We start from the raw sequence: 60,719 nt of genomic DNA, 5'->3' as shown, positions 1-60,719 counted from the left end.
CTGTGATTATCTTCGTGCATCATCAGTGACTCACTGTGAGGAATGTAATTCGATGAGAATGTGCGGACAGGTGGGATAAAAGCTGCAGATTCAGTAAATCACTTTTTGGCACCCAGTCTGGCTCAGAGAATGGTGGTCGTGCTCACTCAGAGAAATAATGACAAATACCACAGACTTCCAAAATAAAAGTCCTATTGTACATCAAATGTACCCAAATAGATTATTGGATTGTAACTGAGACAGTCATGTGTTCTACACTTGAATGGTCTCCATGGGTTTGATCATTTTGTTGTTCTAGCCTTCCCAGTGCATTTCAGATCCAGTTTAACAATCTATTATTTGTTTCTCAGAGCGTCGATGGTTTGGCACCGCCTTACCCGACAAACCGTTTGAAACCCTTCAGTTCTACCACAGCACTGAGGCACTGCTGCTCCTGGAGATTCAGAGATCCAGGTTTGAAAGCAGAGGCGATGGAGCCTTCTCAGGGGTGGCTGCTAAACTTAGCTTTTCACATTAGAGCTGCCCGAACTCTAAGTCACTATAAACAAAAAACAACTGCTCTCAGGTCTGTTAGAGCCGCACACCCCGGCTTTTATTATGCAGCCACAGTCTTTACTCGTAATTTGTAGTCTGTATTCAATGTTGATTTAGTGATTGTTTTATACAGTGTACATTTGGTATAAGTTGCAATGCAACTTGCAATAAAACTAACCTTTGACTTTAGAGTAAGGCCATCAGCGAGGGTCTGCTGCAGAAACACTTCAGTACTAAAAGCAGGTTAATCAGTAACTTTCAGGACATAACGAGCTCTCCAGCCGGAGCAGTTGAATCATGTGAAACGCTGCAGCTGGTCTGAACGTTTCTCAGGACTGTGTGATCTGCAGCAGAGCCAGACTGAGGCCGGATGCAGTAAAGCACTTCCTAACAGGGATGAAAACATCCACACATTCCTGATGTCGGATTATTTTTATTTCCAGACATGAAAAATGAGGTCAGCTCATCATCATCACCACATCGGTCGGTCGTTGTGTTCAATAAAATGACAAATGTGCACATTAAATGAATATTCTGCATGTTAATAAAGAATCTGAAACTACATTTCCCATGATGCACAGAACAGCCGACTAACCCTGCAGATAGAATCTGAGGGGGCGGAGCTTCAGGTCAGAAACTACAACAAAACGTCCTCACGCGCAGCTTCAGAGTGTTTTTACAGCGCCGGAGGATCTGCTGGACCAGCACGGCCCGGCCTGGCCCAGGTTCAGGGTCAGCGCGGCTGTCCCAGCAGGCCAGCTTTAGCCGCCAGAGCCTCGTTCTGCTGGATGTGATACTCCTGGAAACGCATGGAGATCCTCTGAGTCATCTTCAGGTACTTCTGCAGGCACGACTCGGAGCAGCTCGACTGAAACACAAACGGCTGTGAGGATTTTATCCAGATGTTCCTTCACCTACATGTTTCCGTCATCCAATCATCTTTTTTTACCTCCTCGGGCTTCACGTCTCTTGTGGTGAAGTCTCGGACGCAGTCCATGAAGCAGTTCTCCGTCACCTTGTTGTACGTCCCCAGAAACTCCTTAAACTGAACACAGGAAACAGACACGGCTCAGAAAACGGCTGCAGAGCAGCAACTCAGCAAAACAATCTGAGAGACGACCGAGAAGGATCCGAGGTTCAGGTCTGGGAAGAAATTTCCTCAAACAGGTTTTAACCTCCGTCCTCTCGCTGCTTCAGGCACGCTCAGTTTTAAAAAAAAAAAAAAAAAAATATGATTCAACTACAGGTGGAGCTCATAAGTAGAACCGGCATTAGATTTACATGTGTGCTGGAGAGCTGCTCCTTTTGTTCACTAAAGCACATTTGTGAAGGAATAAAAAAAAAAAAAAAAGTCTACTGCTCTGAAAAAGTAAATGTTCAGCGAAGTGCAGCACAGAAGCTCCCGTTCATAAAACAGTATTACAAAGAATAGTGTATTTGTCATAAATAAGCCCTTCAATATTCTTTTTCAAAAACTTTTAACCATTTTGTTTTTTTATTTTCTTCTGTTTTCATTTCCTGAAGTTTCACCTTTTTCCATTCATTTACCTCCCTTTTTACGAACTTGCTTTTCATTTCAGATATTCATTTCTTAACTATAATTTTTCATAATGCCATATAATATTTTCTAGTTTCATTTGATTTATTTTTATTTAATTTATTTTCATTTATAAATGGTAAATGGCCTGTATTTGTATAGCGCTTTACACTACATTCAGTCATCCATCCATTCACACACTGGTGATAACAAGCTACATTGTAGCCACAGCTGCACTGGGGCGCACTGACAGAAGCGAAATGAACAAATTCCTTGATCAGGAAGGCTGGCTCTGTGGTCGGCATGAAGCTGGACACTCTGGTGACAGTGGCAAAGAAAAGGACACTAAAAAACAAAACAAAAAACTGCTGGACATTATGGACAATGCTGGGCATCCTCTGCACACGGCCATAAACAACCAGAAGAGTCTGTTCAGTGACAGGTTGCTTCTCCCAAAGACAAGCACCAACAGACTTAAAAACTCCTTTGTCCCACACGCCATCAAACTGTTTAACTCCTCTCTGGAGGACAAAGGAGGGGGGAACAACTAAGCTGTAGTGCCTCTTCACTTCACTGTGCAATACCTTTTGTTAATAGTCAGCGGTGCAATAGACCTCAATACTTGAAATGTGCAATTCACTTGTATTTTTTATTTGTATTCCTATTGTTGCGAGATCGATCAACTTTAGACCAGACAACAAACGACGGAGACTCCGGAAAAGTGCAATCAAACGATGAGTTTTATTATCACAGGAGAACAACCAACCATCAGCATACAGAATGTGTTGCTCTGACAAAAATACAATGGGTTTTGGTTTTATAGGATAAAATATCACACCTACGTCAATACAGTTCAAAAATACCTGGTGACAGACAGACAAAAGTTCAACTCGTACAAACAAGGGTTCATCACATATACTTTTAATAACTATAAACTGACATATAACTTCTCTTTTCTACATTACTTGCCTTTTAAGGTAATAACTTCAGGTCTTAGCATTTCTGAGAGCTAATAATGGACCCTCGTCATTAATCCTTAAGTAGAGTACTTTTGCAGCCAGTCTCAAACTGAAGTAGAAGACGCTTAGGCCTTCACTCAAACCTGCTACTAGATTAATATGTGTATTGTAAGCATGCATGCAATTAACCTGCTATGTTCTCATCTCCCCTCAGCATGTATCATCTGGACACTCTCACCAGTGAAGCTTAAAACCTTCTAGAATGGAACATCAACTCTAACCAAGCACATTCATGCATTGTGTATAAAATGAACTCAACCTGTAAAAATAGAAAGGTCAATGTGATGACAGACATATTCAATGCAATTTTATAAACCCTGCAGGAAATATTACTGATAACTGATACTGTAAAACGTGTTATTAATATATTCTTCATAAGGCAGATTATATGGTAGCAATAAAAGAATCTCTGAATCCCAACACTATTTATACGAAGGGGATAAATAGGAATACAAATAAAAAATACAAGTGAATTGCACATTTCAAGTATTGAGGTCTATTGCATATATATATTATTCTGCTCACGCTCTGTAACTTCTGTCGGTGCTGTGCCGAGGGATTAATAAGGTTTTATCTTATCTTAAATACTTTATCTTTGAAGTTACTTTTATCATACGTTCTAATTTACGTGCTTAATTTTTTACTTTAAAAACATTTCATGATCCTATCTCTCAATTATACGGTTTCATTTATTTATTATTTATGTGCATTGCTTTTAGCTACTCTTTAAAGGAATTTTTCATTTCTAAATTAAAACTAATTACTTTCTTGTCCCCTCATGTATTGGTCCCAATAAGCTGGCACAGTGTTCTGGCATTGACGGTATTTGAGTTTGTTTTGATTGATTCTGTTTTTATCTATTTATTTTTACCTACGGGTCTGTCGCTCTCTCCTTTTTTGTCCCTCACAGGCCTCCTTGCTGTATATCTGTGAAGGTTCTCAGTCATCCAGGTCATCGTAGTCTAAGGAGTACTCATTCGAGAAGCTAACCCAGAACTGAAGAAGCTTCTCAGACGAGAGGTGAAATGTAGTGATGGGTAGATGAGGCCTCGTGAAGCGTTTCAGCACATTCCCCAAACTGTATCGACACTGCGTCGGCACAGTTTTGCTCCATACTGACACCTGCTGGACCTTAAATATCATTACAGGCAACTTACTTGAGACTCACAACAGACACTGATTCAATGACCTAGTCATACTTGTACACTGTAAGGTATTGTACTTTCCATGGAATCATTTTATATCTTCTATATTACAAATATTGTGAAATATATTATGAATGACATTATGTGAAAATTAAAATGAAAATATTGTGAATGTAACATTACCCATTTAAATGTATTTGACTCAGAGTTTATTATAAATTTCTATTCAGAAAAATAGGTTTATCCAATGTTTTAGCATTCAGTCTATTGCGTTTTTTTGTTTTTGTTTTTTTTAAAACACACCATTTCCCCAGCTTTGGAAAACTCACAGGAACAGATACAGCTGGGGTAAACAAAAACTGTAAAGCCAGGTGGAAAAGGTTCTGATAAGATGTCTTCCTATTCCCTCAGTACGTTACACTCTCTCTCCACAATACTAAGGGGTTGGCAGTCCTTTATAATAAAATTCAGGACTGCCTGGTCCAGAGCAGTCTTCCTAGATGCTTGATTTGAAAATAATAAAACACATTAATTTAAAAAAAATGATGATAAAGATGTTTAGTGTCTATATAGGCCTACCAGTGTTCATTCTCGGTGTGTTTGTCTCCTCATTTTCATGTTTGGCTCTGTAATGCCTAAACACTGAGGATGTGCTTTTGTTTGTGTAAGAAAGCTCCGCAGAACAGATGCAACATTTATCCTGCATCAAATGAAATAAATAATTTAAACTTCAAGTCACATTGCTGTTTTTCCTGTTCTGATAGATTACACTGAAACAAAGACAGACAAACTTATTTGCAGTTAAAAGATCAAAATGATCCCACACAGCAGAAACATTTCTTTTTCTTTCGGGCTCCATTTTGATGTGTTTTGTTTTTTAGTCTTTGCGAGAGTAATTTTGTGTTTTTTGGTGGCGACTCATTCCGTTGGCAAATGCGGTACCTTTTAAACACGGTTTGGCGCGTTGGCAATGAGCGATACAGCAGCTGTATCGATCACGTGACTTTTTCTTAAAGCGACGCACGCACCGATACAGGCATCGCTAGCTTGATACATGCGTCGGTGTTGCTGGACCCATCACTATGGACCCTGGAGGCCACAGTAACCGGACTTTGTGCCTCTGAATTCTGAGCCTCTTTTTTCAGAGTCGACATGAAAACTCTTGGGGTCACTTACCTGTTTGATCTGGTCGAACTCGGACACCTGGACCGCCATGATTCGGACTCTGTGGGAGGGGAAACAGGGCGACAATTAGCAGTAATGCTAACACACCAGACTCCATTCATAAATCCTCCATTTTAGCTCACTTCGTGGTCCGTCTCTTTTAAAGCTCCTCCGGCGCTCACGTGTTATTCTTTCAATGTGACTTTACAGGTGTACCGTTCAGCTTAGGTTGGCTGGTTTAGTAACGCTTCAGATAGCAGAGGTTACCCGGGCTTTAGTGACATGATGAACAAACCTACCTGATAAAACAGCACTTTAAACGGACTGCTGCTGCTAACGGCTAGCCCGGTTAGCGCCGTGTTCCCGCCCTGTGATGAGGGTCCCTCTGTTCTCCTGGGGATGTTCTTCTTCAGCCTCCCAAGCAGCAGCGCTCAGTTTCCCTTTACAGCAGAAGGAGGACAGTTTTTATTCCACCTGAGCTCCGAGCTGCCTGAGGGGAACCTCCGAGTGACGGACTGAAGGACGCATGCGCACAGAGCAGCAGATCCTCTCCGATATTTTTGCGACTTTTCATCTAAATTAAAAAGAAAAAAACCACATGAGGCTTACATTAAGCTTAACATTCAGCTATTAATTAATAATTTTAAACTCAAAACACAAATAAAAATGTACATTTGAGAGAAAAATGTGACGAATGTTCAGGTCAGAAACCGAAACTTACCGAAGAGCAACAAAAGTTCTGTGACTGGTGTTCCGTCCTCCAAATATAATCGCATTAAACTAAATCTAAACTTCATCAGTAAGTCCTTCTATAAAGGCAAACCATCTTCAATCATAATTTCTCCTGAACCAGTCCAACTTTACAGGGTCGTTTCAAACACATTTCAGAAAAACATAGAGTTCTCGCAAGCAGTAAAATGCACTCTGACAAAGAAGCTGTTTTCACAACTGCAGCTTCCAGAACGAGTGAGACGAGTGTTTCAAGTATTTATGAATGAATTCGTTTGAATACATTTTTTCAGTCATTTTCGCACTCATTGATTTTTCTATGATAGAGGTGTACTGTCCAGTTTTCGGCTAATAAATAAAATTTTAATTTGCTGTGTTTACTTTGTTTCTCAATACCGTTTGTTCTTCTTCGTGTTTTGATTTTGAAGCGGAGTTTTTTCAGCATCCTGTCTGGAGCGGAAGCCGGAAGTTCGGTTGTTTGTTGTCAGCAACAGTTGCTGTGTTTGAACATTTTCTTTTTTCTGTCGAACTTTCTGTGGGGGTTTTTCCTGGCGTCTCGTTGGGGTGTAAATTATTTTAACTCTCTCCTCGCCCCCCGCGACGCTGACCGCCGCCTTCCTTTACCCGGCCAGCGGCGGGTTTTAGAGCCGGAGCGGGAAGTCTGGACGAAGTTAGCTTCCATGCTAACAGTGCAGCTTTAAATAAGCTTTATTAACACTGTAGGTAAACAGCGTCATGTCTTCTCCGGCTGCACTCAGTCCGGATCAGTCCTCCTGCAGCTCAGACACCGGGGACGTTTTAATCCGCTCCACACGAGTCCTCCACCCGGACCGGACCGGTCCCGGAGGCGGACTGGGACCCGGATCCGTCCAGATAACCGTCCGAAAACTGCGGGACTTTCGTCCTCCTACTCTGACCGAACTGAGACAGAATAAGCAGCGGCGGCGGAGTCCCAGACAGAACCCGGATATCGCTGCTTCACATCGGTCAGCAGCGTACTTAAAGCCCCGTAAGATCTCCGGAGGAGGAGACGGAAAACTCGCTGAGGCGATGGACACAGGTGGGGGGGTAATATAATACCTGGCAGATGTGTTCATTATTTTAAAACGTGCCCAGACTGAAGGTGTGTCCGTGCATCAGGGTGTGGGGGAGTTTGTGAGGGTCATGGAAGAAATCCAGAAACTTTGGATAAAGTCATAGCTGCTCACGTGACTCACAGCTGCGTGGAGCTGTGCCGTTCACTTTAGCTCAGGGTGAGGTTTAAAAGCCAGCAGCACAGAGAAACACTGAGGTAGGAGTAGGGTTAGTTCACTAAAACTAGCTGTGTCGGCACATTTCAGTTCACTAAAGTAAAAATTCTTAGTTGTAGTCTTTTAAATAACAATTAAAAACTCAAACTGAAATGAACGTGGAAAATAAAATAGGATAAAAATATAGTGTAAATCTTTGTTGGTTTGAAATAATTCTGGGACATCGTGACTGACGAGATTTTAATGGACATCTTTGAGGCTGAGGATCGCTGTTCAGTGTCATAGATCGTGCCTGTGACACACACCCTCTATACAGCAATACAGGTCACAATAACGTTCAAAAACAAAACTAATAACTCTGCTACACCTAAAGCCATTAAACCAGACGGTCCTTTAAAAGCAGTGAAGATCGCATTTCAGCCAACAATCAGCAGCCTCGCGTTACAGATACGTCTCTAGACGTTAGACCAGGGGCCTGTTCTTCGTACCTCGCTAAGTAAGTTAGCTGGATTAGATTGTTGACGATTTCGCGTGATCTTGGATCGTTCGGTTCCCCGAAGCTCATCCGGGACTTGCTGTCATAGCAACAGAGCCGTAAGCGTAAACCTGCTCGGGAGCAGGTTTACTTTATGTAAACAGGATTAGATCGCGGCCACGCAGGTATGTCCGCTTCATTTATACGAAAGCAACAGCGATAAATAAATAACATCAATGTAACTAAAGATAATGCAGCACTTGATCCTTTTATTGATGTCACACAGATACATACAGGTCATTTCCTAAAAAAGGGAAATGTACTATTAACATTCTATTACATGTATGTGATTATTACAGATGTAATTCATATTTCAGAGTAGTAATTGTAAATTACTTCGTGTAATCAAGATGAGAGACCACGGCTATAAAAGCCAAGGTGGATTTGGGAAGCCTGTCGCAGCCATGTCCTGTCCGTTTACGCGAGCAACCCATTGCGGAAGGTGCAAGATTGATAAGGAGAGTCCTCAGAATTCAGCGTATATTGCGGGACAGACAGGATCCTTTAGCTCAGCGCGACAGTGTGCTCATTGAGAGATATCGATTTTCCCGTGAGGATATTATTTACTTAACCAACTTGTTGACGAGGGGGTGCAGGACCACCACCTGTCTTTTTTTGCTCTGCCCTTTTCTTGGTTGCTGTTATAAACAAACAGATTATTCCAGGGTCTCTTTCCAAGAGACTAAAAGCAATATAAGTGATAAATATTACCATTCTGTAGAATATTCTTATATTTCACTTTTACTTGTTCCCATGTTCTAGTGGGTCCTGTTGTGGCTCTAATGTGAAAGAGGATATAATATAACAATATAATATAGTGTAATATAATAAATCTACCCTACCGCCTACTGGTGTTGGCCAGAGGGGCCGATGGCGCGATATGGCAGCCTGGCTTCTGTCAGTCTGCCCCAGGGCAGCTGTGGCTACAACCGTAGCTGCCTCCACCAGTGTGTGAATGTGAGTGACTGAATAGTGGCATTGTAAAGCGCTTTGGGTGCCTTGAAAAGCGCTATATAAATCCAATATATTATTATTATTATTATTATTATTAAATTACTTACGAGTTTGATTTGTCAGCAACTTTCTGCCAGCCCTCTCTCCTTGCTTTTGCAGCCTTTGCAGTGTTCCCTTGCGTTCTGATTAAACTCTGAAACTCCTGAAATCCCTCACTCAGGAGTTCCTGCTCTGCTGCCGAAAAATACCGAGCCGAGCGCACTCCTTCGACATTTTCGCCGACCAATCAGAGGGTTGCCGATCAATGTTTCTACTATCGATGCGTAGCCCCTTTTACGACACCCAGTGATCTCACATTACTGCGTCCAGCTGTACTAATCGTCAACGGAAGGTGTGTTCGGAGAACCGGATTAGCGAGCTCACGGTTAGCGCGATGGTTTGATCTTGGATGTGTCATTTGATCTTGGATGTAGTGAGCGACGTACGAAGAACGGGCCCCAGGGCCCTATTTCAGGAAGCCGGTTTAGTGCAAACTCTGAGTAAGTATACCCTGAGTTAACGAAAACTCTGGGTTTTCGGTTTCACAAAGCAAGTTTAGATTAATTCTGAGTGAGTCACTATGACGACACACTCCGTGAAGCTAACCTGCCCCCTAGCAGGTTTACTTCAACTAACCCTGACTTTCTCCGCCGGAAACCTGACTGTAGGAAGTGTCAGACATGGTAAATGGTAAATGGCCTGCATTTGTATAGCGCTTTTCTAGTCCCTAAGGACCCCAAAGCGCTTCACACTACATTCAGTCATTCACCCATTCACACACAGGCGATGGCAAGCTACATTGTAGCCACAGCTGCCCTGGGGCGCACTGACAGAGGCGAGGCTGGCGGACACTGGCGCCACCGGGCCCTCTGACCACCACCAGTAGGCAAACACGGGGTTAGCATCTTGCCCAAGGATATTTGGCTGGGATTGAACCACCGACCTTCTGATTAGTGGCTGACCTGCTCTGCCACCTGAGCTACAGCCACCCAGGATGTTATTCCTGGGTGTTATTCCTGGGTGGCGTGCCCCTTCCTTGAAGAGCCAGTAGATGTTGAAGCCCAAATTCTCCGCAGAGCTCTCCGCCCGGAGAGAGTGATTAGAGCGCGTTTGGACATTTTATCATTTCCTGATGATTTCCTGTGTGAACGTTACCGTTTTTCAGCACAATCTATAATTTATTTGAATAACATCCTCAGGCCTAATATTGCTCATGTGACACATCGCCGACATTCTCTCAGTTCTGTACATATTATTTGTATTGCACTTCGGTTTTTTGCAAACGGGAGCTTTCTGTATAATATTGGAGACGCTGAGCACGTTTCCAAGGCTACCGTCTGTCGGGCAGTCAGGAATGTTACAGTTGCACTGAAACGTCTCCTGTACTCGTTTGTGGTGTTCCCCGGTCATAGACCCACAAGATTTATCAAAGAGGGATTCCACAAAATTGCAGGTATCAGGATGAACGAAACTTAATTCATGATGTGGTGATACTTGAACTACTACTTAAATTTTACATTTATTCCCACGGTTCCCAGGTGTGATTGGCTGTACAGATGGCAATCACATTCCAATCATTGCTCCTTCAGTAAATGAAGGAGACTATGTGAACAGGAAGTCTTTCCACAGCATTAATGTACAGGTACATAGCTCCCTGTAGCATTTCAAACTAACAAATTATTTCATTATAGTAATGGATGCTAATTTGTGTTCTCTGCACTGTGAAGATCATATGTGATGCTGCCAACATTATCACAAATGTGGAAGCCAACTGCTCAGCCTCTGTGAGTGGTGGTGGTGGAGGACCCCCACCTGTTTTTCGGGCCTCCGCTTTTTTTCTGTTGGCTATAACGGGTCACATTTGAGCATACAGAGTAAGCAAATATGTACTTGTAATGTGCTCAGATAATTTCAATAAGTGCTTACAGAAAGAAAATTAATGTAGCCTCTAACTGCAATCGATTTACATCGGACAAACAGACCAAGCACTATGGCTCATAGTACAATTACACCTTACCTGTTTGGACTATATTTTTATATTTCATTTTTACTTGCTGCCAGGAACGTTTGGGGCCTGTTGGGTTGCACCTGCGCTCACATCACATCACAAAATAAAATGTATAAAATAAAAAATAATAAAATAACGTGTTAAATGGGTGGAAATCCCTAGATCAATGTTTAAATTAACACTCACGCATTGACTCTGTCGGCTATGTTTTGCTATGCATGCTCCCTTTCTTTTGCAGCTGAGGCTGTGTTACTTTTTTCCCGCAAAATTGGCATGTTATCGGCATATGCTGCCATCAGAATTTCGGCCTCAAGCGCTGTAAAATACATTGACCGCGCCTTCTTTCCCTCCGTCTCCATGGTGACTCGCTTAATCTGTGCTCCACTAATCAGGGCTTTATGTATCCTCGTGCGCGTGCTTAACTTGGGGTTAAAGCAACTCCACGTTGACTGAACTAATTGTTATCAGCCTTTCTGAAACCGAATATTCCGAGTTGGACAGTTCGGGGTTACTCAACCCTGCGTATCGTTTTTCACTCTGTTTTCTAAACCGGCTTCCTGAAATAGGGCCCAGGGGTCCGTTCTTCGTACCTCGCTAAGTAAGTTAGCTGGATTTGATTGTTGACGATTTCGCTGATCTTGGATCGTTCGGTTCTCCGAAGCTCATCCGGGACTTGCTGTCATAGCAACAGATCCGTAAGCGTAAACCTGCTCGGGAGCAGGTTTACTTTATGTAAACAGGATTAGATCGCGGCCACTCAGGTATGTCCGCTTCATTTATACGAAAGCAACAGCGATATTCCACCACTGTTTCACCATAAATAAATAACATCAATGTAACTAAAGATAATGCAGTATTTGATTCTTTTATTGATTCCATACAGATACATACTAGAGATGGACCGATCCGATATTACGTATCGGTATCAGTCCGATACTGACCTAAATTACTGGATCGGATATCGGAGAAAAATAAAAAATGTAATCCGATCCATTAAATATCACGAAAGCACCTCACAAAACTTGCAACACGCCGTAACTCGCCTCAGAACGTTAGCACGTCGGAGCAGTATGCATCACGTGATAGAGCGGCTGTGGCATGCGGGACCTGTCCTGGTCTGGATAGCATTTGGAGCGTCGCTAGCAACCCGGCATTTCATCTCCGACAAAGTTATCCCGAGAGAAGTAAAGCAAGTGTGTAAGTCCATCTCTGAATGTTTGTAAAGCATTCCTGCGTTAAGCTTAACAAGCGACTGCCTCTCACTCTCCGGCTGCTACTTCAATCGTGAAACTGCTTAATGATCAGCTGATCGGCTTTTCTGTCGGGAGTCCGTCTGTCTTGTTTGTTTTTGGCCCACTTTGCACCAGAAAGAGGAAACCAGCGGCTGAACAACAGCAGCACGTTTAAGCTTGATAAGCTGTTGTAAGAATTTATTTAATATTACTTTCTACTCGAGGATCTTTTTCTACGTAGCTGACGCTGGTAACTGTGCAGGGGCGGATCTAGCAAAGTTTAGCCAGGGGGGCCGATAGGGCATTAACAGGGAAAAGGGGGCACAAAGACATACTTTTCTTTCTTATTCTCATTTAAAATGTCTAGCTTTTAATAAATAATTATCTGACACCCAAAGTTTTAATTTGATGTAAAATGAATAGAAGTCAATTACTGTATATAGTGACTATTAAGTCTAATATATATACCCTAGTAAGCTATAGTACTTTTTCCTTTGTGAAGGTACCATCTGTGCAGTCTGCAATTTTGTTGAAGAAAGATGTTGAATCTATTTAATATTTCTTGAAAAATAATTGATTTCTGTGCATTTTTTTCACACTGCATCAAATTAAGGTTGATTACATCGATTAAGCATCATGAGGTGGAGTGTGAGGGGTGGTTCCCTATTTTTTATTTATTTATTTTTGTTGTTGCTGGGAGTTGGAACCCTATTAGTTAGGTTGCTTAATATTTACGCTAAGTACTCTTTAAAATACCAGAATAGGGAGGATGGTGTAGGTCTAAGTTTATTAGATTGATCAGTATTGCTGAACTATGAAATATTTTTTTGTATACAGGTATAACAGAATAGCTTTAGTGTAGTTGTTGTTTTAAACTTGAGTATGAACTTATACAAAATGCAGCAAGATATTTAAAAAACAGTTTTGTTGATTAAAAAACACTATATCGGATTCATATCGGTATTGGCAGATATCCAAATTTATGATATCGGTATCGGAGATAAAAAAGTGGTATCGTGCCATCTCTAATACATACAGGTCATTTCCTAAAAAAAGGGAAATGTACTATTAATCATTCTATTTCATGTATTTGATTGTTTCAGATGTAATTCATATTTTGGAGTAGTAATAGTAAATTACTTCGTGTAATCAAGATGAGAGACCACGGCTATAAAAGCGAAGGTGGATTTGGGAAGTCTGTCGCAGCCATGTCCTGTCCGTATACGCGAGCCACCCATTGCGGAAGGTGCAAGATTGATAAGGAGAGTTTTCAGAATTCAGCGTATATTGCGGGACAGACAGGATCCTTTAGCTCAGCGCGACAGTGTGCTCATAGAGAGATATCGATTTTCCCGTGAGGGTATTATTTACTTAACCAACTTGTTGAAGAGGGGGTGCAGGACCACCACCTGTCTTTTTTTGCTCTGCCCTTTTCTTGGTTGCTGTTATAAACAAACAAACAAATAGATTATTTCAGGGTCTCTTTTCAAGAGACTAAAAGCAATATAAGTGATAAATATTACCATTCTGTGGAATATTCTTATATTTCACTTTACTTGTTCCCATGTTCTAGTGGGTCCTGTCGTGGCTCTAATGTGAAAGAGGATATAATGTAATATAATAAATTTACCCTACCGCCTACTGGTGTTGGCCAGAGGGGCCGATGGCGCGATATGGCAGCCTCACTTCTGTCAGTCTGTCCCAGGGCAGCTGTGGCTACAACCGTAGCTGCCTCCACCAGTGTGTGAATGTGAGAGTGACTGAATAGTGGCATTGTAAAGCGCTTTGGGTGCCTTGAAAAGCGCTATATAAATCCACTCCATTATTATTATTATTATTATTAAATTACTTACGAGTTTGATTTGTCAGCAACTTTCTGCCAGCCCTCTCTCCTTGCTTTTGCAGCCTTTGCAGTGTTCCCTTGCGTTTTAATTAAACTCTGAAACTCCTGAAATCCCTCAATCAAGAGTTCTTGCTCTGCTGCCGAAAAATACTGAGCGCGCTCCTTCGACATTTTCGCCGACCAATCAGAGGGTTGCCGATCAATGTTTCTACTATCGATGCGTAGCCCCTGTTAAGCCACCCAGTGATCTCACATTACTTCATCCAGCTGTACTAATCATCAACAACAGGTGTGTTCGGAGAACCGGAATAGCGAGCTCAAAGTTGGCGCGATGATTTGATCTTGGATGTGTCATTTGATCTTGGATGTAGTAAGCGAGGTACGAAGAACGGACCCCAGGGGTGGGCAATCTCAGTCCACGAGGGCCGGTGTCCCTGCAGGTTTTAGATGTGTCCTCGAACCAACACAGCTGATTTAAATGGCTAAATTAGCTCCTCAACATGTCCTGAAGTTCTCCAGAGGCCTGGTAACGAACTAATCATGTGATTCAGGTGTGTTGACCCAAGGTGAGATCTAAAACCTGCAGGGACACCGGCCCTCGTGGACTGAGATTGTCCACCCCTGCGTTAGACAGAATTTCTTCACACATGATCGTAAAAAGATCAAAATTCATATTTTTTGTATTTTAGTTTGACTCGGTGTGAGAGTGAGCCTCCGAGACTCTCACACTTCTCACCATAATTAATCAATTCAATTTGAGTCGTAAAACGTTCTGTGTTTATCTTTAATCATCACAATACTGACTCCACCTCTGCTTGCATCATCAGGTGACGACGTCCTTACGTCACGGTTTGCATCTGGGGGTCGAGGAGTCGTGCTGGCGGCTTTGAAGCAGCGGTGAGTGAAACGTGTTTCCTCAGACATGCTACAGGTTGCTCATAAAAACACATCTCATCTTATCTGTGATGCTCAGCTCTCACAGCGCCCCCCGCAGGAGGGAGGTCAAAGTTCACTTCTTGGACCCGATGCCGCTCCACTCTGCGGGAAACCCCCCGGACGCCCCTGCTCTGAGCTCCCGGGATGCAGCGAAGGATGCTGGGGTCCAGATGGAGACGCCGCTGTCCTCTGGTGACCTGGGAGATGCCAGTAGCACTGCCGCCGCCGCTGCCACTGCAGCTTTGGCAGCTGCTGCTCCTCTCTTCAAGGTGAGTACAGCTGATAGATCGATTCAGCCCGTACACATGTTTATTTCTGCTTTTTCCACATGTGAGTCTCTGGGACTGACTCACTGCTGCCTCTGCTGGACATCAGAGGAACTGCAGCTAATGTTTAGCACCTGTTTGTGTTTGTTTACAGGCTCAGTCTGATATGGAGGCTCGAGTGGCTCAGCTGGCTGACGGCATCCAGAAGCTGCTGCAAGCTGACAGGTAAACTGTGTGCACCTGTCGCCTCGTTATGCTGAAAACAAAAACAATAAGAGAAAAATAATTCTGTGTTATAAAAAGTCACTTTAAATGAAGTGGAGATGTGACATCACTGTGACATCACCGTGTCATCAGGGAGGGTGGGGACAGAGGGCGGAGCATGAGCCAGCAGACACTGCAGCACCTGGAGATGCTGCAGTGCCAGCAGGTGCAGCTGCAGGTGAGTACAGGAACACCTTTAATGATGTCACCGTGCTGAACAATAGCAGCAGGGCGTGTCAGACGTGTTATCCAATCAAAGAAAATGTAAAACCTGGGAATTGTAGGAATAAAGATGCGACGCCTCCTGCGTCTCTTTCTAAACTTTCATTGGCACTTCTCTCCTCCAATCAGAGCCAGCTGCTGGAATCAGCCCTCAGGATAGCGAGCGGCCATGCTTCAGACCCGCCGACGCACCTGCAGGTCACACACCTGGATGCTGCAGGTAAGCACACAGCAGTTTGTGTTGGTCAGCATGAGGTGCGTCCTGTGAGTCCTGACATCAGCTCAGTGGGTCAGCCTGGAGCTTACACATATCGGTACAGGGGAGGTCACAGGAAGGTGGAGTTTGCAGTGTGCTACTACTCAGAAACATGGACAGGTGTACCAACAGCAGAGCAGTTTGCATGTTTGTGCTGTGTACTGTTCCGACCCACACATGACATTTTGAATTATTTAGCAAACAATAGATTATAAATATCAACCTGTTTGTCTGCCTGATAAACACCTGAAACATAATTGTTTCAAAAACCCTGTAAAAAAAATAAAATCATTTTCTTTTTTCATCCAGTAACTGAAAAATCTTCCAATATTTTTTTCATTTTATGGCTGATTTAAAAACACATTGTTTGGACTTAAAGTGCAGAAATACAGAGAATTTTTTGAGGTCTTAAAATGATAAAAATGTTATTTGTTTGTGTATAACAAACAATGATAAACAAATAACTAAGTTTTGGACTGTCAGTCCCGAGGTGTAATGAGGAACGTGAACCAGCAGGTGGCAGCTGTGTGTGTGTGTGTGTGTGTGTGTGTGTGTGTGTGTGTGTGTGTGTGTGTGTGTGTGTGTGTGTGTGTGTGTGTGTGTGTGTGTCAGTACTGCAGGCAATCCGGTTGTTCAGTGATGACGCGACGAATCCTACTTCGGGGTCTAAAGTAGTCTGCGTTTAACCTAATTTTAAACATTACTATAATCATGTTTTATGTTACATAAAATTGATTAGTGGATCACTTAACAAAAAGGCTATGAAAACTAGTACTATTTGTAGTAATTACAAATTATTTGAATGTTTGAAATTCTTTGTATTGCACCCCCTGGCATATGTTAATTTTGTTCTGATTGTATACATGTTCTGTATACTGTTTCTTAATAAAGTTTAATATTTAAAAAAAAAAAAAAAGTAGTCTGCGTTTAATATGGCTTTTGTGTTGTTAACATGTTTAATGTTATGTATTTTCTTCTATTTAATCTCAAAAAGCTCCTAAAACAGTCAGTAATCACTGTTGACCTCCCTCGGCTTTTATTACCACTAATCATTTATTTAAGCTCAGTTTTTAAAACCTTAAGATGTAGCTACAGCCCAGCCCATGCAGCAGTATATGAATGACTAACCTCGTATTGTGGATGGATTATCTCAGTTGTTCTCCTGGCTGAAGTTTGGTCCTTTTACAGCATCCTGCCATGCGATTACATTTGTTCCTGACCACCGAGAACACTCACATTAACTTTTATCGAGTGGAAAAAAAGTTAGCTTGTTTATATTATGCTAACATAGCTGTGTCGCTAGCGGTCATGTAGCACATCATTATATACCAGCTAGCCCAGCAGTAACCTTACAAACGTCACTGCTGTCTAGTTTTCTGTCTTCATTTATGCTGGAAGTGATAGCAGAGCTGTACGTTTTAATTTTTTTCTAAAACCCCGCAGTCAGGACATGCTATATTATATTTAGATAGAAGCTAGCAGGGAGTTAGCTCGTTAGCTTCTAACTCCGTTAAATGTCAGAAATTCCGTTTTCATGGATGCCTGGATGTTAAACTCAATTGTTACACCTGGTAGAGCAGAACGCTGATCATTTTATTAAAGATGAAGGACTTTAGACAGTTTTTCAACTCTCAGTAATGTCATAGTGATCGTTTGATATACGGACCTGCAGCGGAGTTTAGACCCAGACACGGCTAGTGACGTCAGACTGAACAATCGGATGGAGACAGTTGTCATGGTAACCAGAGTGTTTGTAGATGCTGAATTTAGATGTGTGTGTGTGTGTGTGTGTGTGTGTGTGTGTGTGTGTGTGTGTGTGTGCACACATCTGTCGAGGCAAATATCGCAGAATTCATGTCTGAAATTCTGAAATATGCTTTCAACATCTTCATGAGATCCACCTGGAAAATCCTTGTACACCTTTCCAGGCTTTCCAGGCCTGGAAAACATTGAAATTTCATGGATGATTAACCTCCGTCTCTGATTTGTCTTCTTCTTCACTGCAGCAGCAAACAGCCTCGGCGCCCAGCCACCGAGCTCCTTGCCAAATGTAGCTGTCCCTCCTGCCCCAGTTACCATGGAAACGCATCGCCTTGACCAATGGGCAGATCAAACCAGGTGAAGGGGGGTGGGGGGAGGATGTTTTTGTGGGTTTGATGGAGGCGGTTTTGTTATTAAACAGAGACTGAGAGACACAGACAGGAAACAGGCTCAGGGTTCAGGTGCACTCCTGACACACCTGGAAAAGCTTGAACCTGCTTATTAAACAGCCACCAATCAACACGCTCAGAAGGACTCTTGGTTTTTGTGGTTGTTCTCATTTATGTGACGCGTTCAGTGAGCACACATGGAGATCTGAAGGGATGCAGGGCCCGCACAAAAACAAATCTTTATTACGTTTTTCGTGTGTTTATTTAAGAAAGAAAAATAAAGATGTTTGATTATTCGCACAGATCCACGTGAACCGAATAATCAGCTGAAGCTGAAAATGGAGGCAAATAAAATCCTGTAAGTCACAAACTGACTCCAAGCTGGATTCAGATGTGCACAGAACTGGTTTGACTGCCGGGCTCTACACGGGCTTTCTCCTGGTTTAAAGAAGCCTTCAGAGGTGTCGACACACATTACTATCAGTGATCTGCATGTGGTCACCGTTTGGTCTGAGTCAGTTAAACCCACCTATGAAAAAACAAGCCAGTGATTTTCCTGCAGTGGAAGAGCAGAGTGAAGCCCTCGTGTGTTTTAGAGACAAAGGTTAGATTAGTTCCTGTGCAGTGATGCTTCAGCTAAAGCGATGAAAGGTCATGTGAGAGCATGTGGAGGTGCTGATTGGTCTGCTCGGTCAGTCGGAGTGCTGTGTGAAGACTGGAGCAGGTGGAGACATAAAGGAGCCTGGGAGCGTCTGAATGCTACAGCAGGTCTGCGTCGCTGCATTTGCATAATCATTCATAGTGTGTGTGGGGGGGGGGGTGCTACAGTTGATCCTGTATTCTGCAGCTTCTCCTCGCACGTTTCCATGGCAACGCCAGCAGTATCCATGAGAGGCACGCAGATGCTTTTGTGTGTTTATGGAGATGGCACTAAGCCAAAGCCGCCACCCACTGCTGATAACTGAAAAACCGCAATATTCCCAGAATGCACCAGTGTAGTGCATATTTTCATAACTCACCTGTGTAAACTCTGTCAAGGCAAGGTTGCATATCAGGGGCGTGGCCTTTTTGACTGACAGGTGGGTGTAGCTGCTAGCTCGTGCTAACTGGACTGTGGACGTGTTTGTGTTGCTGTGAGGTTTCTGTACGAACAGACGTCTTTTATTGTTATGAATGAGCAGGTGACTGTGACAGCCAAGGCCAAACTGCAGCCAAGTCCCTCTGTGAGTTACAGGCTGTGAGGTAACCCCATCCTGTTTGTGCACACTCTGCTTGAAACTAGTATAGTTTTTATTTTTCCGCCTGTTTGATGAACTGCGTGCGGACAGCTCCACAGAGACTCATTGCTCAGTGATGTGATTGCTGTCTGCAGCAGAGCTGAAGCTGCTGTGTGGAGAATCGGGATATTTTCCACAGTCAGACGTGCTCTGAGCACTGAGAGGCTCGGGTCAGAGAGCTGCCCATCACGTCACATCATGTCTGACTGCACGGCACCTCGATCAGGAGACACACGAGGGGAAGGAAAGAGGCAAACAAACCTCTCCTATTGGTCAGTTCTTTGCTTTAATCTAAAGAGATTTACAGTATACCACAGTAATCCTTTGCTGATTACCGTAGTATACTGCATGTGTTACACATCACAAGACTCATTTTTACTTATCGCTTATTTATTTAACTGTGCTGCACAGCTACACTGAGGGTTCAAACAAGAGCATAAATTAACTTTGCTGAGCTCTGAAGACAGAAACCAAAGAAACATCAGAGCAGCGAGGGCGATCGAGGCTCAGTGCATACTGAGAGAGAGAGGAGGGGTGGGTTGGAGCAGAGAGGTAAAACCTGCCTAGCAACACGGATGCCTCTGCAGCCCAAACCCCCAGGGTCCACCTGTAATATTCCACCTTAAACTGCTGTGAGGTGATGAAACACCTATGCTGTTGTTTCCTCTGAGGAGGGGGGGGGTTGATCTCAGAGTTTCTTCTCATGGCAGCAGACCCCCACCCTCAAAAGCCAAAGACTGGTAAAAGGAGCAGGAGTTATTTAAAGAAACAAGCCGTGATACTTTTATGATGACTCGTGAACAGCCCCACAAACTACAGACAAAAATATGATGGGGGGGGAGGCCTCAGCCCTCCCGCTGTGTGCCCCCTCCGGACCCGTGTGTGCTGGGGTCAGACCCGTGAACCCCGGCAGCTGGAGTGCTGCAGGTGGAGCGGGCTTCTTCTTTACCTGGATGTGACAATACAGGATGAAGAGGAGGAGGTGGGGGTGACACAGATGGGGGAAGAACGAGGGCAACAAGTGAGATCACGGAGGGGGAGGGACGGTGACGTCAGCTACTCCACCAGGTGGCATTGTGTGAGAGGGGGTAACAATCTGAATTCCTCCGCTTCCCCGGGAGTGATGCATGCAGGGAAAAAAAGGCAGAGCTCCCTCCTCCTCCCTCCTCCATCTCTGCAGCAGCACACGGAGCTACAGCAGCAGGAGGAAGAGGAGGAGGAACAATAAGCTCAGAGGAGGCTCCGCAGTCCGGCGGCGTGTCGCAGTTTTAGCGGGAGCTGGTGAAGCGGCTGCCCGGAGGAGGAGGCAGGGGGCCGGCAGAGGGAACATGTCCTCCCCGCAGGTGTCCCGCCGGCAGTCGTGCTACCTGTGCGACCTGCCGCGCATGCCTTGGGCCATGATCTGGGACTTCACGGAGCCCGTGTGCCGCGGATGCGTCAACTATGAGGGCGCGGACCGGATCGAGTTCGTCATCGAGACTGCCCGCCACCTGAAGCGCGCTCACGGCTTCCAGGAGGCCCGCGGCGCCGCGGGAGCGCCCCCGCAGCAGCAGCCCGGGGCGACGAAGAGCCAGGCGGCCATACTAAGTGGCAAAGAGCCGCCGAACCACCACCACCACCCGGCGGATGGTGCAGCCAAGCCCCAGCATCCCGGGACGGACCGCTACTCGCTGGGACGCTTCGACTACGGCGGCAGGCCGCCCACCGGGCTCGGAGGACCGAACGGCTTCAAGGACGACGGCCCGCCGGAGCTGAACCGCCAGAGCCCGAACTCCCGCGGCAGGACCCCCGCCGGACCGCCGTCCGCCGCCGTGCCACCCAGCCTGCTGCCGCAGACGGGCCGGGCCGAGCCCGGGGCGAAGCGGCCCGCCTCGGTTTCCGCCGCCGACCCGGACCGGGAGCTGAAGGAGAAGCAGCGCAACGCGGAGGTGCTGGCAGAGTTGAGCGACAGCCTGCGGAGCCGCCAGGAAGAGTGGGCGGGCCGGCCGAAGGCCGTGCGCGACACGCTGCTTGCGCTCACCGGAAGCACGCCCTTCGACGTCCGCTTCAAGAAGGACCACGCGCTGTTGGGCCGCGTGTTCGCCTTCGACGCCGCGTCGAAGCCCGGCGCGGAGCATGAGCTGAAGCTGTTCATCGAGTACCCGAGCGGCTCCGGGACGGTGTTCTCCAGCGCCTCGGGGGTGGCCAAGCAGATGTACCAGGACTGCATGAAAGACTTCGGGCGCGGGCTGTCGTCCGGCTTTAAGTACCTGGAGTACGAGAAGAAGCCGGGCTCCGGGGACTGGCGGCTGCTCGGGGACCTGCTGCCGGAGCCGCTGCGCTTCTTTCGGGAGCCGCTGTCCGTAGAGCTGCTACCGCAGCCGCACGCCGACGGCGGCTTCCCGCTGCCGCCAGGACGGGCGGGGGGCTCCCGGCCCGGGCTGAGGAAGAGGAAGGCCTCCCCGGAGCCGGACTCTGCGGACGAGCAGCAGCGGCAGCAGTGGCTCGGGGGCCCGGGCGAGGCCCTCAAGACCCCCCCGGAATCCGCCACCGCCCCGCCGCAGAACGGACAGTCCCCCATGGCCGCGCTCATGTCAGTGGCGGACGCGCTCGGTAACGCGCACTCGCCCGGCAAGGACAGAGACTCCGCCGCGCACTCCAGGCACGCGGCCGGCAGCCCGGCGTCCCCGGCCTCAGCCTCCGGCCAAAGGCGCCTCTCCTCCCGCAACGGGGACCTCGGGCTGCCCGCGCAGGACCAGGTGCACGCGCAGAGCGTGCCCGACTCCCCCGTGGCCAACAGCGGACCGCTATGTTGCACCATCTGCCACGAGCGCCTGGAGGACACTCACTTCGTGCAGTGTCCCTCCGTCCCCGGACACAAGTTCTGCTTCCCCTGCTCCCGGGAGAGCATCAAGGCCCAAGGGGCTTCCGGGGAGGTGTACTGCCCCAGTGGGGACAAGTGCCCGCTAGTCGGTTCCAACGTGCCCTGGGCATTTATGCAGGGGGAGATTTCCACCATCCTGGCTGGAGATGTGAAGGTAAAGAAGGAGAGGGACCCCTGAGGAGGAGGTGCTGGAGCCTCAAGCCCAGACTTTGTTTTTTATATTCCCCTGGATCACAGCCCAGGTCGAGGTACTTCAGCCTGCCCCCCACAGAGATTCGCTCTAACCTAAACTCAGTCAAATATTCAAACCATGAAGAACAGCAAACTGTTTCAGTCGTTTAGAGTCTGGACTGGTGATCACGTGAAAGCTTTTCTGATTTAACACTTTCCACCTTCCTTTGTCATCGTGTCTGTTTTCGATGTGACGGAGGTCAAAGGTTGAGTTTCAACCTGGCGTCAGTAAAATAAATGAGTGTTACTGATCCAAAGCAGCGCTGACACTCTTCAGTTTATACGTCGAGCTGCCTCCAGCTCCGTGTGTGTGCAGTAAGATCATGCATGCTATAGTTTCTGTCCAACACTCAGTCTTCTTTACTGTGAGGCTTAAAATAACCTCAATATTCTGTTAAAATGAGTTCATGTTATTACAGGTGTGTGTGTGTGTGTCAGTCATTACACCCATGAGTACAAATGTGTGACCACTGCGCCAGGCCGTCAGCCCGTTTCTGCATCTGTAAAGAAAACCTGATTAAAAATACGTTGAAGGCTTGAAACGGAGATTATCGTGATGCAGTTTAATAAACGTCTCGGACAAGCAGGCGATTCTTATTTTGAAACAAAGAAATATGTTAAAATTTATAAGAAAAATGTAATCATCCAAATTATCCAAACTCCGATGTATGACATCAGAGTGATCTTTGGTTCGTCTGGCGTTTAAACTTGTGCGTTTACTTTGTGAATGAGTCGTTTGTGTTTTTGTCTGTTGTTCAGGACGATGTGCTCACAGACTGAAACAGTTTGACTGAAACATGGAACATTACTGATGTTAATCTGTGCCTGTTGTGTGGGTCCAGGTGTCGCTCCCACCGTTGCTCATGTTCGTCTGGAGTTTGGTTAACATACAGTCACAGTTTGTGTCCGAGTCGCCGTCACACTTCTCACAGTGAAACTCACATCAGTTATGTTTGTTTAAAACGGTCGTAAATTCTCCCTGTTTGATAAACGAACCCGTTGACGACCGGGTGGAGAAACGCGAGGGGAGGCGTTGCTCACGTTCAGCGTTTATTACCTTTGACTCTTTCTAATTAACGTCGTGGACATCATCAAGCTCGTGATCTCAGAATGACATCATGCTGTGACTGTTGTGAAGCAAAGGTCTGTTAGCAGCGATGAGACCGGCGGGGAGTTTCAGGGCGTCTTTGTGCACGTTCCCACTGCAGGAAGCGGCCGGTAGGACGCCGTTTCAGGAGGAGAAAGCGCTCACTTACAATCCGTCGCTCCACGTTCCCACTCTGTGGAGCCGCACTCGCCGCAGCTGGAGGGGCTCTTCATGAAGGGTTATTCCAGAAATGCAGCTGAAGCTGTGGAGCACGCTCACAGCAGGTCCATACCTGTGTCAGGCGTCCTCACTGTGAGCGTGCACACACACTCGTCTTGAACGGATCGTCACAACGATCGCCACCGTCCGCTGTGAGCTCACAGAGCCTTTGTTAAGTTATTGCTCGTGGTTTTGGTGCCTTTAACGAGGCGTCGCACAAAGATCAGCTCGGTAACGTTCTCGGCGGTAGACCGTCACTCCTGTGGCACGTCGACAGAAGCGGGGGGGGTTGAGCTTAAGATGATTAGACAATAACTGGCTGTGTGCAGACTTGAACTGTAACCTCAGGCTTGTTGGACGTGCGGATGAAACGGGCGTCATGCTGTTTACAGAGCCGCTCCTCGCCTGAAACAGCTGCAGCATCAGTTCACCTCCTCTAACCCAACATGGCTGAGAGGAGGCGCGGCCGCGTTCGCTCGTGACTCTGATCTCTGCAGCAGCTTTGAGACGAGTACAGACTCTGACTTGCTGCAGCCGTGAGCCGTCACCGTTCAGCTGTGCGTGTTTGCTCCTCATAACTCGCTTATAGAAACTTTCTGGGCTTTAAAAAACAAACAAACTTCATAGTTGGATTTGTCCAGCGAATAAATGTTATGTTTCTGTTGCACCTGGATCCACAAAGCAAACGCAAAGATGGAGGTCAGACTGATGAATTCTTCATTTTCAGTCAAGTTAAAACAAGTTAACTCCCAAATGCAGAGAGTTTCTGCTGTGGACAAACTGGTTCCAGTGGTTTGAAGTGAACCAACCAAAAACGCCTCGACTTTGGCCCTGACAGTTGGAAGGTAAAGTCACCTCGAGGAACACATCTGCTGCTCGTTTGCTGGTTTTCTTCTGTTTGAACTGGACAGGAAGTAAGACCCGTGAACACGCTAGCTCTCTGACGGCTGTCGGAGAGACTAAACAGGAAGTTTGTTTCTTCTGCCCGGAAAGCCAACGGTGTCAGAGTATAATTATGCCGACGTTTCACTGCAGATGTAAACGAATAAATCAGCATAAAAACAGACGAGCAGGACGTAGAGTCATGTTTAAACGACCCTTGGAATTGTGTTTCGTTTCTACCTTGTGTCATGATCTAAATGTAAAACAGAAAAAAACCTTTTGTACTTAAACTGTGTCAGATGTTTTGGGACATCAAAGAGGAAACCGTGCACACGCCGTCTTCCCTCCGTCCAGGTTCCAGCCGAGTTTGGAGCAGACAGCTGAACTTATAAATATTCTACATGTGGATGTTTTAGAAAACGTGTTTAACAAAGAAACGAGCGTGTTGTGTTGTCGTGGAGATGAAGGCGTGGTCAGTGCCGTGGTGTTTAGGAGGTTCAGTGTGAGGCAGCCGGTAGTCACTAACACATGCTCCATTTTTACATTAGAAAGTCGTGTCTGTAAAGAAAACAACAAAAAAAGCAATTTTTTTTTATTTTTATAGAAATAATTTATTCATATTATCATTTTGAATTTGAATTTAATTTTTCCTTTCTAATATATTTTGTACTGCAATAAGAAGCCCCTCCTCTCTGTTCCTGCCTCACATTAAGGTTCAGCTTGTTTTGTGTTTCTGTTCAGATAAAAATGAAACTAACACATTTGATCTTGTAACGTGCCTTGGAGCTGAGTCGGTTGTAATAAATTCCTTTTCTGTCAAACGTGACGTTTCTTTAATGCCACACTCGACTTTATTTTGAAATTCTGGTGCTGGAATCACTCACGTCCTGTGGCTAAAGGCTTCTTTCAGTAGAAACTGAGTCAGGCTGTGATGGAGCGGCTCACCTGTTTTTCCAGAAGTCCAGCTAAAGTAAGAACACTGGAGCGTCTCACTTATTGATCTTTACGTCTCCAGGAAGTTGTGTTCGGATCAAATCCGGGCCTCTCAGGGAAAACAGCCACATTTCCACCGTTTGCTGTGGAGCTTAAACACAGCACAGGTATTTTCTGAATTTGTCAGCTCCTGAAATCCTGCACTCAGCGTCTTCACATGGACGCTTTTATGTTCTTGTAATTCCAACATTTGTATTTGACAAAGATGCAGATTTGATTGACTTGAAGCCAAGAGCGAAACTTTCTCTGCTGTCTATGCGTTGATGAAGAAACTCGAAATGTTGAGCCTTACTTTTCATTTTACATTCACTTGAACTGTGACCTTTCCTTTGTCACCAAACGTGATCAGCATTGTAATGAAAGCTTGAGGAACTCGTCCATTTTCGGGCTGTGTTGGACTGTTTGGTGGGCCAGATGTGGCCCCCGAGCCACATGTTGGAGTCACAAATGTTAGAAATGATCATGTGAGAAGGAGCCGAGCGGCACCAAAGTGTAACCAGCAGAAACGCAGATCAGCGTGGTTAGCATTCACACAGCGAGCTGCTGCACTGAGCCAAGGGCACCTTAACCATCACTGTACACACACACACACACACACCAGGGGTGTTTTTGTTGTTCAAAGAGAAAATCTGCAATGCAGCAAGAAACTACAAGTACAGCGAGTACTGCAGTAATGGTAGTACCGGTACTGCATCAGGAGTTTGTTAACGAGACAGCAAGGACTCTGATTAAAGACACGGCGTCGTATTAAGATCCAGAAACTGCATCTGCTCAGTTCACCTCTGCTGCGCTCTGATTGGCCGCGCAGTGTCTGACAGAGTGTTTTTGTGCGTGCAGCTGCAGCAGCCGAAGCGGCTCAGACAAAGACACAATGCTGCAGGTGTGTGGATTTACAGCAAGCTGCTCTCAAACCTGCAGCTCGTTTCTCGCGCTCTGAGAGCGAGTCGGGACATCCACAACATCAGCGGCTGCTCTGAATGTTTTCACATTCTGTGGCTGATCGCGGCGTGTGGGGACGACACGGTTGCCTACAGCTCGAGGGTGTCGCGCTCGCTGTTCTGATCACAGAGGAGGCAGCCTCTCTGCGAGCTATCCTTACTGGATAAAACGTAGATATTGACAAAGTTCACTTGCAGTTGAAAGGTCATAAATTGCAATAACAGGTGATATAGGTGGTTTCATGGGATGTCTGGGGCTCCCTGCCTGAGCTCATTGTTAGAAGCGTCATGTTTATCCTGAACCACAGAAGCATGACAGCATCCGCTCGAAAACTGAAAAGTCTGAAGTCTGGCACAGTGCGGTGAAGAATGCCAGCTTGGATCAGTCTCCATGTTCAGACACGGTTGAGTTAGGCGGAGTGGGCAGAGCCTCCGTCAGTGAGTCGGCGCTCACGTGGGCTGAACGTGCAGAGCTAAATAAAGACATGGAGTCGCAGCGAGGTTTGATTCATCTGTCTGCGCAGCACCGCGGTCGGTTCTCTCCCCCTCCTCTTCGTTCGCTGTAGCCGTGGAGGAGGATGCTGTTGCCATGGTTACCAGCTTCACATTTAAAGACATAATTTATTCAGGAATGTGCAGAGACAAGCGCTGCAGTGATCGGCCGCTCTTTAAACACTGACAGAATCATAATCGTAGGCGTCAATAACTTCACATTTGTGCCGATAAACAAGCCCCCACCCCTCTCTGCGTGTCACGGCGTTGACTGCATTTAAGACGATGATGTCAGCACTCTTTTTTTTTTTTAACTTTTTTTTTTTTAATGTCCATCAGCACTCCCCGCCGGCCCCCCCAACCCCACACACACACCTATGACTGTTTGTGGTGTCGACCCTCCCCCACTGGCCCGCTCAGAAGCCTCCGTCTCGCTGTGTTTTTATGTTGCCCGATTGGTCCACTTCAGCTCGTGCTGCAGATTTCATGCAAACTTGATTTAGCTCCACACCTGCAGCGGATCCATCTGGAGTCGGTGGATCCGTATTTTGGAGTCCGGATGCTAAAACGCTTTATGTGGGCCAGATGTCAGCTATGTCATGATATTTGAACCACATCTGGCCCACCTGACATTTTCCACCCGCTGTGTGTCTATTCCACTTCATGTACCCCACTTAGGTTCAGTCAGCATTCAGCCAGCTGTGTGTGGCAGGTCCACATTTAGCCTGTACGGCAGCAAAGGGGGAGGGGGGTCTACGTCCACAAAGTGTCCCTTTTTGGTCCACATTTAACCATAATGGATTTTGTCTCAGGTAGTTCAGCAGTTAAGCCGGGTCTGCCTGCTGAAACTCACCCACAGGGCCTCGTGCCACACACGGGGACTCTCTTTATTTAACATGTTTAAGTATTAGACCCAGACCCCACCACACATGTGGCTCCACATCTGTCCTAGGCAGGTTAGCCTGTTCGGGTCCACATTCAGGCAGCACAGCAGTCCACCTGTGCTCAGCATTAATCATCGAAGGAATGTGGTCCACGTGGGCCTGCACCGATCCGGTTTTAGCTCGTGTGTCGAACACGCAGCGTGCTCGGAGCGTTGAAGGGAAGCACAAGGACAAAGAAAAGGGTGAAGCACAAAGACGCGGCATTAATAGTCATCCGCAGCCGTTACTACGGCGCTCATGAATTATTGCTGGCATGTAAAGGTCTACAGAGAGGAGGAAGGGGAGGCCCGGGCCCCCTCCCCCCGCCCGTTTCCTCCATCAGCATCTCTGCTCGCTGTCACCATGAGAAACCACTGGGGTGTTGCCTAGCAACAGCAGCAGCAGACAGCCTGCAGCAGCTGTTTGTGATAGTTTCTGAGCGATTAAATGACAGAGGGCAAGTTGACAGCGGCGCCCATTTTATCCCCACCCACCGCCACATTTCCAGCTTCAGCGAGCGTCACGACTTTAGCTGAGGGCGTTTGGACCTTCTGAGATGAAGGTCAGACCAGGGGCGATTCTAGGATCAGAGCTTTGGGCGTGCTGAGCACCCAGAGAACTGCCCAGCCAGGCAAGATAAACTTTACTCGTTACAATGACACGTCTTCCCCGTCTCTGTCAGTCCCTGCATCCCTACATGTCTCCAGTTGTCCCGAGTTCCCTCTGACTGTCTCCTTGGTGCATTTAAACCCCTGTTCCTCCCTGTCCTCGTCGTCTGTTGTCTTCATCTCTGTTATCAGTCATCATAATTTTACCCTCTCTGTGCAAGTCTGCAAATTTCTTTATTAAATCATAAGATTCTTGAATTCATCAAGTGTCTCTGTGCCTGGGTCCTCGTCCAAAAAAAAAACATCACTGTTTTGTACATTTTAACACAATTTAATCCCACATTTGTGAAAGAAAAGCAAAACACTTTTTTGAAAAGTCTGTAACAAAACCATCAAATCTGATCAAGGTTAAATGCTGCTAAAGAAGAATGGATTGGAATAGAAAAAATACATATCCTAACCTTAATTACTGGGGGAGGATAATGAATGATGCTCATAGTGAGTAAGAAGTAAACTGACTGCATTTTTTTGACAGAGATTCACTTCACCTACCGCCTGCCTGGTGTTGGCCAGAGGGGCCGATGGTGCGATATGGCAGCCTCGCTTCTGCCCCAGGGCAGCTGTGGCTACAACCGTAGCTGCCTCCACCTGTGTGTGAATGAATAGTGGAATTGTAAAGCGCTTTGGGTGCCTTGAAAAGCGCTATAAAAAATGCAATCCATTATTATTATTATTATTATTATTATTATTATTATTATTATTATTATTTTTAAATAGATTGTATTCAATTAGATAAAAAATTACATTAATATGAAAAAACAAATACTATTAAGATCACTAATGAAAAATCTTCTCTCAGTGTACTTTCAACCAAAAGGCAAATAACCAAACCACATGAACATCTAATAAAAGATAAATATTGAAACACTGATCATTTGTTCTTACACTTTTACCTGAATGTGGCTCCTGGGTTTAATCTTGGCACATATAACAAAATAACCAGCTTCTCCCATTCCATTTCAAACAGGACAGTGGTAACAGCAGTAGGCTGCGGACAGTTTAAAGATTTAGATTTTAAATAGGCTGCATAAATTTCAATGGGAGCAACAGGACGGTCAAATGTCGCTGATTTTACTACAGAGCAGGACGGATTGTAGGGTAGCAAACATCGTCGGAAAACACGTTTCCAACACTACAGGTTACCTGCTGTAATGTTTTCAGCTAACAGAAACATGGTCTGACTCCTACCAACTATATAAAGAATAACTGAAGGTTAAATGCAGCTAACGTCCTGTTTTAAGCCAGGCACTTACACCTCCGCTCCGCTGCGTCTCAGCCACCATCGCTCTGGCAGCAACGGCGCTACAGCCAGAGCAGGGGAGAGGCGAGCTGGGATGCTATGATTCATTCATAAAATCGCCCTGGGTCAGACGTTTCTGAGGGACCTCAGAACGTCTCTGTTGTATCATCAGAAATAACCGAACTCTGTTCTGTCAGGCCATAGTCGCGATGTTACGGTGGGACTCGCTTGCGAGCCTCGGGGGGGCGTTCCTCTCCGAGCTCGCATCATTGCGTACATCCTCCTCAGTCTGTATATTTTAGTTTTGATATTCTGAGACCATTTTGTGATGCTTTTTTTTCACTTTATGTAGTTTGTACCTGCAAACTCCCCACGATGTGAAGGCGCCAACGCATCAATGTCCTCGCTGCGTGAGTCACACTGTCCTCAGAGTGATTCCAGACGCTTCCGACGGCCCGCTGTGTGTGTGTCTGTCTGTCTGTCTGTCTGTGTGTGTGTGTGTGTGTGTGTGTGTGTGTGTGTGTGTGCGCGCGCGCGCGCGCTTTAGACTCAGCTGAATTGCCAAGAATGTGACACTGTGTGTTGTGTGTTTGATCTCATTAATTTGAATCAGTGTAACGTTCAGTCTCAGTAGTTTTCTTCCACGCTGTCGCATCATTTATTTGTTTGTTTACTTCTGTTTAATGGTTCTGATCTTGGTTTCCTGTCGGTCCTCAGTGCTGCTGTGTGATCGCAGCAGCGTGTGCTTTTCGGAGGGTGGGTAGCTTTCTCGCCCCCTGGTGGATGGCTGTAGGGTACATCATAAGTCCCGCCCCTCCACGCGAGAACACGGTTAAGAGTGTAAGCGTTGGTGATCGGGAGCAGCCTGAAGGGCGGGGCTCAGCTCAGTGTCAGCTTCATTCCACCAACCTGGCGATCGTGGCTCAAGAGTTGGGAGTTCGCCTTGTAATCGGAAGGTTGCTGGTTCGAGCCCCGGCTTGGACAGTCTCGGTCGTTGTGTCCTTGGGCAAGACACTTCACCCGTTGCCTACTGGTGGTGGTCAGAGGGCCCGGTGGCGCCAGTGTCCGGCAGCCTCGCCTCTGTCAGTGCGCCCCAGGGTGGCTGTAGTGACTGCCATCACCAGTGTGTGAATGTGTGTGTGAATGGGTGGATGACTGGATATGTAAAGCGCTTTGGGGTCCTTAGGGACTAGTAAAGCGCTATATAAATACAGGCCATTTACCATTTACCATCTTATTACTATATGCATATTTGTATTGTACAGCACTTTGGTCTACCAGGTGTGTTTTTAAAGTGCTATATAAATGATGATGATGTGAGTCAGATTGTGTATTAGGATATGTGACGCTGCGTGGAGCGGAGCGCTGGATGGGCTGTTACTTTCACTTCTTGAGTAACAACAGCGTTGTTGAGGCGTGAGTGTTTAGTCAGATAAGACACTCAAAAACTAACAGATATTAATATTATAGCGTTACACTGGTCATTTATTCAGGCTGAGCGATCTAGGAAGTTAAATCTGTTCCCTTTGCATGTTTTTAATGCTTCAGACATGCTCACATGCCTGAAAGGTCTCAGCTCCGGTCTTTAGCCAATCACAGCTGGGAGGCAGCGAGGAGAGCCAATGACGTACTGCAGGAGATGAAGCGTCTGAAGACTGAGATGAAGATGCTGCTGACGGTCAGTGTACAGTTCAGCTCAGCTCGAGTTAACGGGAGTCTGTAATACTGAAGCCTGACACACGTTCTGTCCCCCAGCAGCCAGAAGACCCTCTGAAAACCAGCAGACCTTCACCGAAGCACCAGCAATCCCAACAAACCCAGTCCCAGTCCCAGCAAACCCAGTCCCAACAAACCACCTCAAAGGAAAATCGCCCGAGGTCCCGATCTTCCCACCTCCAACAAAACTTATCCCATGAAAACAGTTTACAGTCCCAGCAAAACCAGTCCAGACTACCCCAGCCCAATAAAACCACTGATGAAGAACATAACCTCTGGTCCCAGCAGTCCCAGTCTGTGCTGGTCCAGAGGAGGTCCGCGGTCCCGTCCCTGCTGGAGGAGGCGGGTCAGGTTCTCCATCAGGTTCGAAAGCAGAAGAAAGTTCTGGAGGAGAACCTGGAGGCTCTGCTCAGAGCCCGGACCGGAGAGGTTCTGCACTGCCAGCTGGAGGCGCTAGCTGCTAACAGGTAGCTAATGGTAGTGTTGACTTCAGGTGTGCTCGCTAACACAGGACAGGTTTAAACACTTAGGATGGTTTCTCTGACCGGCAGAGACCACAGCGAGGAGGTCCGCATCAAGAAGACAGTGGACGCCTGGATCAGCAGGTTAAGCAGAGACATCCAGGTGAGCTCCAGCAGGCTGGGAACACCTTCATCTTTCTTTTTGTCTGCTTCTTCTTCTGCTTCTTCTAAACTTCACTTCTAGAACTCCGATGTGGCGCCATCTGTTCTCTCACTCATACGACAGCACAAACGCTTCTTCTTCTTTGAACTTTTCTTCTTCTGCTCCTCCCCCGGTGCTCAGAGAAAGAGCAGAAGAAGTAAAACGGGGACTGACCCTTTTCTGCCTTGCCATCAGGCTGAGATGTCCTCAGGGAACATCAGAAACCATCACTCAGCTGTGGACGCTGATAGCTCCGCCCACTCAGGGAAGGAGAGGCCAGTGGGCGCGCTCAGAGGAACAGGAAGTATGAGGACAGCGAGGAGAGGAAGCAGAGGGCAGAGAGCCGGAATCAGAGCGGTGAGGCTGGCTTCTTCTGATAAGCCATTGATTAGTTTCTCATCAATAACAAACAAGCGATCACTGATTGGTTATGTGTTTATGCACCTGCAGGGGGTGGAGCCTAACCGAGGCACAGGTGGAGCAGCTGAGCGTCATCAGTTGGAAGTGGACGGAGAATCGTACCTGACCCGGCTGTATGGCCGGGCGCCGTATGAAGGTCTGAGACGGACCCTGAAGAAGAGTCCGTACCTTCGCCTCAGCTCACCTGCCTCACCACTCGGAAGGAAGCCCCGCCCCCGACTAGTGGAGAGTGTCCGAGGTCAGAAAGTCAACATCAGTAAGTGTGATGGTAAAGGTTGACCTGTGGGCGTTGTCAAACATTCTGCTCTGCGTCTCAGGTGTGAAGCTGAAGTCCTCCAAGACTCAGACCAGCCTGGCCCCACCCCTCACTCAGCCCCAACCAATCATTTCAGCCCCTCCCTTTGCTTCCTCCTCACCTGGACGATCTCACATTTTCAGCTCATCACACCTGACCTCAGGTCACTTTGATGACCTCAGCATGACCCCTGCAAACAGCTGCCCTGTCGCCATAGCGATCCCACTGGGTCAGTAACATAGTAACCTGTTTCTGTAAAGGTTAAAATAAACATAAACAACAGTTCCAGGTCAAAGGTCAAGTATAACACACACAACCTTCCCCATGCAGGTCCACCCCGGATGGACTCCAGGTGTGAGCATCCTCAGGAAGTGACATCAGCGCTCGCTGCCCCTCCAACAGCCTCTGTGGGCGATGAAGCACCTGACCAGGTGAGCAGCTTTGAGCCTCTGAGGACTTCAGTCAGTCAAGGGTGGAGGTGTGAGCTCTGACAGGTGTGTGTGTGTTCACAGCAGCTCCTGGAGGCAGAACAAGCTCCTCCCCGTGCTCCATCACACACGATTGACATCATCGAAGGGAACGAGGAAGAAGTGGAAGAGGACGACTTCTTCCCTGGAACTGACTTCCTGTCTGTTGTTGATGTTGTGCAGGTAAGCCCCTCCCCCTCCTCTGTGCTTTAGAGCAGCCACCGTCGTCTCATAGGACGGCCACTTTAGTCTTCAAGTAGTATAAAAACAAAAAAATGCCCACAAATACTTCCTGAAATGTTTTGTTCCCTCTTCACTAACTGAAGCCTTTCATTGGACGTTTGTTCTGTGCACACGTGGCAGCACTGCTGCTGTCATTGTGTTCTTAACTAAATCAGACATAAGTGAACACGTGAGTTTGTGACTCTCACTGAGCTAACAGACATCCCTCAGCATGTTTGTGCTCTCTGCTCATGACATATTCCATCATTTTAAAGAACTTATTTTAACATCGTACTCAACAAAAACAATTCCTCCTTAACAAAAAAGTCACTGCATTCGATTTCTTCACGTCAACATGCAGCCGCCAGGTTGAGACCTCTGCTGTAGACTGTCAGTGTTTTCAGTGAGGCTGCAGCGCCACCTGCTGGACGAAAACAGAACAGCAGCAACTCAGAGCGAAGAAGATGATGACGATGATTGCTATTACTATTCATGTTTTTGGACACATGGAGACTTTGATTAATTAATCCTTTGGTCTCATTTTTCGTTTTTTCTCAGTGATTTCAGTAACATCTGATTTATATCTCGATCCTTTATCCCGTCATTTCACTGATTTTCAGTTGTGATGTTTTTTTGGGTTTTTTAGACTTTTAGTAGAAATCTCAGAAAACTTTAAAAACTGAGCCGCTGTTTCAGAATTTTGGGGTTTTTACGATTTTTGGAAGGTTTTCAGTCATGAAGAAGGTGAAGATGTTGTGTAGAGTTTTAAAATAATCTATTGACTCATTAATATTAATGTCAGGCACATGTAGGTTACAGTGCCGTGCAGAAATCTTGAGCTCAGGTGTAGTGATGTCACTGAATAGTGAACCTCCTCTCAGCAGGAGGTCAGCGTGTCGGGTGAGGAGGCCGTGGAGCTGGACGGGGGTCCGTCTCCCCCTCCGGTCCTCTACCAGGGTCCCATCTTCCCTCCCCAGGCTCCCTCTGCCCTCCCAGCCCAGGATCAGGTCCCCGTCCTGGGCACGGTCCTGCAGCGGGACGTCCTGGAGACCCGGCTGGTGGAATGGTGAGAAACCAGCACGAACCCCAGACCGTGGAAACAACGCCACATTGTCACCATTTTGGTTTCTGTGTTCAGGGTGGAGCAGCAGCTGATGTCCAGGATGATCTCAGAGCTGTACTGGCCCCCGCCTTCTGACCACGCCCACAATAGCGACGTGGACCAGTCAGATCCAGAGGAGCGCAGCGTCACCTCAGACATTGGTAGGTGTACCTCCTCCTGCTCCTCCTCTTCTGCTCCCCCGCTGCTCCCTGACTGTTTGCTCCTCTGTGTATCTGCAGTGGAGGCAGCAGGAGACGCAGGCCTGCAGCTGTTCGTGGACGCCAGCGTGCCCGTGGACTCTGAGTTAATCCGGCAGCTTGTGAACGAGGTTCTGGCTGAGACTATCGCCCTGATGCTGGGCCAGAGAGACCCGCTGGGCGCAGGACCAGACCCAGCGCTGGAATCAGCTGGACCAGCAGACCCTCAGGAGGTACGGAAACTCTGTCGTAGCGTCGTAGCGTTAAGCCCCGTCTCTGAAGGCCACCGCTTCTCTTCCAGAACGAACCGCTCCCATTGGTCCCCACACCGGAACCAACCCCACCGCCCAGCCCGGCCCCGCCCAGCAGAGAGACTACGGCAGTAACCACACCCCTTCCATCAGAACCGACAAGCCCGCTGAATAAGGAGCCTCCTCAACCAATCGCACCACCAGGTCTTTTGGTGACCTCAGAGCTCGTAGCCACACCCACTCTCAGCCCAGAGCCCACCCCCTCTGCAGAAAGCCCAGCTACTGTACACCAAGCCCCGCCTCCCTTCACTTGGGAAGAAACTGAGCTTCCATTGGATGAGGAGAGACTGGTGGAAGACATAACCACACACAAACCACCTCTGTATGTCCAACACACACACACACACACACACACACACACACACACACACACACACACTTCCTGGTTCATTAACACGTTTCTTCTCCTGCAGGTTGATGTCAGTAGCGGAGGAGGAACCTCCTCTCTCTTCTCCTCACCCTCCTCCTCCTCCCTCCCTCCCCCCTGCTCGCTCCCCGTCTCCTCCTCTTGAGGCAGGACCGGCGTCCCCCTCCACCTCCTCCGAGGAGTCCAGCAGCTCCAGCACGGTGACGGCCGGCACTGAAGCAGCTCTGAAACACATCTCAGAGGGAGAGCTGCTCATCAGTGCCAACCAGCCGGCAGCCATGACAGGTACCATCATCATCATGTGTGTGTTAGCAGGACATCTGTAGCCTGCAGGTGTGACTCTGTGCTCTGTTTGTCTGTCAGGGGGCGGGGCTGTGTGCAGCTTCAACAGCTCTCTGCAGGAGCTGCAGGATATGGTGAGGAACCGCTGAGCAAGGCACTGCTGGAAGCTTAGCACAAGCTGAATATTAATATAATGATGTGCCCCCTCCAGGACTTTGACCCCCCCAGTGAAGGACAGGTGAAAGGTCGCGACCTCCTGCGGGCCCTGCTGACCAAAATGGAGCAGGGAGTCACACAGAGAGGAGAGAGGCCTCAGCCCGAGGTGAGCCTGCAGGCATCAGAGTGCATGTGAGAGGCACCACACCTCAGCTTATGACCTCTGACCTCGTATGTCCTTAGGGCTCCTGGGAGAGGGCGGACGGGAAAGTAAGCTTCACCCACAGCGGTCAGTCCGGCTCACCTGGACAGATCAGTCAGGCTGCAGGTACGCCTGCCTTCAGACGACGCTCAGGGACAAAAACACAAGTTTTGTCTCGTTTAACACAACAGAGCCACTCACACTGTTCTCATTCAGACACCTCCAGGTTTTACACTCTCACCTGGCTTCAGTCAGAAACTGGCCCCGCCTCTGATTCACCTCTGACATCACTCGGTTTCCATTCCCTGCAGATGTGTCAGAGGTCAGCTTTGAAGCCACCAATCAGGGCTCGTTTACTTTGGGCGACCTGACGGGGGAGCTAATAGGTACACTGACCTCTGACCTCCACACAGAGCTGTCGCTGTCTCCTCCTCCACACCTGGAGAACACACACACTCCAGGACAGGTGAGACACACAGACACACACACACGTTGGCTGTTTTCGTGTGTTTTAATTTTTATGCTGATAAGTGTGTGTGTGTGTTCAGGTGCTGCTGGTCAGGACGTCCAACAGTCACACAGGTAAGAAACACACCTGTCTGTGATTCTTGAACGATTTGTGTGTCTGCTGTTTTGTTTTGTTTTTTTAGCTGAGATCACGGACGCCGCGAGCTTGGAGCAGCACAGGAAACATCGTCAGCCGATAAAAAGTGAGTCACTTTTTATCGGCTGACGATGGAGGAGATGAAATGAAATGAGCGAGTTTGGAACAACATTTGAGGAACAGAAACTGACCCCAGGTCAGCTGTCCACATACTTTTGGTCACATAGAGAATAAAATGGCTGCTCTTCATCGTGTGAGCAGCAGGGGGTGTCAAGTGTCCACACAAAAACCAGCCCGAGTCTCCCAGTGGGCTGCCCTGGTTCACTGGGCAGTGAACCAGGGCAGCCCACTGAGACCTGTTTGATTCCTAAAGATGACATCAGACACAGGAAACACCTGACAGGTAGATCAGTATGAAACTGACCTGCTGAGAGCCGCAGCTGTTAACGAGATCAGGTGACTCCTCACTCTTCAGCTTTTATTGTTTTAAAGTTGGAAATTTGGTGATGCTGATTGTAACACGACACAAACACCGCATCACGGCGGCGAGACGCCACCGAGGCGTCCCCGCACGGCGGCACGGTGCTCAGGTCGATGTTACATGACCAGGTGTTCTCTTATTACATCTGGAATTTGATCACATGGGTCACGGACGTCGAGCTGGGGCGCTCTGAGTTGGGTGAAGTGTTTAAGGAACAGGCTTCTGTCTGACTCCGCCTCCTTCGGCGAGGTGTCAGGTGGTGAAGGCAAACTTTTTAACGGGAAGCTGAGCAGGTCAAACACTCGCTCTGAGGAAATGGGAGCATGTGGGCGTGTACTCTTAGCTTTAGATCTCAACAACGAGGCAGTTGTGACATCATACAACCAGCGCCTTACAGGAACCAGAAACTGCTGCGGTTCACTTCCTGTGAATGAAACGTGCCTGAAGACAAGGACGAAGAACATCAGCCTCTCTCTTTGTGCTCTGGTTGTCATGGAAATATATCACAGCTGGTGTGCGCGCTAGAGATGGACCGATCCGATATTACGTATCGGTATCGGTCCGATACTGACCTAAATTACTGGATCGGATATCGGAGAAAATAAAAAATGTAATCCGATCCATTAAATATCACGAAAGCACCTCACAAAACTTGCAACACGCCGTAACTCACCTCAGAACGTTAGCACATCGGAGCAGTATGCATCACGTGATAGAGCGGCTGTGGCATGCGGGACCTGTTGGTGGTCTGGATAGCATTTGGAGCTTCGCTAGCAACCCGGCATTTCATCTCTGACAAAGTTATTCCCGAGAGAAGTAAAGCAAGTGTTTAAGTCCATCTCTGAATGTTTGTAAAGCATTCCTGCGTTAAGCTTAACAAACGATATATGGAGTGACTGCCTCTTCTTGCTGCTACTTCAATCATGAAACTGCTTAATGATCAGCTGATCGGCTTTTCTGTTGCGAGTCCGTGTCTCTTGTTTCTTTTTGGCCCACTTTGCACCAGAAAGAGGAAACCAGTGGCTGAACAACAGCAGCACGTTTAAGCTTGATAAGCTGTTGTTAGAATTTATTTAATATTTCTTTCTACACCAGGATCTTTTTCTACGTAGCTGACGCTGGTAACTGTGCAGGGGCGGATCTAGCAAAGTTTAGCCAGGGGGGCCGATAGGGCATGAACAGGGAAAAGGGGGCACAAAGACATACTTTTCTTTCTTATTCTCATTTAAAATGTCTAGCTTTTAATAAATAATTATCTGACACCCAAAGTTTTAATTTGATGTAAAATGAATAGAAGTCAATTACTGTATATAGTGACTATTAAGTCTAATATATATACCCTAGTAAGCTATAGTACTTTTTACTTTGGGAAGGTACCATCTGTGCAGTCTGCAATTTTGTTGAAGAAAGATGTTGAATCTATTTAATATTTCTTGAAAAATAATTGATTTCTGTGCATTTTTTTCACACTGCATCAAATTAAGGTTGATTACGTCGATTAAGCATCATGAGGTGGAGCGTGAGGGGTGGTTCCCTATTTTTTATTTATTTATTTTTGTTGTTGCTGGGAGTTGGAACCCTATTAGTTAGGTTGCTTAATATTTATGCTAAGTACTCTTTAAAATACCAGAATAGGGAGGATGGTGTAGGTTTAAGTTTATTAGATTGATCAGTATTGCTGAACTATGAAATATTTTTTTTTGCATACAGGTATAACAGAATAGCTTTAGTGTAGTTGTTGTTTTAAACTTGAGTATGAACTTATACAAAATGCAGCAAGATATTTAAAAAAACAGTTTTGTTGATTAAAAAACACTATATCGGATTCATATCGGTATCGGCAGATATCCAAATTTATGATATCGGTATCGGTATCGGACATAAAAAAGTGGTATCGTGCCATCTCTAGTGCGCGCAGGCTTCACCGACCAATCAGAGCACGTGTTTACATACATCTGTGCGTGTGAAGGTTCGTCAGGTCCACCTTCGTCTCTTTAATTAGAAGATGCTCAGTAACCATGACAACGGAGGCATGTGTAGTAGCGATGGCTCTGTCTTGATCGCCATAGAGACGCAGGCTCATGGGCCACTCGCTCTGATTGGTTTATCTCTGGACACCGTGAGAACAGCTCTGCATAACTCAGTACATAATAATCCTTCTGTGTCTCGGCTCATCTGCTGTGTGAAACAAGCGGTCTTAGCTCCGCCCCCTTTAAGGCAATTAAAAGGAGCGTTTGAACGGCGGTCGGGAGGAGCCGTTCTGTGACATCACACAGACCCCTGAATGTTGAGAGCAGGCAGCGTCGTTACTGTCCTCACACTGAGCTCATTGTCCTGTTTGAACGCCCATCCCAGCGGCAGGAGTCATGTGACAGGAAGTGAGGAGCAGCAGTTTCACAGAGGGTTCGATTCAGTGACTGAAACAAAAATAAATCGTTTTCAGGGACAGGAAGTGAGGCGTCCAGACCTCCATCATGGCGGCTCCTCCTCACAGTGAGCTCAGTGTCCTGCAGCTCCTCACACCGCCTCCCGTCTCCCCGTCAGAGCTCCTCTTTCATGCTCCTCCCTGCTGGAGACAGCCGCTCAGTGTGTCCCAGAAACCCACAGCTGCTTTTCCATTCCTGGTGGCAGCTCAGGGTCAGCGAGTTCCTGCTGCTCTCAGGCTTCAGACTAACCTCATGAGCCGAGCCGGCAGAAGGAAACGGACGCGTCAAAGGGTTTCTCGTCACCTCCTCTTCCTCGCCTCGAGCGCGCCATAATGCTCGGCTGTGACCTCAGCGAGCCTCTTTCTCCTTTCACAGTGCTCTGATGTCAGCGCGTTATGTAAACGCTTTACTCACTCAGCAGATATGAACACTGCAGCTCCGAGTGCTGCCCCTCTGCAGGCTTCCAGAGCTCAGCCAGTCAGAAGAAGGCTAGGTTAAAGGGGGGAGGAGCTGAGGAGTTTATTACTAATGGAGTCATGCAAAGCTGCTCTCCAGAATAAAAGATTCAGCAGGAAGAAGTTCAGCACATTCAACAGCGGGACGAATCAGAGTTCTGTTGTTTACAGTGCTCCAGTATAAACAGTAATAAAAACAGACAACACACACATATACAAAATATACAATATACATATAAGTCACTTACTAATAAATATCTGAATAAGAAAGAAGAGCGTGTGCAAAAAAGGTGTAGCTATGGCAGTAAACAGTGTGTTGGGTGGAGGAGTTGTACAGGGAGCCACAGGCAGGAATGATTTCCTGTGTCGTTCAGTGGTGCATTATGGGTAATCTCAGTCTCTCACTGAGCGTGCTCCTGTGACTGACCAGCATGTCATGGAGTGGGTGGGAGGTGTTATCCAACATTGTCTTTATCCTGGACAACAATGGCCTCTGCAGCACCACCCTAAGAGAGTCCAGCTCCATCCCCACGACATTGCTGATCAGTTTATTGAGTCTGTTGGCATCAGCAACCTTCAACCTGCTGCCCCAGCATGCAACAGCGTAGAGGAAAGCACTGACCACAACAGACTCATAGAAAATCCTGAGCGTTGTCCGACAGATGTTGAAGGACCTCAGCCGCCTCAGAAAATAGAGACGACTCTGGCCTTCCTGTAAGTCCAGTTTATTTTCAGTGTGTACTCCAAGGTATTTATAATCCTCCACAATGTCAACACTGACCCCCTGGATTGAAACAGGGGTCAAGTGTTTCCTGGTCTTCCTGAAGTCCACTATCAGTTCCTTGGTCTTTGCCACGTTGAGCTGCAGATGATTCTGCTCGCACCACGTGAGTGTAATAACGGCAAGGTGGGCGGGCCCAGCTTCCTGTGTGGACGCAGCTGAATTCATCTTATGTGTTTGTATCTGCAGCTCGACAGCAGGAGGAGGAGGGAGGAAGCAGGAAGATGGGCGTCCACCTGCCCGCCGTAAGACCTCCGGAGGAGGAGGAGGTGATGGAGGCGTCGGTCAGTGCGGTGGCAGACTCGGATTCCTCCACCAGCGATGGTTTTTAAAAAGAATATTTTTATATTTCAACTCATTTCAAATAAATAAAGTCTGATGGAAACCAAACAGATGTTATAATAACTTCATTTTTAAAATTTGCTCACAGCAATAAAAGCTTAATGCTACACTTAACCAAAGAAACAAAAACCCAAAGAGACACGTGAACATCTTAATCAAACATCATCCTCTTTGAGTTTATTCTCTGAGACTCAAATAATGTTAGATATACTTCAAATAAAGTTTCACTAACCCGGGCAAACAGCAGCTAATAGAAGCTAACAGAGATCCCAGCTAAACAGCAGCCCTTACAGACAGCTCAGCATATGTTCAACAGCTGGTCAGCAGTGAGCTTCGCTGACTCGCTGACTCGTATCGGCTCCTTTCACAAAGCGTTACAGCCCCCAGAGTAAATAAAGATGGACGCCTCTCCCCCGGCATAGACAGCTGATGTAAACGGTACGATCATATTTAATGTTTTTGATCTCTTGAATGACTAAAACATGTTTAGCCAGGATTATGCAGTTGAATCTGGAGAGGCGGGGCCTTTGTGTGAGTCAGAGTCCTGTCAGCGGGCGTTCGTAGCCTTCAAAAAGTTCCCGCAACTTCTTATCGGACAGTTAGAATGTGTGCTGATAACAAGCTGATGGTTTTTAACTTCTCACCTGTAAATATAAATGTGGCACAGCTACCGTATGTTGCTAACATGTGGAACTAATGTGAGGCTCCATAAAACGCCATTGCTGTAAAAACGCTGTAAGAACGCAGATGACTCGACTCCTCCATTCAACGGCTCCAGGGGAAGGGATAGGAAAACAGATCTACTGCCATCTAATGGTGAAAAACATTTGTACAGTTTACCTTTAAAATCAAATTACATAAATGCAGCGCCACCTGCTGGCCACGGAGGATTCGTGTCACATCTGTCATGGAATTTAAAGAGCGATAGTTTGACTCTATTGCTTTTGTGACATGACGACGCTTAAAGACGTAAACCAAACTCTCCAGGTGTCGCCTTCATGTGAAAATGTTTCTTTTTATTAATTTTTTTCCGCCTGTCCCGTTTGGTTCTTTGGCCATCAGAATTATTGTCTAAAGGCGAAGAAAGATGCCCAACGGATTTACTTTACCAGATGGACCATCCCGGCATCGCCGTATTGGAAAATGTGTTTCTTTGTATTTCACCTTCACGGTGAATTTCACTCATCAGTCATTCGAAATCACAGAGTCAGCCTGCAAGTCCAAACCATGGGAACATTTCCTATTACACAGCACACGCACACACACACACTCAGCAAACACAGACTGTGTTGCAGATAAAAGGATGATGGGGAGGAAATGGGATTAGTGAAGCAGCGAGGGAGACAGTGAGACTGACACTGACCAGGGCTCACACACACACACACACACACACACACACACACACACACACACACACACACACACACACACACACACACACACACACACACACACACAGATCTGCAGGGGCCTCTGGGTCATGTGGTAGCAGACTGATCCTGACAGTGTGAGGAATCCAGCACAGAAAACCCCGCAGGAAGCTGTTATTTACGACAATAAGAGCTCAGCGATAAAGTCAGCTCTTCACAATAAAAGCTGAGCTGAAAATACAGAAATTTGTTTTATGTAAACGAAACAAATATTTTATGATTTCATCAGAAGTGAAACGATCCTGACAGTGTGAGGAATCCAGCACGTCTGCTGGTGTGTGTGAGAGAGAGTATCGATCAGGCTGATCAATCGGCTCTCTGAGGGTCCATGTGTTTGTGTGACGATCGATGTTCTCAGAAAGAGGCTTGAACTCTGTGCAGGTTTAACTAAGCTGCAGATGATCAGCGAATCTCCAGCCACAGGAAACACACATACACACACATACACACACTGCTTCTCTACCTGCAGTCGTGTTTCTGATTGATCAGCTGAGCCCTGACTCAAAGATCTCATTTCACAGTTAACGAGGCTGAAGTTCAGGTCAGCTGAGAAATAATCAGAAAAAATGATTTTCTGCAGGGATTAAAGACAAACATGAGAGCAAGGATGCTTCGAGTGCTGCACTGAGCAGAACAGTGTGTGTGTGTGTGCGTGTGCGTGTGTGTTACTGATCCATAAATATGTACAGAAACTTTCATGGAGCTGCGTTTGCTCCTCTGGTCCTGATCAATATTCCATCCTGTGTTTTTTTTGTTGTAAAACAGAAGTTTGTTGTCATGACGTTCAGCTCCACCAAAGCAGAAGATGAGATGTCATCGTGTGGTCATCGTGTGCTGCCCTCTGTCTGGAGCTCTGATGGTTAAAAATTAGTTTGTCTTGTAAAAATCTGAGGAACTAAAGCTCATCGACAGATTGTCTGAGCTGACTGAAACTGGGGCTGTCCTTCGCAGGAGGCGGGGCTCAGGACGGCTTAAGGAGGTTCTCGTGACCTTCAAGATGTCTGAAGTGCTCCACCTTAGAGCGAGCTGGAGCTGAAGATGTGGATGATTTGGACGTTAAAGTCTGCATCCCCCTGAGGACTCCGGGAACCATCACCAGGTAACACATGCAGGGTCGTCAGGGCAACGCATCACTTCCTGCTCCCCCATCAGCAGCTGGTCCCGTCCCTTTAAACCTTCAGGCTGAACCTGAAGGAGCACCGTTCTGCTGCCTTTTTGTGTTCCCGTACCCGGCTCAGCGGCGTCTTTGAGCCTGCCGGCTCGCCTGATTGGTCGACAGGTGACAAGCCGATTAGTTTTTTCTAACAGGACGTTTTGTCCCGAGCTGCAGCAGAGAGCAGGCTCCAGGTTTTTAGGAGGATTTCTGGGTCTCAGACTCAGCAGATTACTTATTCCTCATGAAAAGGCCCGACGCCAGGACATCACAGGAGCTTAACAGGAAGTCGCTGCACAGAAGAACAAAGGCTTCTCAGCGCAGCGTTGTTAGACCTCTGATTGGTCAAGTGTAGCGTGTCCTACCACAGGTCAACTTCACCTTCACGCTCAGCTCGCTCCACCACGACAAACCGGTACGCCGTCCACATCATCCACCCATCATCATTACCTGTGAGAGGAACACCTCACACGCCATCATAGCCCCGCCCAGTCTGAGATAAAGGCCACGTTCTGGCACTGTGAGGTTTCCAAGACACTCTCCTTGCCTCGCTACACTTTGATGATTTGTTTTATGTTGTCTGATCTCTGATCAGCTTCACGAGGTCTCGGCCTGTCAGACAGTGAGTGACTGCCGACCGTGGTCAGCAGGGGGCGCTGTGCTGTGAGCGCCTCCTTAACGTGTTAATGAAGCATGACCTCATTAGCTGACTGAGAGTGTTGTGACCCAAAAACCACACAAAGGACCTCTCACTGTCTGTTCAGCTGTTTGCAGGAGAACAATAAAGATTAGTCAAAGTAATGACGCGTACAAACACGATTTCAGCTCTCAGCCACGCCCCCCGCCTCTGCAGATGAACTGGTAGAAAAATAAAAGCTTCTAATAAAAAGTTTGGTTTTGGTAGAACTTGTTTGTTGTTTGCAGTTATTTCCTTTTTTAGTGACAATAAATTCTAATGTAACATAAAAAATCGAAACTAAATGTTTCCATTTTGTGGTTTATTAAAACCACGAAGCGGTTCTAATAACATCGCATAGCTGACGGCTTTAGGACCTGCGGGAAACCGTCAGAGAACAGACCGGCCTGAGTTGCAGCGCATCATGCCAACGATAATTAACATGATCAGGCAGGAAGTGCCCTGACTCCGCCCTCCAAAATAAAACCCCATGCTCGGTCCGATGTTAAAATAAAAGCCTTGACAGTGGTTCAGTATTTTTGCTGCTCTCGTCTGCAGTCATTCGACTCCAGTCATAAGTTAAAAACTCGTTTCTGCTGCAAACAGCTGAGCAGAGATCAGGACAGCAGACACAAACGTAAATGATAATAAATTCATATTTCAGCATGCTCACTATCCACTGGGACGGTTTCTCTTTTATATGCTTCATTTCCTGAAAAGGATCGAATGTGTTTGTAGTTTTAATGAACTTTATGACTGATATTATTGATCATCTGTCCTGATGCTCATGTTGATGACTGTGTTTGTTCATATTTACTGTGACGATTGGGCCTCGTTTCTCTACAGAGGGTTGTGCGGTCAGCTGAGCGCACCATCCGCTCAGAGCTCCCTGACATGCACTCAATCTACAGCAGGCGGTGCTGGACCAAGGCCAGGAAGATCGTGAAGGACCTCAGCCATCCCAACAATGGACTGTTCTCTCTGTTGAGGTCAGGAAAGCGATTCCGCTCCCTGAAGACCAACACAGAGAGACTGAGGAGGAGCTTCTTCCCGCAGGCGATACGGTCTCTCACTCACACCACCACACAGTACTGACCCACACATATAGTTCTTACACACACACTGGACATTGTTTTCACTTCATCACTTAAATCACTTTAAGCATATTTGCACTGCACAAGACATAATGTGGATTGCACAACACTGGTCACTACATTCTTCATTTCCGGTTAATACTTGTACAGCTGCTGTTATTGTGTATATATTTATTTATATTTAGATTTCTTCATACATTCTTATATAGTTCTATATTGTGTATTTTGTTGTACAGTTATTTTATTTTCAACTTTAATTTATATATTTTATCTTATTCTTTCCCAGTTAAATTTACCCTTCATTCTAATTTGTGTTGTACAGTTATTTCATTTTTAACCTTAATTTATATTTTATTCCTTCCTAGTTAAATTTACCCTTTTTAATTTTTCATATTTATTTCCTATCTTATTCATAGCCTTTTCCTTTTTTGTTTTCTTTAGGTCACGAGCAGTTGTCCAAGCATTTCACTACATATCGTACTGTGTATGACTGTGTACGTGACAAATAAAATTTGAATTTGAATTTCTTCAAAAATCAAGTCTCAAAACACATTTTCAAAATCTACATGAAAGCTTGAATCGTGTTCTTGGTTCACAGCGTGCGTATCCTTTAGGGGTATGGAATGAGCTCTTCTGCAGTATAAAAAGTGAAACTGAGGTATTTTTATTTTGAAGGAGAGGAAAGGAAGCGCGCGTTTGTCTGCTGGGCTTGTCTGTACACAGGGGGCGGGGTTTAGCGGTAGAGGGTGCAGCGGAGGTTCAGTGTGTTCGGAGCTTCGGTGGCGCCAGCAGCTCCCAGCTCTGCCCGCATCTCTGCGCCTTCTCTCGGGTTCTGTGCGTGCGGCGGCTCCGGGGAGGCTCGAAGCTCCCTGCAGACCGCTCGAGGACACCCCGCAGCGTATTGCGGACGGCACCGGCGGAGACCTGAGGGCCCGGTTCGCGCTCCGGGGCTTTCAGGTGAGGTCCAGGTGGGCTCGGCAGGTGTGTCTCCGCGGGATGCTCCCGCCCTGAGCTCTGTTGGGAGATGCTGCCGTCCGGGACCTCCAGGCGGGACAAAGCGGCGGTCCGAGAGCGGTTGGAGGCCTCCGTGTCCGGGCTCGGGGAGCTGGAGCTCCTGCGGCGGCGGCAAGAGGTGCTGGTCCGGGCCGCGCTGGAGCTCCGGGAGCCGCGAGAGGAGGAGGAGCGGCAACGGCGAGAGGCTCAGCTGAGCTCGGAGGAGAAACTGCTGGAGGGGAACATCCTGCTGCTCCGGAAACAGCTGGTAGGTCCTCACCTGTGTCTGTCTATGACCTCTGACCTCTGTGAGCCTGGGTCAGGGTGCAGGGAGTGGTCAGCCTGACGGTCACGTGCAGAGCTGCAGGTAGTCAGCTGATCATCTCCCATGACATGTGAGCAAAAACCATTTAATATTTACACTTCTCCATATTTTACATGAAAAACACTAAAAATGTGTTTGTGAAAGAAAAGAATGTCGTTCATTAATAATTAAAAGTATACGTTTATATTAAAATGAGTAAAACAAACTTATTTTATCATTATGCATCATTATGTTATCATAAAGAAATAACTTTATGTTGATATTTACATCAATAAATATTCAAAATCAATTATTTCTTTCTGGTGAATTTGAACCTGCTGGGCGGGTTTCAGAAAATCGAGTTATTAAATTTAAATTTTAGGTTAAAATCAGCGAAAACACAGAATTGATCGATCGATCGGTAACAGCAGAGACGAGGAGGCGGAACCTCACAGTGGGTGTGCAGCAGACAGAGATGAGATGAGGACTGAGCACAGAGCCCTGAGGAACTCCTCAGGCTGACCTGAGATCAGCTCACCTGTGGCAGGTATGCTAGAGCAGTGGTTCCCATGGCGATAATTTATCAGAGGAAGAGGAACAGGCTTCTGATTTTTCCCGAAGATTTTCTATGAGGCCTCAAAGCTGCTGATCCATCAGATTGGAAAATCACCTGTTGTCAGGCCACGCCTCCTACATCAGTTGTGGGACAGTCACACCTCTGTGGCTGAATGTCTCCTGCTCTGTTGTCGGACTTGAGAACATCTGCGTACCTGCACAAACCTGGACTTCCTGTTTGAGTCGGCGTCACCTGAAATGAGCGACTGAGTTCAGAAACATATCAGGAAGGTGTTCACTGAGGGCGGAGCTGGAAGTGAAGGTGTGAGGCACATCTAAATCGGCTGTTTTGTCGCTCAAACTTCGGCATCACGTGGACGGCTGCAACCAATCATGTGCCTCATTCCCACAATCCAGAGCTTCACTGACCCAAACACAGGCGCACGAACACAGCTTCAGGCTGACATGAAGCTAAAACCAAAAAGGTCAAAGGTCAGAGACCAAGGAAGCTTCAAGTTGGGAAGAAGAAAAACAGGAAGTGATGTCACACCGAGGTTGATGTCAGGCTGAAGCTGAAGATGTGGAAACGCTGGAACGGGCCCGGCCTTCACTTGGATCTCCACTGAGAGCACTTCCTGTCAGTTGACCGTCAGCTGTTGTCCCCGTGCTGCGTTCAGGTGCCGCTCCTCACACGCCGGCGTGTCAGTAAGAGCTTTGAAGTGTGGGCGTGAAGTCAAACAGGATGGAGGCGCACAGAGGGGAGGAAGAGTCTCCTCGTCTTCATCTGCTCGGTCAAGGCGCATTCAGGTGCACGTTGGGAAGCCTGGACATGCGGGCGCTGTGTTCTTGTCCAGGATCTGACCTCAGATCTGCTCCCGGCTCACATGTCTGAGCTGGTCGAGCATTTGTTTGCTGTCTGTCCTGCAGCTGAAGCTCTTCCTCGCAGTCTGGATCGCATTAGTGACCCCCCACCTCCCACCACATTCAGCCCTGCCCCTCCCCTTACGAACAAATGGAGATTCCTGCGAGCGGCTGGAAACTCTGCAGCTCGACTTTCAGCTGAGACACAAACCAGGTGGCTGACTCATTCTCTAAAATCAGACTCAGAACGGACTGAGTGCGCTCAGAACGCTCTGTGTCTCACAGCTATTCTGGTCCGACCCGTAATGTCCACAAACTCTGAACCGAGTGGCTGCTCTGACCTCTGACCTACTGTGTACTGTCCTGTGTGCAGTAGTATTGTGTGTACTGTGTGTACTGTGTGCAGTAGCACTGTGTGTACTGTACTGTAGTATGTACTGCTGTGACGTCAGGCTGGGCGCCATGTTGCTGTTTGGAGGTTTCTGATTGGCCCGTGGCTCATGCCGCTCGCTGTCGGCTTGTGCAGACCGTCGGCCGCAGTGCCGCTCGAGCTTCTTCACTGAAACCAGCCGATCGCTGCACAGGTGTCGAAACAGAGTAATCTGATTACAGTAACCTGTAACTTTATAGGGACATCAGTGTCGTTAAACATGGTGTTTTTGTTCTTTTTGGAACAGCTGATTGATTTGTGACATCAGCTCTGTTTTTACGATCAGACCGACGCTGGCGCCTGATTGGCTGCTCTGTGGTGGGCTGCAGAGCGTTTGAACGCAGCAGGGAGGAGCTTCCAGGCTTGAAACGGAGCTCGTGCTGCTGCACATTAAAGCGCTGAGGACCGACGCAGTCATGAGGTCAGCTCTTCGCTCTTTATTGGAACAGCATGATGGTGAAGAGGCAGGCTTTTATTTTGAAGGCTCACAGAGGTCCTTTAAACGTTTCTTAGGGTGAATTCGTAAAGCTGAATGAGCAGACATACAGCAAGCTACGAGTAGAAACAGTGTTACCTGGGCGAACAGGTGGGCTGTCCCGATTCGTTTGTGTTTTTGTGTCTTTTCGGGCATTAACTGGGCCACTGAAGCCACTCTGAGCTAAAATCTGTGTTTTTTGAATGGTGTCAGGTAGATAGTGAATTTAAACCTTTAAGTCCTCTATGTGTGTTTTATAGTTGGAGCATGCTCAGTGCTGCAGGACGGCTGCGTGTGTGTGTGAGGTAGTGTTTAGCCTCAGCATCGATCTGACCGAAGCCGCTTCGTCCCGATTGGTTTAAAATATCACCACGTGGAGACTGAAGCCAGCAGGCAGCTGATAGAGAAAACAGCTGGATGGGTTACACACACACACACACACACACACACACACACACACACACACACACACACACAACAGAGTAACACACACACACACATGATCCTTTATTATTGATCGACTATTGATGACGTATTGGTGGCAGCAGCTGTGTGTGTGTTGCAGTTCAGTTGCAGGAATGCAGCACATGACCCGCAGCAGCGCCGCATAGCCCGTATGTTTTCCATTGTAGCGGGGGAGGGGCTGCTTCAGCCTGTGTGTGTGTGTGTGTGTTTGTGTGTGTGTGTGTGTCAGTTTGTTACCTTCGGTCTCTGTTTATAGCGACATGTTTTGTCACATGACTTCCTGTTTGTCCTTAAAGCCTTTCAGGACGTTTCGATGTGAAAAATGTTTGAGGTGATTTTGGATGTTAGAGTCAGCTGGTACTTCCTGTGAAGTCGACGCTGATTTGTCTGAAGTCTGAGCTGCTTCCTGTTCTTCCATCAATAATCAGTAATCAATAATCTTACGGTCTGAGGCCCGGTGGTCTGTCCTATGACCATCCAGGATCTTTGGTGTCTCTGTGACCTCTGACCTTCAGTGTCTGGTCTCACACTGATAAGAGTCTCTGGTTTTCTTCTGTTTGTGCTCAAAGCTTTTATTTTTATAAGCAGGACCAATCAGGGGCAGCGTTACTGCTCTGAGTCTGAGGTCTTCACATCAGCTCCGCCTCCCTTGCGTGCTCCTGAAGTTTGATCTTTCAGCTGATCTCAGGTGTGTTCTCTCTGGGATGAGTGCTCCTGTTCTTCTTCTGCTGTTCGGAGCAGAGACGAAACAGGAAACAGCGGACCCCACGGCGATGAAGAGGAAACCCTCAGATGGAGGGTCTTTTTTTGACAGTTAAAACAAAACAAGAAAAAAGTTCGAGCCTGAAAATAAAAACCTGAGAATAAAGAGAAAAATTTTTTTTTAGAAATACGTGAAAAGAGAAAAGTTGAGTTTGACTTTTGCTGCACACGTGATGACAAAAACACAAAAGTCCAGATTTAAAAGTTCAGAAACCTCAAAGATAAAAACCATAAAAATGTTTTTAAAATGAAGAAAAATACTTTTGACTGATTTTAATACAAAGGTCAAAGGTCGTCTGTGAATAACATAAATCAAAAGTCCAGATTGTCCCCTTTTATTCTCTGTTAGTCATTCAGACTGTGGTTGTTGTTGTGTGTTGTTGTCACGGCGGTGTGCGATCTCAGCTGTTTGTGTGTCAGAACTGTTTGAGGAGGCGGGACGCCGGCCTCATTGCTCAGCTGCAGGAGCTCGACCGACAAATCAGTGACCTGCGATTGGACACCGGGACGTCACATGAGCCCGACAGCCGACCGAGCTCAGGTACGCCGTGTGTGTGTCTGTGTGCGTGTGTGTCTGTGTGTGTGTGCGTCTGCGTCTGCGTCTGTATGTGTGCGTCTGCGTGTGTGTGTCTGTGCGTGTGTGTGTGTCTGTGCGTGTGTGTGTGTGTGCGTGTGCGTGTCTGTGTGTGTGTGCGTCTGTGTGTGTGTGTGTGTGTGTCTGCGTCTGTGTGTGTGCGTCTGTGTCTGTGTGTGTCTGTGTGTGTGCGCGTCTGTGTGTCTGTGTGTGTGTGTGTGTGTGTGTGTGTGTCTGCGTCTGTGTGTGTGCGTCTGTGTCTGTGTGTGTCTGTGTGTGTGCGCGTCTGTGTGTGTGTGTGTGTGTGTGTGTGTGTGCACGCTGAGACTGGTGGAGGTTAAACTGATTAAACAGGAAGTGAGATGATTTTTCAGATTCAGAAGTTTTGAGCTGAGCAGAAAAAGTTTCAAAATAAAAAATGTCAGATTGAAAGTGAGGTCTTTAACTGTTTAACTGCCATGACGATAGATGTAAATTTGAGCTTTGTTAATCCCGCCTCCTCCCTCCCTCAGGTTTCTACGACCTCAGCGACGCCGTGTCCGGCTCGCTCTCCAACTCGTCTAACTCGGTCTTCAGCGAATGTTTCTGCTCGACGGCCGACGCCGACGGACGCCTGCCGTCCACAGGTACCCGTGCCCTCTAGGCGGAAACGCTACTCTGTTCATAGACTGTATGTAAAAGATGGTGGAAGTTGCCGTGACCTCGCACAGACCCGTGCTGATGAAAACCGTCCGATCAAAATCTGCTGTGCCACTTCCTGCCGCGGACCCTAAAACGTTCGTTCAAGGCAACAAGCGTGGCGTCCAGATGTGCGCTGCTGCAGCTGCTGCAGCTGTTTGCCAAACAGCTGATTGTTGTGAGGTCACACACAGCCCCTCCTCACCTCTGCTCTTTGATGTCACATGACTCAACTATCCATTTGGTCACTTTGATGTATAAACACACACACAGTGACTTGACACCGCCCCCCCCCACACACACACACACAAACACACACACAGAGGAGGACTTGGACTTTCAGAATAAAAGCTTTCAGATTACTGGGTGGACGTGTTAGATTCCTGATGATGGCAGCTGGTTTAGAAGCGGCTGGCTGTGGAGCTGTGGAGGACCAGCTCGGTCCTCGGTTACAGCAGGCCTGCAGCCTCCTCGCGCTCATCAAGATGTCCTCGAGATGCATGTCTCTAAGGATGTGTTGGGTCACAGCTGGGGATGTTTGGAGGCTGGACTGTGATTGTTGAGGCTGAAAGATGCAGACCTCGTGGAGCACTTTAACTAACATCAGTTTAAAGTCTCGCTGCTCAGCGTGAGCAAAGCCTGCAGATCCCACAGGACGCTGAAAAAGCGCCCCAAAGCCAGTCTGTCTGCATTAAAATGAGCCACTCTGTGACCTTTGACCTCCAGCGGGAGTCTGCCGGCTTCCTCTGGCAGCACAGAGAAGATTCCTTTAAACAAACCTCGAGCGCTGCAGGCTTCCTGAGGCACTGCTCATACTTGGCACTAACACATCATCAGATAAGCGGCGTGAACACGCCCACGCATTTCTGTCTCTGTGCGACCGATCTGCAGCAACAAGTACTCCACGACCAGCCCGAACGCACCGCCAGACGCTGCAGCGTCACCTTCTATGGTCATGTTCAGGCACCGCGGGCCGTCTGCACGTCTGCTTCACGCTCTCTTTCATTCCTGCCTCTCTGATTATTTGTGTCCACGAAGCCCCCGAGTGCCGGCGTGAGACCCAACCCCGCTGCAGAGCGCGGCGCATCACAGCGAGAAAGACATCAGCGACGCTTCATTAACGTTATCGGCTGCAGCTGACCGACGCCTGCCAGAGCGCCGCCACACTTTAATGCTCCGCCCATCACAGTGGAGTAACAACCTGTGTGTGTGTGTTTTCTGTGTGTGTGTGTGTGTGTGTGTGTGCTTTTTCTGTGTGTGTGTGTGTGTGCTTTTTCTGTGTGTGTGTGTGTGCTTTTTCTGTGTGTGTGTGTGTGCTTTTTCTGTGTGTGTGTGTGTGTGTGTGTGTGCTTTTTCTGTGTGTGTGTGTGTGTGCTTTTTCTGTGTGTGTGTGTGTGTGCTTTTTCTGTCTGTGTGTGTTTTCTGTGTGTGTGTGTTTTCTGTCTGTGTGTGTTTTCTGTGTGTGTGTGTTTTCTGTGTGTGTGTGTGTGTGTGTGTTTTCTGTGTGTTTTCTGTGTGTGTGTGTGTGTGTGTGTGTTTTCTGTGTGTTTTCTGTGTGTGTGTGTGTGTGTGTGTGTGTGTGTTTTCTGTGTGTGTGTGTGTGTGTGTGTGTGTGTGTGTGTGTGTGTGTGTGTGTGTGTGTGGATGCCTCGTAGCTCCGCCATCCTTCCTGTGGGAGCTCAGAGCTGCTGTGAAGCCGATCGAGCCGCTGGTCGTGTTTGTGTCTGATGTGCGAGCGTGGGCGTTCTCGTTGGCCCCGCGAGGTCGGCGGAGCTTCGGCTTTGTTCTCAGACTTCAGCTGCTGAATAAACGGCGTTTTCGGCCGTGAGGCGGCCCATGCGGTTACGCTGTGTTCAGTCTGATTTCCACTGCAGGGAGAGCAGTGGGTGTGGAGGGTTAGCGTTTCACAGCACACTGTCTCCACTGAAAGAATGTTCCACTTACTAATGCCCGAGCTTCCACAGCGACCCAAACAGCCGAGCATTTCGTCAGAGCAGCGCTGCCTGGAAACGGCCCGCTCTCCCTGAACTTCCTGTCAGCTGTTAGCAAACACAGCGGCGTTAAAATAAGCTCACCGTGTTTACGTTTGAAGCTGTGAGGGGAGGGCACACGCTCACCATCACACGCGCTCGCCATGTAAACGAACACCCCCGACTGCTCGCTAATGTCGCCTTCTTTCTGTCTGCAGATGAGCTGGCCAGCTGTTTGGAGTGTGACGTCCTGGTTGGAGGGCTTTGTGATGAGTCATCGTCTTCTGGCACGGTCCGCCGCTCGCTCTCGGCTCCAAACCCGCCCACTGTGGATGCAGCCTCGTCCTTTCTTTCCACTGAGCCTCAGTCTAAATACCACTGTGACCTGGTGGCCCGAAATGGCAACGATGTTTATCGCTACCCGAGTCCTCTGCACGCCGTGGTGGTCCAAAGCCCCGCCTTTCTGCAGATGTTGGGTTTCGGAGGTCCCGGCAGAGATGAGGCAGACACCTCAGCTCTTCCCCCCTCTGTTTCAGCCCCCCATGTATCTCAGAGCTACTCCTGGCCGGCCTCCTCCTCACAGACTCCTTCCCATAAGCGACTGGACAGCTACATCTACAGTCTGCTCCAGAGGAAGGCCCAGCCAATCAGGACCAGCAAACCCAGGACCAGCATCAGCACCGACCCCTCAAAGAGCATCCTCAGGCAGGCTAGTCTGTGTGTGAGGCAGGTGTCCGGCCCTGGCTCTGGTTTTGGGACTCTGAGTGCATCCGAATTTAAAGCCTTGTGGACGGCTAGAGGAACATCGGCAGAGGGAGCTGGGACCTCGTCTCCACAGAGGCAGTGGTCTGTGGACGGGAAACTGGAGGAGCAGGAGACCCAGAGCGTACTGAAGGATGGCGGCTTTGAGGCGACGCACGATGGCTTCAGGAGGGGCAGCGGCGAGTCCGGCTCTCCTCTTCGGTACGACGTACAGAGCAGCTGCACTGCCAACAACCATGACAGCAGCACCAACAGTCTGAGAAAGAAGAGCAAAGCAGATCTTCCTCACGCCACGCTGTCTGCCAAAACTCTCCCTAAAAACTTCAGGGACCTGGGCAGTCCCAAAGCTAACCCCGCCCCCAATGAGGTCAAACCGCCATGTTGCCCCCCGGACCAGGAGATGTTCCTGAAATCTGCTCCAGTCATGAAAACACAGTCGAGTACTCCCAGGAATAGTCCAGGAACAGGAAGGTCAGCACTGGAGCTCACCAGTGTGGGGTCCTCCTCCCAGAGTCAGGACGAAGCAGCCGCCGAAGGAGGAAGCTGTCACACGGTTACCAACAGGTATGTCCCCGCCCACCAGCACAGACTTCGCAAGGGCGGCTTCAAGAATGTGAAGGTGAGGAGCTCATCGATGAAGACGAGTCATGTCTCTGAGCACAGCGAGCCTCCACCAGAGAGAAGACAGGACAAACTCCGCCACAGGTCCCGCCTCCTGGAAGATGGAGGCTCCGCCCACGTTAAAGTCTCCAAGAGATTTGCTTCCTCAAGAATAAAGCGCCTACCTGCATCCATCCCAGAAGGCAGAGTGCTGGACAGACAGCCCCCATCGGCACTACACGGCGCACGACCGAGCATATCCAAGCACCATCACCATGGAAACCATCACTGCTGCAGTGGTAACCACCACCATCACCACGGACGCAACCAGGTCGTGGTCGTGGCCAAACCAAAGTACAAAAGGAACGATTACCGGCGGTTACGAGCCATGATGGAAGTCCCGTACGACGAGGCGTTTAGACGTGCTCAGCGGCGTCAGAGAAAGGAGCTGCTGAACAGCAGCGTGTACCCGCCCGCCGGAGCGCGGCTGACCAGCCCGTACTCATACACAGCAGGAAGTGACTCCGAGTACTCAGCTGAGTGCGCCTCACTCTTTCACTCCACCATCGTGGACACCAGTGAAGACGAGAGGTCGAACTACACCACAAACTGCTTTGGAGACAGCGAGTCCAGTGAGGAGGAGTGCGTGGAGGAGAGCACCAACACCAGCGATACGGAGGAGAGTGGTGGGGGAGGCATGGGCAGGGGGCGGGGCCAGCTGGGGGGAGCTGGGGTCAGGGCGACGGGGCAGGAAATTATGTCAGCTCAGGCAAAGGCTTTTGTTAAGATTAAGGCATCTCACAACCTGAAGAAGAAGATCCTGCGATTCAGGTCGGGCTCGCTGAAGCTCATGACCACCGTGTAACCTCCCAGACTGGACCGTAGCCACACCTGCCTTACCTACGTGCCTCAGGTGGGCCTGACCCAAACCCAGTTTACCCAGCCCAGACCCGACTCTTTCCAACACTAACCCGGTGGACAGACGCAGGGTGGCGGCACAGTTTGGTTCACCTGGTTTATCTGTTGATTCCCTACAAATAAACCGTTCTGATTGGATCTTTTGTAATTAAAGTACATTTTAGGCAAACACAGTCAAGCTCAGCTCGGTGACCTAGTAAATGTGTTTCTTCCCCTGCTTGTGGTCTTCACTGTCATTTTTAAATGCGACAAACCAGGCCACCTGATTGGAAACCACACCACCTGCTTACTGGTCCCACTCTTCAGAAATCTAGGGAAGCAACCTGAAGGTCAACACTGAGTGATTCACCTGGACTCTGGGTACAATAGTTCAGGACATCAAAGAAATTAACATCGGTTAAAGTAGGAAATGTATAAACAAGCATAATTTTCTTAAACTTAAAAAAGCATCTTTGAATTTCATCCTTTCACTGTTCTTACAATCCAAAAATCTAAAAACGCTTTGATTGTAAAAGTTTTCTATTTCCAACTTCCCTCAAACGCAGCATGAGATGCTTTGTTTCTGTAATGACGTGAAGGTGTGGTTTGGGTCCAGCCAATCACTTTACTGTCCTTACTTTGGTCCAACACGTGACTCGGCTGAACCCGGAACCGCACTGCTTCAAACGCGTTGAAGGCCGCCTTCGCCACCACCGTCTGGCTTCCCCGATTGGTTCCTCGGTCTGTGCCAAGCAGTGGACCTGAGTCGTGATAGATTCACTGACAACAGCGTCACTCACTGATTAAACCAGAAATAATTTAGAGCAAATGTGTGGAAACATCCGGTGGCGGCGGTTCGGTCGGACGACATATTTGTCAGAAGCAACCTGGACTCGAGCCTTGTGTCCTCTGATCTGTTCTAGAAGTGGAACTTTAGTCTGGTTCCTCAGAGTTTCTCCAACGTTCCACCAAAAGTCCAAGAACTTGAAGGGACTGATTGTCCAGGGTCTGTCCGGGCAGTCAGAGTTCCTCCGGTTTGTTATGTGTGTCAGGACAAAATAATGAGGAACACAGTGACATTTTTGGGGTTCTCCGACTTCGAGGCGTGGACTGTCAGCAGGTTCCTCCTGTAGCTTCACGCTGGACCTTTTTGCCTTTTTAAAAAATTGATTGTAATGCAGGAAATTAGTCTAGAACTTTCTGCCGTCAGACTTCTGGACTTTTTGGCTCTTTGAGCTTAATTTGGACCCTGGTTCCCGCGGTGGTTCCAGCCGTGGTTCCCACGGTGGTTCCTGCCGTGGTTCTTCGTCACTGCGGCTCTGTTGGACTCCTTTAAAACCTGGTGTGAGGTTTGAGGAGGTTCTCACCACAGTAACCTTTTTATTTCCTGCACTTTGAGATGAGCTGTCAGCGGACAGGGCGGCAGCGTAACGCTGGTGTTCTGTTGTTTGTATGTAGCCTTGGTTTGTATTTATTATCACGTGACCTTTGCTGTTGCGCAGCACGCCAAATGCCTGTAAATGCTTCTCTCTTTTTCAGGTCCTGAGATGTTTTTGATGAAATCTATTTAAAGCCTAATATATTTGCTTGGTGCATTGAGAAAAGCCGACATGGTACTGACAGGTTCTGATCTGGGCTTTTATGACTTTATACTCGAGTCTAACTTTTTAACACAAATGTTTCTACTGCATCTGTTTTTTATACTAACAGTTACACAGCAGCGTGTTTACCGAGCTCAGCTGGAAGCAGGAAATGTTTAAGGATGTAGACACAGAAATGGAAACTCTGTGGTTTTCTCCCGTTTTTATCCTGTAATCAAACTCTGACACGAGTATCAGTGTGTGAGGTCTGTGGACGTCGGTTGAATGTCAGTTTTCAGCTCTGCTTGTGGACGTGTTTGTGCTAAACGTGTCCTGCAGGGATGTTTCACGCACTCTCCTCCGTCGTCTCATCTGATTCTGCGATGACGGAACGAAGAGGATTCAAATAAGATATTCGAGAGGTTTCAGTTTCCAGTCCTCTCTTCTCATTGGTCGGGGCCACAGTTTACATGTTCAGGATATAAATAGCTCCTCAGCTTTTAAAAGCCATATAAAGCTCATTAAAGCTGCCATGTGCTGTTCTGCCTTTGTGTTGAGCTATTTGTTTTTTCCTGCACCACCTCCACTCTGTAAATGTTCACATATGCAGCTGGAGACGACTGTTACTGATTTGTGTATAAAACCTGTGTATGGCAACAATGGTGCTTTACCTTCTATGCTTCATTAAATGTGGACTTTCAGCGCCCGTGTCCTGACTCTGTGTTGCCTCTGACCCGTGAGGGCTTTGTCCCAGCTGTAAGCTCCTGTTTGCTGCTCAGCCTGATCACAAGTGTTTTAAGCTGCGTCACACTTCTGACCTTTGCATCGAACCTTTTTATCGGCACATTTTTCACCGTTCGGCCTGCGGATCGCTGAGCCGGACAGACAACACAGCTTTCTACATCTAGCAACAAATCACAACAACAGTCGCTCTGAGGTGCTTTATGAGGCAAAGATGACACAATCAGATGACTCAGGTCCAGATGAGCTAAAGCAGGGGCGTCAAACTCAAGGCACACTTTAGGTCGCGGGCCAAACAAGATAAACATTTATTGAACACTAAAACAATGTTTTTTTAAAACATAAATGTGAATAAAAACAGACAGGAATATTATTCCAGATCAAGGTTATTATCGTTAACGAAATAACGAAAACTAGAAGTGAAAAAACATTTTCGTTAACGGACTATTGTGCGTGTCCTACAATAGTCAAGGGTGAAAATGAAGTTTAGTTTCCAGATTTTTTTCTTGCTGTGTCTCATTATGCCAGCAGGTGGCAGTACGTTAGTCGAGTCGTCTGTGTTACTGCTCCGTCCACGCGCAGAATCATGTCAGGAAAAGTCGGGAGAAAGCGCCAGAGTCCAATTTGGGATTACTTTGAATATGACTGTGCTTTGGATAAAGCAAGTAGGGCTGGGCCATATTATACCGTTCACGGTAATACCGGTATAATGTTAGGCAACGATAGGAAAATGAAATATCGCGATAGAATATGAGTCAAACGCGCATGCGCAGTGCCTTTGTTTTCATACGCACATGGCCGATTGTTGAGTGAAACAGATGAACCACAATTGGGGTCCGTTCTTCGTACCTCGCTTACTACATCCAAGATCAAATGACACATCCAAGATCAAATCATCGCGCCAATTTTGAGCTCGCTATTCCGGTTCTCCGAACACACCTGTTGTTGATGATTAGTATAGCTGGATGAAGTAATGTGAGATCACTGGGTGGCTTAACAGGGGCTACGCATCGATAGTAGAAACATTGATCGGCAACCCTTTGATTGGTCGGCGAAAATGTCAAAGGAGCGCGCTCAGTATTTTTCGGCAGCAGAGCAAGAACCCTTGATTGAGGGATTTCAGGAGTTTCAGAGTTTAATTAAAACGCAAGGGAACACTGCAAAGGCTGCAAAAGCAAGGAGAGAGGGCTGGCAGAAAGTTGCTGACAAATCAAACTCGTAAGTAATTTAATAATAATAATAATGGATTGGATTTATATAGCGCTTTTCAAGGCACCCAAAGCGCTTTACAATGCCACTATTCATTCACTCTCACATTCACACACTGGTGGAGGCAGCTACGGTTGTAGCCACAGCTGCCCTGGGACAGACTGACAGAAGCGAGGCTGCCATATCGCGCCATCGGCCCCTCTGGCCAACACCAGTAGGCGGTAGGGTAAATTTATTATATTACATTATATCCTCTTTCACATTAGAGCCACAACAGGACCCACTAGAACATGGGAACAAGTAAAAGTGAAATATAAGAATATTCTACAGAATGGTAATATTTATCACTTATATTGCTTTTAGTCTCTTGAAAAGAGACCCTGAAATAATCTGTTTGTTTGTTTATAACAGCAACCAAGAAAAGGGCAGAGCAAAAAAAGACAGGTGGTGGTCCTGCACCCCCTCGTCAACAAGTTGGTTAAGTAAATAATACCCTCACGGGAAAATCGATATCTCTCTATGAGCACACTGTCGCGCTGAGCTAAAGGATCCTGTCTGTCCCGCAATATACGCTGAATTCTGAAAACTCTCCTTATCAATCTTGCACCTTCCGCAATGGGTTGCTCGCGTATACGGACAGGACATGGCTGCGACAGACTTCCCAAATCCACCTTGGCTTTTATAGCCGTGGTCTCTCATCTTGATTACACGAAGTAATTTACAATTACTACTCTGAAATATGAATTACATCTGAAACAATCAAATACATGAAATAGAATGATTAATAGTACATTTCCCTTTTTTTAGGAAATGACTTGTATGTATCTGTATGAAATCGATGAAGGGATCAGGTGCTGCATTATCTTTAGTTACATTGATAATATTTATTTATGGTGAAACAGTGGTAAAATATCGTTGTTGCTTTCGTATAAATGAAGCGGACATACCTGAGTGGCCGCGATCTAATCCTGTTTACATGAAGTAAGCCTGCTCCCGAGCAGGTTTACGCTTACGGCTCTGTTGCTACGACAGCAAGTCCCGGATGAGCTTCGGAGAACCGAACGATCCAGGATCACGCGAAATCGTCAACAATCAAATCCAGCTAACTTACTTAGCGAGGTACGA

The 60,719-nt window shown here is 47.4% G+C and overlaps 4 protein-coding genes across 11 annotated transcripts; 3 read left to right on the top strand and 1 right to left on the bottom strand.

Annotated features, from left to right (window-relative positions):
* Window positions 1-951: 951 nt before the first annotated feature.
* timm9 (translocase of inner mitochondrial membrane 9 homolog) lies at window positions 952-6,259 on the bottom strand. The gene is made up of 5 exons (XM_085392047.1): window positions 6,121-6,259; window positions 5,699-5,973; window positions 5,412-5,460; window positions 1,484-1,579; window positions 952-1,402 (listed from the first exon to the last, which is right to left on the bottom strand). Exons 3-5 carry the CDS (start codon window positions 5,448-5,450, stop codon window positions 1,268-1,270), a joined length of 270 nt encoding a protein of 89 aa, XP_085248173.1. The 5' UTR covers window positions 5,451-5,460; window positions 5,699-5,973; window positions 6,121-6,259; the 3' UTR covers window positions 952-1,267.
* Window positions 6,260-6,470: 211 nt separating this feature from the next.
* kiaa0586 (KIAA0586 ortholog) lies at window positions 6,471-41,433 on the top strand. 7 transcript variants are annotated; one of them, XM_085392039.1, is made up of 26 exons: window positions 6,471-7,188; window positions 14,817-14,886; window positions 14,963-15,194; window positions 15,346-15,416; window positions 15,549-15,633; window positions 15,807-15,897; window positions 17,940-18,051; window positions 31,445-31,574; window positions 31,652-32,079; window positions 32,164-32,236; window positions 32,471-32,632; window positions 32,726-32,933; window positions 33,013-33,219; window positions 33,321-33,421; window positions 33,503-33,640; window positions 34,561-34,745; window positions 34,818-34,942; window positions 35,021-35,211; window positions 35,280-35,611; window positions 35,703-35,941; window positions 36,020-36,072; window positions 36,150-36,260; window positions 36,338-36,422; window positions 36,608-36,762; window positions 36,845-36,878; window positions 41,233-41,433. In XM_085392039.1, the coding sequence occupies exons 1-26, from the start codon at window positions 6,864-6,866 to the stop codon at window positions 41,373-41,375; spliced, it is 4,086 nt and encodes a 1,361-aa protein (XP_085248165.1). In that variant the 5' UTR covers window positions 6,471-6,863; the 3' UTR covers window positions 41,376-41,433. The 7 variants fall into 7 exon arrangements, with proteins under 7 accessions (XP_085248165.1, XP_085248164.1, XP_085248161.1 ...); XM_085392038.1 differs by having other exon boundaries at window positions 17,943-18,051; window positions 34,818-35,211; XM_085392035.1 differs by having other exon boundaries at window positions 31,655-32,079; window positions 34,818-35,211.
* On the top strand, window positions 18,064-23,224 carry irf2bpl (interferon regulatory factor 2 binding protein-like). The gene has a single exon (XM_085392042.1). It carries the CDS (start codon window positions 20,488-20,490, stop codon window positions 22,399-22,401), a length of 1,914 nt encoding a protein of 637 aa, XP_085248168.1. The 5' UTR covers window positions 18,064-20,487; the 3' UTR covers window positions 22,402-23,224.
* A 4,874-nt stretch (window positions 41,434-46,307) lies between the features above and the next one.
* dact1 (dishevelled-binding antagonist of beta-catenin 1) lies at window positions 46,308-58,346 on the top strand. 2 transcript variants are annotated; one of them, XM_085391579.1, is made up of 4 exons: window positions 46,308-46,999; window positions 50,989-51,124; window positions 51,670-51,783; window positions 54,024-58,346. In XM_085391579.1, the coding sequence occupies exons 1-4, from the start codon at window positions 46,763-46,765 to the stop codon at window positions 56,030-56,032; spliced, it is 2,496 nt and encodes an 831-aa protein (XP_085247705.1). In that variant the 5' UTR covers window positions 46,308-46,762; the 3' UTR covers window positions 56,033-58,346. The 2 variants fall into 2 exon arrangements, with proteins under 2 accessions (XP_085247705.1, XP_085247706.1); XM_085391580.1 differs by having other exon boundaries at window positions 46,310-46,999; window positions 51,004-51,124.
* Window positions 58,347-60,719: the final 2,373 nt, after the last annotated feature.

This window comes from Rhamphochromis longiceps, linkage group LG19 (assembly GCF_057381845.1).
Source record: "Rhamphochromis longiceps isolate RC_006_pf linkage group LG19, R_longiceps_female_GT1.1, whole genome shotgun sequence".
Taxonomy (NCBI): Eukaryota; Metazoa; Chordata; class Actinopteri; order Cichliformes; family Cichlidae; genus Rhamphochromis; species Rhamphochromis longiceps.
This window is presented reverse-complemented; position numbering and strand designations above follow the sequence as displayed.

What these genes read in the sequence shown, in the direction of transcription:
- timm9 (XM_085392047.1), bottom strand. Translation starts at nt 5,450, where the DNA reads ATGGCGGTCCAGGTGTCCGAGTTCGACCAGATCAAACAG. An exon ending in AGTTCGACCAGATCAAACAG is followed by an intron (nt 1,580 to 5,411) that starts GTAAGTGACCCC and finishes TCCTGTGTTCAG; the next exon opens with TTTAAGGAGTTTCTGGGGAC. An exon ending in GAGACGTGAAGCCCGAGGAG is followed by an intron (nt 1,403 to 1,483) that starts GTAAAAAAAGAT and finishes TTTGTGTTTCAG; the next exon opens with TCGAGCTGCTCCGAGTCGTG.
- kiaa0586 (XM_085392034.1), top strand. Translation starts at nt 6,864, where the DNA reads ATGTCTTCTCCGGCTGCACTCAGTCCGGATCAGTCCTCCTGCAGCTCA. An exon ending in AAGCTGCTGCAAGCTGACAG is followed by an intron (nt 15,417 to 15,548) that starts GTAAACTGTGTG and finishes CCGTGTCATCAG; the next exon opens with GGAGGGTGGGGACAGAGGGC. An exon ending in AGATGAAGATGCTGCTGACG is followed by an intron (nt 31,575 to 31,651) that starts GTCAGTGTACAG and finishes TCTGTCCCCCAG; the next exon opens with CAGCCAGAAGACCCTCTGAA.
- irf2bpl (XM_085392042.1), top strand. Translation starts at nt 20,488, where the DNA reads ATGCAGGGAAAAAAAGGCAGAGCTCCCTCCTCCTCCCTCCTCCATCTC.
- dact1 (XM_085391579.1), top strand. Translation starts at nt 46,763, where the DNA reads ATGCTGCCGTCCGGGACCTCCAGGCGGGACAAAGCGGCGGTCCGAGAG. An exon ending in TGCTGCTCCGGAAACAGCTG is followed by an intron (nt 47,000 to 50,988) that starts GTAGGTCCTCAC and finishes GTGCGATCTCAG; the next exon opens with CTGTTTGTGTGTCAGAACTG. An exon ending in CGGACGCCTGCCGTCCACAG is followed by an intron (nt 51,784 to 54,023) that starts GTACCCGTGCCC and finishes TTCTGTCTGCAG; the next exon opens with ATGAGCTGGCCAGCTGTTTG.